Source organism: Azolla caroliniana, unplaced genomic scaffold (genome assembly GCF_043228905.1).
Source record: "Azolla caroliniana isolate FFs.n. ecotype wild unplaced genomic scaffold, voAzoCaro1.0.p SCAF_3, whole genome shotgun sequence".
In the NCBI taxonomy this organism is placed as follows: domain Eukaryota; kingdom Viridiplantae; phylum Streptophyta; class Polypodiopsida; order Salviniales; family Salviniaceae; genus Azolla; species Azolla caroliniana.
In genome coordinates this window covers 891,310-961,125 of record NW_028230438.1, presented here as the reverse complement: position 1 = coordinate 961,125, position 69,816 = coordinate 891,310, and the positions used below count along the sequence as shown (strand labels likewise).

The following is a 69,816-nucleotide window of genomic DNA, read 5'->3' as shown; positions in this document are numbered from 1 at the left end:
CTGGATTGAAGAGGAATACCAGTAATGATTTTGACTAGTATGCAAAGATTGGATGGATAGCCTTAGCTGCATACTCTGGTCAAAGCTGTCTAAATAGCCTATGTTCAAGATTTACTCTTTCCTTCAAGCTCAAATTTCACAATAAAAATTTGTTGGTTGGAAGTTACTATTCACAGGGGGTTTGCAATTAAAGAGGATTTGCTTTGGCATCAGACTTTTGTGACACTGAGAATTACTATGCATTCGTTAAACCATAGAAATTCCCAAATAGCACATATGTTTACGTAAGAGTGAAGGAATTGGCGAGACATAATTTCATGAATCAGAATTCTTCTTCAGAGTAGGGTCGTCTAGGGGCAATAAAGAAATGCATGGGGTTGCTTTCAGGGTTTTATAAAATTAGAGGTTCAATTTTATATAGTTTAGAAGAATTCTCCCCATGCCCATTCATGAAATGTACCCAATATTGGATTCTGACTCACTTTCACCACACTTCTGTGCTTCTTCTTCTTCTTCTTCTTCTTTTGAGATTAGGGTTTCTGCGTCTTCAATGTTAGCATCAAGTTTTTTAGATTATTACTAAGTTGAGAACCCGAGGAACTGAAAATGAAATGGATGAGACCTGAGAACTAATGCTTGAAATTTCTTGAGAAGAAAAGCTTCATTAATTCTCAGATGCTTTGATGCAAACTTTAGAGATTTCTTTCAGGTAATTCATTTCAATGGCTCTAAAGATTAATTATGAGTTCTCTCAGTAATCAAGAACTCTTATCGTGTTCATTTTTTGTGTGCGTTTTATTATCATTATCATCATAGAAAGCTATGGAAACAAGGGCATTTTGACGAGCTTCTTCAAACTATTTATGTAATTGAGAAACAAGGATGTGTCATCTCTCAGCAATATGCTTATTTACTTCTAAAGGTATGCATTAAGAAGAAAGACCTGGCATCTGGAAGAAAGGTTCGGTCGCTTATAGAAAGAAGTGGACTATATTCGGATTCGCTTCTCGGAGATCATCTTATCCGTCTTTTCTCTTCATGTGGAAGCATTATAGATGCAGAAGAAACCTTTTGGAAGGTACCCAATCCGTCAGTATATACATGGAATGCGATCATTTCAGCTCAATCCAGCATCGATGCAAACAAAGCTCTTGGATTGTTTCGCAAAATGTATCAGGTTGGTGTCACCCCAGATGTAGTTACTTTTCTATCTATATTGAAAGCATGTGCTTTGATAGGGGCATTGTTCAAAGGAAGGTTGATACATGATGAGGTTATCCGATGTGGACTAATATGTCGGGCTTTGAGCAATTCTCTTATCGATATGTATGCGAAATGTGGTAGTTTAGAGGATGCATTATCCATTTTTTATGGTCTAACTGATAAGAATGTGGTTTCATGGGGTGCATTGATGGCTGGGTATGCCGATTGTGAAAGTAAATGTAGTCTTGTATTTGAGCTTTTTGAGAAAATGAAAAAAGAGGGCATTGAACCCAATAGACCAGTTTTCTTGTGTGTTTTGAAAGCTTGTTCCTCACTGAGGGATATGAATCGAGGACACCTTGTACATTATGAGTTAATCAAGGTTGAACTTGATAGAGAACCAGCTATTGGAAATACGCTTATTGATATGTACACAAAGCTTGGTTTCTTAGAAGATGCTTGTAGAGTTTTTGAAAAGTTGTCTGATAGAAATGTTGTGTCATGGGATGTAAGGATTTCAGGACTTGTCCAACATGGGCATAACCTCCTTGCTCTAGAGATTTTCAAAAAGATGCAACAAGAGGGGTTGAAACCCAATAAATATACGTTTTCAAATATTTTGAAAGCATTTTCTATGCAAGGTAGTGTGGATGATGTCAAAGCGCTACATGATCAGTTAGTGAAATGCAGCTTTGAATCTTGTATTGTTACCATGAATACACTTATTGATGTCTATGGGAAATCTGGGCACATCTGTGAGGCAAGCAATGTGTTCGAGGCTTTGCAAAATAGAGATATAGTATCATGGGGCACATTAATAGCAAGCTGTGTTCAGCACGGGCTAGATCATACTGGTCTTGCTTATTTTGAAAGGATGCAAGTAGAAGGGTTTTCTCCAAATGAGGCTGTATATGTGTCTGTATTAAAGGCATGCATTATGGTGGGAATGCCTTTGCAAAGCATGATTTTGCATCATCAAATTATAAGAGCTGGGATAAGATTAGATGTGGCAATCGGAACTACCCTCTTAAATATGTATGGAAAATTAGGACATATACGAGAAGCAAGCAAAGTGTTCCATACTATGAAGGATATGAACGAAGTAACTTGGGGATCTATGGTAGCAAGCTATGTGGAAAATGGGTTTTGTCGTGCTGCTCTTAAGACATTCATCAAAATGCAAGACGAAGGTAATAAACCTGAAAAAGCATGTTTCTTGTACATTTTTAAAGCATGTGGCCAATTAGGAGCTCTAGAAAGCAGTCTCATACATGGACAAATCATTGAAATTGGATTGATGATGGATGTGGAAATAGTTAGCGCCCTCATTCATATGTATGTCAAATGTGGAAGCTTGTGTGATGCATATAAAGTTCTCAATAGTATTCCAAATGGGAATATAGTATCGTGGGGTGCAATGATTGCAGGATTTGCTCGCACTGGCCTTTATGAGAAAGCTGGGGAATGTGTGCAGACTATGAACAATCTTGGCTTGAAACCAGACAATGCGATCTTCATCAATCTTCTATGTGCTTGCACCAATGCTGGTTTGCTTGAACAAGGTTGTGAAGTCTTCTCATCCATGAGAGAGAGCTATGGAGTTGAACCCATAATAAACCACTACAATTCCCTAATTGATCTCCTTGGACGAACAGGATTAATGGATGAAGCAGAAGATCTTTTATTATCCATGCCGACCACCTCAGATGTTTATGGGTGGATTTCCTTACTGTCTTGTTGTAAGAAACATTGTAATGTGGATTTAGCAAGCCGATGTTTGGTTCAAGTCATTTATTGAAGCTCTTGTACAGTTAACCCAATCCCTAGATCCAATCAGAACACTTCTGTACATTAATGATTAGTGAAAAGTAAACAGGCTGTGGCCAGCATGTATGTTAATCAACATATGAACTGCAGAAGCCAATTATGAGACTACGATACAAACACATCTGTGTTTAGTATGCAATTATCAAATAGTGATGGAATTCCTTGCCTAGATTCTTTCTCTTCCTAAGAGCCACAATTTCTTCAGATACAAGGATCTCATCGCACCCCTCAATATCTCACTTGTCGATCGTTCATCTATCAATGTTTCCCCATTAATATTATAGCACTTCCAACGAAAAGAATATACTGCTTAGACAAATCTGCACTGAGATTTGGCTAGAAAAAAGAAAGAAATCTTAACATCTTATTGGAGGTCAAGATAGCATATGAGACCAAAAGAGAATTACTATTCAATAGATATTAGGAGTTGCTAAAAATAGGGAATCTTGGTTTCTTTTCACTAAACCAAGAACGTCAAAGAAACCAAGATTCCCAATTTTTCAACCTTATCAATCATAGGATATTCAGAGGAGGACAACAGTGAAAGAAAACTGAAATTCCCCATTCTTCAACCACAATACTTTTCACTAAACATGTAAGTAGAAAATTGTATGGTTCTTGATACTGCAAACACTGTTGCAAAGATACATATGTTTTCTACTCTGTTCATATTCTAGTAAGTAAAGCGCGAAAGTGTTTATTGGTTTATAAGAGGTGTTACTTTGTAGCACTTGGCCACTTTCTTTCAAACTTCTGATGTCTTATTATTTAATTAACTTCTAGTTATATTTTACTTGTTTGAGTTGTAAATCGAATTGTCAAAAAATCCTAGTCACAATCAACCTAATAAGTACTTAGTCGATTATCAAATATACTTTGATTTAGCTCTGATGCAATTTATCTGACTCCATACAGCTGATATGTTTCCCTGATATATCCTCTCAACTTTACTACAAAAATAAATGATTTATCACAACTCAAAAGCGTTGGATCGAATACACTGGTGTTTTTATAGCGGAAATTTACAATGCAAGAAATAGAACGTTTCAATTAGATGAATATCAAACACAGACTATCCAGTTAATTAACAGCCAAGTGAATTAAGCCACATATGCAGCCACAAAGAATGGCTCCAATTATATTCTGTGTACAGTGAAACAGTTTGAACGATATCAATTCAACAATAAATGCTCTGCATCTTCGGGGAAGACATGATTTAAAAATACGGAATAATGGGGGCTCCGATAAAGGACAAACCCTATTCAAAAATAATATAACAAAGCAATTTCCGATTTTATGACTGTTATAAATATCTCTTTTCCACAGCACATTAAAGTAAGACGTTCTATCTTTTCCACTTTCGAATCAATATGCAACATTAAAAAAAAGTTCAATATTAACTCTGCTCACGTTACTACACGTCCATCCATGCCTTAATAATTAAAGAAAGCTACATTTTCATGCTTAAAACAGCCCCATTCCTTAAAGTGGTTAATGATGTCGCTACTCAGAAAGACTTGAATGGATAGAATCCAAAAAATATAATTATTAACACTAAAGATCTGCATTCGTTAAAACTAGAAATTTACAGCTAAATGACAACGTTGTCTGGAAGACAAAAAGGAACAACTGAATTGCATAATATATTCATAATTGAATTGAGTCTGATACAATGAGATACAATAACATAATCCTACGACGAGAAGTGTTACTTCATAAAAATAAAGAGACAGAAATGAATGCGAAGCTTCTGCCCCCACCCCAAATAGGAAAGATGGAAAAAAGAACCTAAACTTGGAGTCCTTGAAAAAGCAAAAGCCTATGACATACGATACATGACTAAAATCAAACAAACTGCATGGCCCAAAATCACATATAATGACCTAAAAATCACATAATGACTAAAATCAGACAGACTGCATGGCCCAAAATCACACATATAATGACCTAAAAATCACATAACGTGCAACCAAAATTCACAGAAAAAAGAGCCTGACAAGAATCACAACCCCAAAAACCAACCCATATATAGATAGAATGACCCACAATCAACCCCATGTAAATAGTAACCCTAATCTTTTTGTTTTTCTTAAAGGAACTCTGCGATAAAATATGGGACTTAGGTTACAGTCCGACTACATGAGAAGGAAATTTAAGAAAGAAAGAAAATTGGACACTACATTCATTACATGGCTTCATTGAAGCTCTGGAATTTCATGGCTTGGGAGGAGGCAAGATCAGGGGAGTCAAGAGCAGAGTTGAATTGGGCGACAACTTCTCCAGGGGAGAGAGGGAAATCACGGTACTTGTAGGAGTTGATCAGAGATGCAGAGGCCTCTCTGGCCAGGGCGGACATGGGGTCTGAGCTTGTGTCCTTGAGAGCTCCATAGACTGTAGGAGCAGGCTTGTGCACGAAGAATTTGAGGAGGCGTGGCCCAAAGATGCGAGCTATGGAGGCCACCAGAGACAGAATCCTCGGCACACCTCCAGGGTTCGCTCCCCAGTACCTGCAGAATCAACAGGAACCATTTAGTAACATATCAACACATGATTTTCAGACCTAATCCTGTAAACCTAATCAATTTATGCTACATCCTGCATGCATGCATACATTCATAACACACTCCATTCTCCTGCAGAATGTATATGGATTCTCTCATACAATGCAGGTGCTTAGACATGCATGGAACCACAGATAGATCTAGCTGAGCAAGCTAGGGTTACAATGTGCATACTCTTAGCTAAGCACAAGGATCAAGCATGTAAACGGGCATGGAGAAATGCAATACAAACAGGCAGACAGAATGCATCAGAGGAGAAGACCATGGAATCACAGATAGATATAGCTGAGCGAGATAGGGTTACAATGTACATACTCTTGAAGTAAGCACAAAGATCAAGCATGTAAACGGCCATGGACAAATGCAATACAAACAAACTGACAGAATACCTTAGAGGAGGATACAGAGAGCAGAAAGATAGTCCATGCTTTACTTACTTGCAGGTTCCATGGCCACTGTGAGACCCATAGCCGCCGAAGCCACCGCCAGTGGTTGGGGTAGAGGTGACAGGAGATGGGGTGGAGGTGATGGGTGGCAGGTTGACAACAGGGGAGGAAGAAGAACCAGAGGATGGAGAAGAAGAAGAAGAACCAGAGGATGGAGATGAAGAAGAAGAACGAGAGGATGGAGAAGAAGAAGAACCAGAAGATGGAGAAGAAGAAGAAGAACCAGAAGATGGAGAAGAAGAAGAAGAACCAGAAGATGGAGAAGAAGATGAGCCAGAGGATGGAGAGCCATAGCTAGGGGTGTTTCTCAATGGAGAAGCAGAAACAGGGGAGCTTCCAGAGGAAGAAGAGCGGGAGCCAGAGCCAGAGCCAGAGCCAGAGCCAGAGCCGGTGTCATAGCCACTAAGCTTCCTGGAAGAAGAAGAGATAGTGTGAGCTGAAACAGAGGAGGCCAGCAGCAGAGCCAGAAGAAGGCAGAGGTGAGAAGAAGATGAAGAAGAAGCCATTGAAGCTGTTGATGAATCAACAGAGAGAACTCAGAAGGAAGGCAAAGGGACTAAACTAACTGATTTTCTTCTTCTTCTTCTTCTTCTTCTTCTTCTGCTTGTAGTAGTGAGCTGAGTTGAGCTAAATATACTGAGCTTTGGAGCTCACCACACACACACACACACTCTCTCTCTCTCTCTCTCTCTCTCTCTCTCTCTCTCTCTCTCTAGAGTTTTGCTTTGGAAGAGAGAGAGTGGATTGGTGGACCCCCAGATTTTTGAACCTCCATGGGCCAGCTGGCCATTTTAATGAATGGGATGGCCTCTCTCTCTCTCTCTCTCTCTCTCTCTCTCTCTCTCTCTCTCAGAGGGAGGCCCTTCAATGTTGCTTCCTCCCCCCTCTCTGTCTCTCTCTCTCTCTCTCTTTCTCTTTCTTTGATTGAGACTGAGAGTAGAGAGTGACTAGTGTGTGTGGGTGTTGTGTGTGTGTGATAGAGAGAGAATGTATGTGTGTGATAAAGAGAAACATAGAGAGAATGTGTGTGTGTGTGTGTGTGTGTGATAGAGAGAGACAGAGAGAGAATGTATGTGTGTGATAGAGAGAGAATGAGAGAGTGAGAGAGAATGTGTGTGTCCGAGGGAGAAAGAGCGAGAATGTGTGCATGTTATGGGAGGAGCGAGAAAGAGAGAGGGAGAGGGAATGTATGTGTATGTGTATGTGTATGTGTATGTTGTATTGGTATGTGTTTGTTGTATTGGTATGTGATGATATATGTGGTATGTGGTATGTGGTATGTGGTATGTGTATGTGTATGTTGTAGTGTTATGGGATATATGTGGTATGTGGTAGTGTATGTTGTAGTCTTATGTGGTATGTGGTAGTGTATGTTGTAGTCTTATGTGTATGTGTATGTGTATGTGTATGTGTACGTTGTAGTGGTATGTGTATAGTATGAATGTATGTGTATTGTTGGTACGTGTGTGTGTATTGCGTCATGTACATATGTGTGTGTGTGTGTGTGTGTGTGTGTGTGTGTGTGTGTGTGTGTGTGTATTGCATCATGTATATGTGTCATGTATGTCAATATGTGTATTTGTTTGGCTTGGCTAGAAGTAATGTGTTAATGGTGCTCTAGGTTGCAATAGATGGGAATCAACTTTCGACCACCAAAATAAGAGACGAAAAAGAAAGAACTTGTCATGTCAATTGACAATAACACCGATCATCATCATCATCAGGAACCCATGTAAGCCAACATCCCCCGTCTTGGTTATCTCTATATACATACGATTGTGCTTGAAAGAGTCTCTAACCCAAACACACTCATGGGCCAATTTTGGTCTTAGAATACGTTAATATATCTTTCTCATGGGCTTTAAGGTTTAGGGTTTTGATGGGCCAATTTTGGCCTTAGAAGACATTAATATTTCTTTCTTTCTTTTCTTCTCTCTCTCTCTCTCTCTCTCATGCTTCCACACAAGTGGATAGGATGTCTCATTGTTTGTCCCAATTTGCCCCTAGGGGCAACAACCCCTGGGGACCAGCCGACTCATCTCCGAGCCGAGAGGATTTGTGTTGTGTCAATGTGTGTTTCTCTTGTGTTGTGTTAATGTGTGTTTGAGAGATCTTTGCAGGTTGGTTTGTTTGATTGCATTTATTGTGCCTCTTCTCTCTCTATCTCTCTCTCTCTCTCTCTCTCTCTCTCCTCATTAGAGCACCTCTTCCCTCTCCTTTTTCTTTTTCCTCTTTTCCTTTTTTCCTTTATTTTTTTTTTCTGTAGCCTTTTTTTTTTTGCTTCTGTTTTTATGGTGCATTTAATGCAAAGCTCTAGTTTCTAGGAACCACACACCAGTCATTAATGCACCCCCCCCCCCCCTTCTTCCAACAACACATTTTTATTCAATTATTTCTCTTCCTTTTGATCAAATTCCATCTTGCTTTCTTTCTTTCTTTCTATCAAAACCAAGATCTCATCAAACTAATGTGTGTTTGTACACACATATAGTATGTATGTATATATATGTACACACTACACTCACACATACTAATATGCCTGCTCATAGACAGCATGATCATTTCCAACTTTTTCAATTTTACTTGGGTTGATGGTTTGTGATCATTTCCAGCCTTTTCCACTTTACTTGGGGGCTAAGGTTGCGCCTCCCGACGTGTGCCACAGGACGACTGTTTTTTAACGACCGCAGTTAAGAAGAGATGTTTGTTGTTGAAGGTGTTTGGTACAAAACTGCTACGTGGATTACTATGAGATTCGTGACTAGTGAGTAGGTCAATATCGAGCAGATGAATTAGAACACTACATATGGAAGGATGGATTAGGGTAAACGGAATGTTTTGCTTGGCATGCTTTTGTAGTAGCATTATGAAAGACAAACTAATGTTTTATTTCTAGCCTCGCTTAGCGATTTGAGGGAATGCAGCATATATTAGACAAACCCGGAAACCAATTGAGAACTTCACTTCTCAATGCTATTGTTCTGCGTGAAACTTGCATATATGCCTCAACATCTTGAGGTTCGTTTTGATACATGCAATTTATACATGAAATTATCATTAAACACCACACATATTTACAATTGTGGTAGAAAACTTTCTTATAACTTGTTGGATTCTGGAATACCTCCAAAACTACTTCCAACAAGCAAGTTCCAAGTAGTGTAGATGCCTTCTTGTCGAGAATACCTCTAAAAAGAGAAACTATTTTTGTCATGTAGAGTGCTTAGAATCAAGAATACTCATTATCAACGTCTTCTCTTCTGTCTCTCGTAAAAAAGAAAATAGCTTTTATATATATTAGTAGATTTAGAAAGAACAAGATCCTGCCAAGTTTGTTCAAATATGAACTCTTGTGAGGTAATAATGTTTTTCATGTTACCTCATTTATCCATTCTTCTGGCATCTTTTCTAGAGGTCCTCTATGGTGTCGGGAGATCTCTTTTAACAATGTCAACCCAAATTTCATTTCATGCATAAAACAACAAGAATAGGTCAGGGATCTAGCAACATTACAAGAATGTAACAAAATATTGTAGGTATCTTGTCTTATTGACAAGTAACGAAATTCATCATGCGATAAGTATTTGAGGACACTTCCCCCATCCTACATTCTATGCAATTTTTCATATCACTCTTGGATTCTAATGAGTGTTATGGATTTTAGAAGTGCATTTTCCAATCAATTGTATCGTTGAGCATCAAACTAAACTTGGAATTTAACGAGCAAGTCCTCTCTAGTTTAACAAGATCTAGTTATTGAATTTTTTTGCAATGCTCACATTCTTTTTACGTCTGTTTTGTTTACTTTCCACCCTCCTCTTCTTCTACAAATGGTTTTTTTTTACTGTTGAGTCTTAGATTCGTTGTTTTTGTCGTTGTGTTATTTATCACATCTTGGAGTTCTTCAATGTTTCCAGTTGTTTTTCTTTCAACTCAAACCATTAGTCGAAGCAAATGTTGTGGTTTTCACAACATCTTTAAGTAATGGTGTACACTTATGGGAGATCAACTTGGTAATCCCTTTGAGTACACTTTGGTTAAATAATCTTTGGTCATGTCACTATACTATGTACCACGTATTGTAACTTGTGACTCCAATCCACATCAGATGATTGTGTCATGGTTAGGTTCTTAAGATGCAATACTCGTGTTTTTTATGGTGTGTGCCTTGGGTCATGTTATTACAAGATTTTAGTTCCCCTCGTCTCTGTATTCGCATGAGGAGGGGAGAGAATATTAGCCATTCCCATCAATTGTGTATTCATTCTCGTGAGTAACGAAGAGAACTAACTCTTCCTTGTGCAAACCGATATACATATGTTCATTGGAAGCACCATCGTGCTTGCTATCAAGCTATCTATTATATTCATAGGATGCAAACAAGTTATGTGTCAAAGGATGCACCAGAGTTAGTATGGGGGGGGGGGGGGGGGTATCTCAAAGATATCTTGAAGTTTGATTAGACCGAAAATGCCAAAATCTTTTCCTAATCCAATACTTGTTCTTTTCTTTAAATTGTTCAATGTAGTGATTCTTTTGCATTCTCTTCCAAAATCTACTCTATTCCTTTCATGATCAACGTACTATGTGCAATTATAAGAACCCACCCCCGTTGAAACATTAGTTTTATTATTATGAAATCACTTATTTCTATCTATTACTTATTACTGCCCTAGAAGCTATGGATTGGAACTTTGTAAGGATTGATGCACGTTCTATTCCATGTAACCCATCATAACTCAAAACTCAACAATGGAAGTAAGATCAATGTAGCATTAAAAATAAGACGAGAAATAATATATAACACGACACACTTCTAGTAATTTTGTTAGTACATCTTCAATAACGAGGGGTTTCATTTTTCTACCTTCTCCATGTGACTTCTTTCATCATTACATATTCAAGACACTTCTAATATCACACGTATGATATTCATGGAATATAAATTCTTTCTTGAGCTCCTTCAATGTTGGTTGCAAATGCAAAATAACAACCCTAGGAAAAGGCACTAAACGGAGTTCATTCTGAAGTTTTGCATGACCAATACAATTTTGCTCAAAATGATGTACAAAAGGGCATATCAAAAACTACTTTTGAGGAGAGTGGGTGTTGATGTTTTCATGGCATGAAAAAATGAATCAAATTGATAGTGAAGAATGTTGAAAGTTTAAACCAAAATTTGGCCTCGCTATGGAAGGAAGTGTTTTCCCAAATGGTTTTCCCACCATTTGGCTTGTTACACAATTCAATATCACGCTCCCTGTCTACCTATCTATCTATATATTATGGATATGCTTAAGAAACTTCATCTAGTTTGACCACATGCTTTGAGTCAACACCTTTTCACGATAGGCTACGATTATTGTCCAAATCACCATTAAAAATCAATCTACTAAAGAATCTAGAAAATCATAACAATAGGTTCTGTGAAGTCGACTCTTGTCAAGCAAAATTTAAAGCACAAGGAATACAAATATTTGATGACCTAGAGCAAGAACGAACATGCTTGGTAAATGTGCAAGGGAATTTTGTTGTGATTATTCCACAACTAATATTTGGTATACACAATGCATAAAAGCATGTTCTATCTTCTTCACCTAAAACACAACCCATGCAATCTCTAAATATGAGAATAGATGATGTAAATTTTGGAAGGACGAATAAATGAAAGCCTTCATGTAGTAAATGTGCTCCACATAAGCACAAGCTCATCCTAAACTGCTTATATTTTCCCTATCATGATGGTTTCTTTGTGGACAAAATGGCGAAGTTCCTCGTTTTGCTTGGACAAAAAAGAGAAAGCAAACAAAATAATATAAATGTAAAGTAACGATCCAGAAAAGTTATGGGCCACTCTACACATGGCCATGTTCCATGGGAAAGAGTAAATGATGGACAATGTTTGTAAGTTGTCGACATTACCTTGACAGGACTATTGTAAGAGTAAATGATTCCATTAAAGCTCAACACAATTGCACTTGACAAAATCAATCTTCCTTATATTTTTATATGTAATAAGCAAAATGATCTAACACCATAATGGTGGAACATCTAAAGTTAGAAGTTTGAATTTTCCATACAAATTACTTCTATATGATTATTTCCATCAAATCCATTTGCAACGAGCTCGCATGATATTTGGCAATTGAGAGTCACATCCTTTCATTAAACAAATGAAGGCATGCTATAAATAAAACGATGCCAATATAAATGAAATGGCATTGCTTACATCTCATTGAGTTAGAAAGAAAATATCGATAAAGGTGGATATTTGCTAGTTGTGCTTTAGTTTTGCTAACAAGATTTCTAACGTAAAAACAAAAATTACAACATATAAATGAAAGTAAATATGCCTAACAATCTAAGGCTTTCAATTTGAACAACGAGAATACTTTACAGAGCCTTAAATTATTTTGCCACAATTGCATGACAAAGAGATGTGTGGTCGTTGATCGACAATTAAACTAAAGGATATATGAGTTGGTTTTGTCTTTTATACTTCAAACCCGCATGTACCCTATACGATCTAAACTCTGTTTTGTTATAGTAATATTAGACACCAACATTTGCTTTCGGTCCATCAGATGGAAGATATTATTTTTCCCATTCTTAAGAAATGATACAATTACGAATTATGCCAGTGACAATGATGACCCTGTGTGCCTTAGTTAGAAGAATTACTTTTTCTTTCTTTTTCTTTTTTCCAAAAAAAAAACTCCTTCCATTAGTTATAAAATTTTACAAATGAGGCGATTATGTACAAATCCCTAAAGGGACGCGATAGTTCCATCTAATGTGGAAGCCCACTGACTCAAGAAAGGGAGAGGACGACCATTGTTGGATGAAGGCTATGCGTTGTCTTTCAACTCCCTCAGAGCCACCTTTAAGGCCATCATATTGGCTTTTCAGAGTGGCTACAATTTCACTCCATATCTCTTGCAGTAACCTTGTTGGATGGGTGGTTTGGTTGGAGAAGACTCGCCTACATCGTTGTTTCCATAGAATCCAAAGGGTTATTGGGCTGACCAATTCCAACACCTCTTGAGATTTGTCATTAAGAGGAAAATAGTGGACATTGTCGCTGGAGGAGAATTACTTATCAACCTTTGTATTGTACTAAACTAATTTAAAAGATAATTATATTCAATCATAACGGCACTTAATCAACATACTTGGTGCAATAAGTAAAATGAAAATACAACAGGAGAATACAATATACTTACTACTTAGTTTGGTTACCCAAAAACCTAGTTAAGGGTGTATCATGACAATTAAAACAAATTTTCTTTTTGACCTAAGGTGGATTGGGAACACAAATTTTCCCACCACAAAAGAGCAAACCGTTAGAAATGTGGAAGGGTGACTTCACGCAACTTCATGAATACAATGAAGATCATCAACAATTGTGTCCTTTAAACTTTTGCGAAAACAAATGGAAAATTCAACATTTTTTATGAGACATGTCCATCTAATTTTACGACTACTATTATCTCATGTTGATTGCAGAATTATTTTAAAGTTTGATGGTTTATGGCAACCACAAATAATGTCTCCAAGTTTCAAGTGCACAAATGACAGCAAAAGGTTAATTTTCTTGAATGTGGACATTGAGTAGATTTATGTTTCTCGCTCTAAAAAGCAATAATGCGTTTTCCTTCTTGGTTTAATGTCATTTTCAATCTCGAAACATATCCAAGGGTTGTGCAAGGTAAGTGTAGAAGTAATGTCACATGTTACCTAAGAATGGTAAAGCATTCTTCTAAGTGGCAATTTTGATTACGCTTTTGAAGTTTTAATTTTTTTGTAAAATGACGTAGTGAAGGGCATGCTTTTATGAAGAGATGTTTATAGAAAACTGGCAAAAACCAAGGAATAAATGAAGTTCTCAAGCATTACAAGGAATAGGCCCATGTTTTATTTTCTGTATTTGAGAATACCCTAGTCTTGTTATTAAACGTCTTAAGTAGGCAAATTATCTTCTGAAAAAGTCACATTTTGACATTTTGGGATAAGAATGTTTGTCTCAGCATGTTTAGTGGACAAAACAAACATAAGTGTAATGTTCATCTAAAGTTTTGCTATACATGAGAATATTATTCAAGAACACAACAAAAAATGACCAAGTTAATCTTGAAAACCATCATTAATTTCTTGTTGAAAAGTGATAAGGATACTAGCCAACCCAAACGACATTACTAAAAATTCATAATGGATATAACATGTACGAAATTCGGTTTTAGGAATGTCCTCTTCAAATATTATTTGATGGTAGCCAATTTGTAGATAGAGTTTTGTAAAAAGTTGAGCATAACATATCATCAACATGTGGCAATGGATACAAAATTTGGATAGATGACAATAATCAATTCATATTCACATGTTCCTTTTTCTTGACTTAAGACAAAATGGCTAGCCCCAGGGAGATATATTATGATGAATGTAACCCATCCTTAAGTTGCGATGAAAACACATTCCCTTCAAATTGACTAACTTGATAAGGTAGAATATTCATAAGAGCAGCTCCTTTTATGAGATGTATAATGTGTTCAAAATTGCACATTGATGGTAATTCTTAAAAAAAAAAAAAAGGGGAGCTCAAATGATGATTGCATTGAGCTTGAGGAAGTGCCTAGTTGGAGTTTTCTAACAATTATTTGGGTGATGCATGACAAGTGCCATACATTGGTTATAATACATGTGCATTTTTTTGAGTTGTGAGCATTCATGATTGGTATGCTAGCCTCTGTATCTGAGACAACAAAGATTTGTATGTACCACATACTAAAGTGTGCTCCAAGCACGACTAGTTAGATAGTGGGAGTGTGGAGTTTGGGACAAGTTATTCCCATGCACATAGCCTCGTCAAAACTTATGAAAGATCTACATTTTGTTGTGACTAGGAATTTGCATAATGTCTAGTTGTACAACTCCCGTATGAACCTATTTATCGAGATTAGGTCTCACATAATTTTGGCCGTGCTTGTCCAAATGATGTAATTACTCATTGGTTCTTGTCTTACAAAGAAAAGGTGATCAACAAGGTTACATTTGGCCCCATTATCGCGCAATTCATTTGGGCAAGTCCTTTACTAAAGCAAAATCATTATGAACTTCTTAAAGAAGGGCATGGAACCAATCCCCAACTTGTTCATTAAGGGTCAACCCAAAAATTGATGCTTTGGTTACATTAGAGATTAATTCATAAGCTCAATAGACCCTTCCTCAAGATATCTAGGAACTATCTTGCTTGTGTGAGTCAATTTTCCTTAGTCATTAGAAATCATTGTTTTAGTGGTGCATTTTGATGCTGATCTGGGGCCATCATAGTTTCTAATGAATCATAGCTTATCATAATGTTGTTATGCCTAGGCTTGCAGGTTATGGTCCTCATGTCCTATGCATGAATAGTTGTGTTTGAGTAGTACCTTGTGGTAAAAAATCATATACATGGTTGGAGGTCTCTTTTCGAGATGGTCAAGATGTTTCTCTTCTAGGGTTTACTCTCACCTTTAAATGATGTCATTATATGGGAGTTGTCTAGAATTGAGTGTTGGTTGTCTATCATCTTTAAGTGACACTCCCTTTCTGTGTTTTTTCGTCAACCTTAGTTGGACAATTGAGCCACCTCAAATGAGAACTTTCCTTCAGGTAGCTTGTCCATCCCCCTCACTAATTCCCCAACATTAGTTTGATGAAGATATCCTCTCGTTGCATGTCTATGTGTCAGATCTCTTTTAACTTAAATCTACTTGGACTATGACGAAGCCACATTTTCAATCATGCCGCTTTTACACTACATTAACCTTCTTCAAGTTGTGGTTTGGTTTAGGGTTTTTTCATCAACCTTAGTTGGACAATTGAGCCACCTCAAATGAGAACTTTCCTTCAGGTAGCTTGTCCATCCCCCTCACTAATTCCCCAACATTAGTTTGATGAAGATATCCTCTCGTTGCATGTCTATGTGTCAGATCTCTTTTAACTTAAATCTACTTGGACTATGACGAAGCCACATTTTCAATCATGCCGCTTTTACACTACATTAACCTTCTTCAAGTTGTGGTTTGGTTTAGGGTTTTTTCATCAACCTTAGTTGGACAATTGAGCCACCTCAAATGAGAACTTTCCTTCAGGTAGCTTGTCCATCCAACAATAGTTTGATGAAGATATCCTCTTGTTGCATGTCTATGTGTCAGATCTCTTTTAACTTAAATCTACTTGGACTATGAGGAAGCCACATTTTCAATCATGCCGCTTTTACACTACATTAACCTTCTTCAAGTTGTGGTTTGGTTTAGGGTTTTTTCATCAACCTTAGTTGGACAATTGAGCCACCTCAAATGAGAACTTTCCTTCAGGTAGCTTGTCCATCCCCCTCACTAATTCCCCAACAATAGTTTGATGAAGATATCCTCTCGTTGCATGTCTATGTGTCAGATCTCTTTTAACTTAAATCTACTTGGACTATGAGGAAGCCACATTTTCAATCATGCCGCTTTTACACTACATTAACCTTCTTCAAGTTGCGGTTTGGTTTAGGGTTTAGGAAAATGCTTCACTGACTCATTGCTATGGACCTCAAGTTGACAAAGTACACCATATTGTTGACAAACCACTCTAAAGCAAGCAATAGAGCAAATTAACTATTGTTCTTAACCTCACTTTAACAAACAATCAAATACACACTTACGAAAGAGGCTTAATCTATGCTACCACAATTATTTAATCACTTATGTAAATATAAAGCAATACAAGTAATTATGAATCACAACGCATTTGAGAGACCAATTGTACACATGTACAAGAAGGGCTCAAACACTTAACATAAAACTTCCGTATTTGAGCTAAAGGCTTAATGTATGGATGAAGGTTTTGAGAAAGAGAGTGAAAAACAAACATAACTGTTTTTGAAGTCATGATGAGATGAAAAGACTAAGAGATGTATTGACTACAAGAAGTTCGTGCTTTTAAGAGTGGGGCGAGTAGAGTCTTTACTCTTATAAAACTATGTGCTATAGATTTATGCGTGAACATCCTCGTAACAAAACACTCAAAGTCTGAATTGGGCAGTTAACATGAAGCAGAAATGCAATTGATGATGATAAAATGAAGATGTAATCTCCTATGGAAGAAACAAAGGTTGTAATTTAGGTCTGTATTGAAGCATAGATTTACAATTGAAATGCAATCTCATTTTGCTCTTACATGAGTGAATATTCGTACAATACAATGGTTTGTATACTAAGGAGATAACATTAATACACAATCCTCCATAACCTACTCTATATCGGACCACCGATAATTCCCCCCTTCAAGAGATTTATCCACGATACCTAACCTCATGTCTCATCTTTTGATTCCAAGAACCCACAATATTCAATGACTGAATTCCTACCTAGGTGCTTTAAGTAGCTTCCTAGTTCCAGTTAGGGTATGGGCCCTTCTTCACATGAAGATTCACTAAAATTGTTCCATGATGGAGGAAGAATACAACTTCACTTTCTCGTATGAAAAGCTCTTTCTGCTGTGAATTGATACTACTTGGTCTGCTCATGGAACAATGCAATGACATGGAAACTTAAGATATTCATTAGCAACATTCTCAACCACAGGACTTGTGTTTTGCTTCCTCGGAGTAAAAGGAGACAGTTTACTACTTCTTGGTGGTTGGGATAATATCCTGAACTCTAGAGAAAACAATATTAGGAGTCAACAGAATCATTAACACGTCATTCTACAAAGAGTTGGCAAAATGTATTCAAGTGTCTAATGCTCACCTAAGAGGCTTATGGATACCCATCGATTTCTAAACTATTACTACTTGGTGCTGACTTTATGGATTGAACTTATTCTACGGAGGCGCGTTTGTCCTCAGACAATCAACGTGTTTCAATTGCATGCCACAATGGTAATTCAATTGTACATCCAAGTGTTGTATTTCTCATTTTGCAAACCATTTTTTGATCAGTCACACCACTAAATGCCATAAACATAACTGCCAACTGTCCATGTTTATGTAGGGCATGTGACTTTCTGCTGTCGCAAGTCTCAGTCTTTAATATATCTGTAGACTTCTCCAAGAGGTTTGACGAATAGGAAGCTGTGAATTTGTTAGCACATGTGTAAATAATGACATTGTAATTATGATGGCTTCTGATAAGGACTTACATTACCGTGAATTACATGTGATAATGAAATTTCAAGAGTCAAGTTATACCCAAGCCTGATCAGATCTCTCTCAAACATAGACAATGTACTTGTAGAGAAATTACATGCTAAAGAAACATATAGAGAAAGCTACAAGATTTATTGAAGACAAAAATACAAATTTTATACATGAAAGATGACTTACAAGATACAGAACAAATTCTCTATCTCAAGCCAAAAGTATCTTAAACTCTACCTTCCCATAAACATGCTGGAGCTCCACTAAGTCGTTCTAGTATTTCTCTGACTTGGATTGGAGGATGTATGCCCATTTTATGGGCTCTTTCCCACCTTTGTATCCTACTCATCCCAATGCAAGGACCATATCGCATATCCATATCAAATTGACGCAGTGTTTCTTCAAGGTCGTCATGTTCATCTGCAAAATGTATGTTTGAATCAGAGACCTTACTAAGAAACCATAACAGAAATAATCAAGAAATCAATGAAAAACTTAAAAAATCAAAGAATATTCATGCAATTTCACATGGTGGTGATCCATAAAACTTCATAAGGAGTATCCTTACCCTGCGACTCCGACCATATGAAGAAAGGTTTTAAGAAGAATACCTATCCCTTTACATAAACATGACAACCTATAAGTGTTTGTCAAACCATACATATCCACACCAATGTTTGGGGGGAAAATTGCCCTCATTCTCAAACAGTCAAAATATTTATAGAAAGCATTGATACTACATAGAAAGATATAAATTTCAGCCAAATTCCTATAAATTTGTGTCATTTTCTGATGAAATGAAACCGCAGATGATTGGTTAACCACATAGACAGAATGTGTTTAACCACACAGACATGTCACTGTCCACAAACTGAACTCATAGGTCAATCTGCTGTCCAAAGTTTACGATTGTATTCAAAACAGTATGGCAGCATATAACCATTGATGCAAACAAAAAAAATTACAAATCCATGGCAATGTTGAAATTACAGGGAAACCCTAATCCCTCGTTCTGATATTAACTCCATGCTGTCATTAGAACTCTCGAGAAAACATTGTCCAAAGACATCTGTTATATCACCACTAGTTAGGGTTTTCAGCATAGGTCGACCTGGTTTCCTAAGCCTATGTATGTGTACACTCAAAACAGTGTAGCACCATATCCTCATTGATGAAAATGAAAAACAATACAAATCCGTGCCAATGTTCGAAAAGACAGAAAATTCCTAATCCTTTGCCATCATCAGTACTTTAAAGAAAACATTACCACGATGCCTTCTATTATATCACCTATTATATTACCACTAGTTAGGGTGTTGCAGAGAAAAAATGATATCAATACCTGGTTTTTTCTTTCTGTTAAAAGTTATCATTATAAGTTATAAGTTATAACCATGCTGCTCATCAGGAATGAAACCATGTAAACAGATGGCATGATGGGACACCATATAATTATTCAACAGATGTTAGGGCTTCATAAAGAAAAAGAGTAAAGAACCCCTAATTTTTTACTTGTTTTGTCCAGACAAGCACCATCTAGTACAATAAATCAAAGCTTGTAAACAGATGGTTTGAAGAGATGGCAGTAAGTCATTTCTATGTATGTTAGCCACAAGTTAGAATTTCCAACCGCCGACTACCAAACAGTAAACATTTGTTCTTTATCTTAAACATAAAACTAGGAGGCTAGATTGGAGGATTGTGATAGATGAAACGAAGAAAGATCTAAAAGGCCATTTATTTGTATTGTCGGATTGAAGAACAACATAGGAACCAGAAACAACTGAAGGATCAAAACCATACGAAGCATGCTCATGAATTATGGTTTCAGACGACTAAAACACAGTAAAAAGGTTCATTTTTGGAAAATATTTCCAGATTTGCAGAAGCACGATTTTGGACATCATTTGATTTCTTTTTATCTTCTTCAGAGATCAGATTTCAAAGGAACACTAACCGTGCAGATCGAATCCAGAGGCAGAGACGAGGGCAGGAGGCTGAGATACGGAGGATCCTAGCGATGCAGATGAAACAGAAGAACTAAAAACAGCGCTGGCAGAGTGCGATGCGTCAGAGTTCTTCGTCTTCTTCTTCTCCTTGTTTTCTGTGAGAGAGGGGTAAGGTCTTTTGGAATGGCTGATGCCACCGACTTTAGAGACGACCTTATGATCTGTCCGCTTCTTCTTCTGAGGGAAAAGCTTGGAGAGGCTCGAACTTCCATCGTGAGAATCCATGGCGATTGATTTAACATTCTCGATCTTGCATCCATCTATTATATGGAAAGGAAAAATGTTACTTTATAACAGCGTGCCTCTGGAATAAACCGCTGCTGGATACACATTCTACCGGCACTCCATCATTCACACACCAGAAGCCAGGGCTCACAAGAAGCCATGGCGATTCCCAACCATTCACACATCCACGTTCTTGCACTCTTCCATGAATCATGTGTGTGATAAACTCTGTAGTAAGTCTGTATTTGTTGTGCCAATCACATGTCATCACTCCATTGGAGAGCCAGATGCAACTAGATTTCAGAGAATTGTATGAAACTAGATTTCTGATATCGTTAGATGAATGGCATGTGGTGTATTCATGTCACTCAATCGCAGGGTTATATGCATTGATTTGACCTGATTTCCGATGATCGATGAATAGAACATTTTATAAATGGGTGAATGATATGTGCCATGCATCTTTAAAGCTACTCTAATAAGCTATTCAAATTTCAGACTCGCATTTCCCATGTCGAATTTTGGATTTTACAGATAACTCCAAATAATCGTGTTAAAACTCTAGTTTTCCAAAAAATTATGTTTGTCTTTATACATATTGCAAGAGAATTTGATTTAATTGAGCTATAACTGAATTTAATCAAAGGAATAATTCATCAAACCCTCCATTTTAACCCAGCATCACTATATACATAGGATAAAATACTTGCTTTTTGACCTCAAATTCTGACAATTGGAACTCAAGTCTTCAAACAAATTTAGCTAAGAATTAATCACTACAAGTTTGGCCATCAAATGATCCACTTAGATTAAGGTGTCATTAGCAAAACCTCCATTTTGACCCATAGTCAATATATGGATAGGACCCAGTTCCTGCTTCTTGACCATTGGAACTTAAGTCTTCGAACAACTTTAGCTAGGAAAAATAAGCAATATAAGTTTGACCATCAAATGGTTCAGTTAGATTAAGGGCTGATTGGCATATCATAAGGGTTGATTAGGATGAAGGTGGTGGTCACAATAGGGTCCAGTTACTTGTAAGATAGAAAGCCATCAATTTTGGTATGGGAACCATGTTCAATGGGCCTCATCACACTCTTTCAAAAGAATAGTCATATATGAATGTCGAACTTACATGAATATATCATTTTATGAGTTATTTCCACACTCAAGGTTCATGCTACAGATGTTACTCATGTAGATGTATGCTGTAGCATTTCCTTCATCCAATTGTATTGCATGCTCAAATGCCACTTTTCCCAATTCCAAGTTTCCCCATTTTTGACAAGAACCCAACAATGATGCCCATAGCGGAAGGTAATCCAAGTTAGGCAACTTTGTAATCACCCCTGCAGCCTCTTGAAAACGTCCAGCTCTGCCAAAAAGATCAACTATGCAAGTGTGGTGCTCTAAACTTGGTATAACACCATATCTCATACTCATGATCTCAAAATACATTTGACCCTTCTCCAGTAAACCTTGATGACTACATGCATTAAGTATAACATTAAATGTGACCACATTTGGCTCTATACCTTCTGATACCATTCTGTTAAATAAGTCGTTAACGATTTCGTCCTCTCCCATTTGAGCATATCCAGTCATAAGTGTCGTCCACGAGACTACATCATGAGCCCATCCAAGCTCATTGAATACTTCTTGCGCTTTTGCAAGGATACCACATTTTGCATACATATCCACTAATGCATTGCCAACTGAAATGTCTTCATCTAGAAGACCCTTCTTGATTATTAGAAAATGTATTTCTTTACCCTTTTCGATGGCTCCTATGATACCACATGCTTCCAAGATGGATCGAAATGTAAATGCATCCGGGAAGAGACAATCATATCCATGTTTGAAATAGCATAATGCTTTCTCCTCATATCCATGTTCAACATAGCCAGCAATAAGGACACCCCAAGATCCTACATTTCTGTCTTGAATCTTATTGAAAACCGATTCTGCTTCAAAAAGGGCACCACATTTTGCATACATGTCAATCAATGCGTTTCCGACCAAATAATCCTTCTCGAATGACCCTTCTTTAATTAGTTTGGTGTGTATAGCTTTGCCATTTTGAATCACCCCTATGTTTACACATGATTTTAATACAGAGACAAAGGTAAATGCATCTGGAGAAACACCCTCGTTTTGCATTTTTTTGAAATTGAACAATGCTTCTTCATCATACCCATGATGAACATATCCAGTTATTCATACTGTCCATGAGACAAGGTTCTTGGAGTGGATTGAATTAAACACTTCTTGTGCTTTTACAAGCAACCCACAATTGGCATACATTTCAACTAGGCCACTGCTAAGCATAACATTGCTTTCCAACAAGTTTTCTCTTATCATCTTGGTATGCATTTCTTCACCTTTGTTTATGGCTCCAATGCTACCACATGCTTTTAAGATGCAAAACAATGTGACTACAGTTGGGATGATACCCTTCTTTTGCATATGTTCAAAGCAATTCAAAGCTGCCCAACCTAATCCGTTTTGGGCATATCCTGAAATTAATGCAGTCCAAGAAACTGCATCATGGACTTGTATCATATCGAATACCTTCCTTGCTTCCATAAGAGATCCACATTTTGCATAAGCATCTACTAACACACTGGCAACCAGATCATCACTTTCCAATAACGAACCATCCCCACCAATTCTTGCATGAATTTCTTTGCTTTTCTCAACTAACCCTATGCTCCCACAAGTTTTCAACAAACACACAAACGTGAATGAATTTGGACAAATTCCTTCACAATGCATCCGATCAAGCCCAAGAATTGCTCTCAAACAATCTTCATGTTGGGTGTGTCCAGACATCAAAGTTGTTCAGGAAATCACATCTCGGGTTAGGATCTCATCAAACACTTCTTGTGCTTTTGCAATTTCACCACATTTCGCATACATATCAACTAATGAGTTCTTAGTAGAAACGTGTTGATCAACCAGTCCTCTAGCAATGTGAGAATGTATCTCTTGGCCTTTATCAATGGCACCGATGTTACTACATGCTTTCAGAGTGCAAACAAAAGTGACTACATTTGGATGGATTCCTTCTAGACCCATCTTTTCAAAACAATGAATGGCCTCCATACTGTGCCCATAGTTTGCGTAACCCATGATAAGGGTACTCCAAGTGACAACATTTCGGATTGGAAGTTGCTCGAATACTTCTTGTGCTCTTGTGAGTGAGCCACATTTGGCATATAAACCGACCAAAGCACTACCTATATATATGTCTTTCTGAAGAAAACATTTCTTAAGAATGCGATCATGTATTTGGATACCTTTGCATAGATCCTTCCACTTAGAGCAAGCATTAAGCGATGCTACAATAGACTTAGGAGTGAGCATTACCTGCCTAATCCTATTTTTTGTTATTCATCTGCCCGCCCTAATCTTTGTTAAGCAGGAAAAATTACAGATTAGGGTTCTGGTTTCCTGATTCCATGCGAGAGGATCCTTGAAATGCTCTGCCCAGAGAAATCCCATGGATCCTCTGACGTGTTTAACCATTATAAGAAAAGCAATACACGTATTCCTGGCCGTTTCATTGATGGGCAATAATATGCTTTCCATGGCTCAAACAGTTGAAGACTTTGGAGGATGGTCTAGAAGATGGAAATCTAAGAGAGAGAGAGAGAGATTAAACAGATTAAACAGTATATAAGAATACGAGCCATCAATATACTACATAAATAGGAATCCCTCAATGCTCTCCTAGAGTCCTATTTTTGTTTTCCTATATTTCCCCCGAATGCCCCTAAAGTTCTTCATAATCCTGCATATTACCCCCAGATGGATAGTAAACATGGAAGAGTAGAGTTTTGACCAATAGTTGCTCAAACAGCCCACATAATCTAGCAAAAAAAAGGGATGTCTTAAAACCATATGATTGCTCAAATTGGACATTTTAGAGAGGTGATCCACCACAAGCTTTTGGGCAAATAATAAAATATTTAGGGCATTATTATGGATCAAACTAATGATGCACAAAAGAGAAAGAGATTAAGGAGAAGAATGGATTGAGGGTGCTTAACCACCCCTATAGCAAAGGGCATGACCATTGGTGTCCCATGCCACTTAATATTACCTCATGTTATACCTTGGTAGTTGAATAAAATATCTGTAGAAGAGAGCGCAGACTATCACCAAAGTTTTAACAATGACTCAAAATGTTCTAATGACAGGGATAGCACGTGTAATTAAACCTTATGGGTTTGTTTGAGTTTCTAAGATAATCAATTTTCTACCTATCCTACCCTTAACCCATTAAAATTAGTTAATCGGTCATGTCTATAACATACACTTGGGGACATAATAAAGAACGAAAGGGTAGATCAAAATGTTTCTCTTTATATAGCCCAACATCGAAGATTCCTAGACCACCACATGTCATTAAACCTTGTGGGTTTGTTCGAGTTCTTACGGTAATCGGTTTTCTACCTATCCTACCCTTAACCCATTAAAATTAGTTAATGAATTGGTCATGTCTATAACATATACTTGGGGACATAATGAAGAACTAAAGGGTATATCAAAGTGTTCACTGTTTCCCTTAAAATTTTAGATGGGGACAAGAAGATGATGTACACACAAAGAGGTGAACAATGAGACCATGGTAGATTCAAAAAGAGAAGATTTGTCCCCTTACACAAAATACTCTCAAGTCTCTACTCTCTGCTTTGAGTTTTTTTCCCATCATAACACTAGGAAATTTTTAAAAAACATGTCCATAAAATGAATTTAGCAAGCATTTACTGATTTCCATCAGCTTCTTGTTCTCTCAATCAGCGAGCTCAAAAAAATAAACCGGCATTTCAGAGTCAGTGGACCATGGTATCCAAACATCATTGAAGAACAATATAGATGAACTATATTTTGACCCAAGACAATCTATCGATATGTTTATTTCAAGTCCATCTTGAAGCAAGGCTGTACATCACTTGTCTTCCCTTTTAATATTCTAATTAGGTTGTGTTACACCCTTCTTATGCACAAACTGTAAATAGATAAATTTGTGGAAAGGAAAAGTGCTAATAGCATAAGATTGTTTTGAAACGTTAAGTTAAGAAATTCATAAACCCATCATTTTGGATAAAAATTGATAAATCAATGCTTTTGGCAGAGCCTCAAGAAAACTTATGAAAGAAATAGATATAATCATTTCGACTTTGTATGCCACTTATATTTAAATGAAAGTGAAACCTCAAAATCTGGAAAATAAACATCAGGTAGAAGTGTTTTCTTAAGAATGCGACCATTTGTTAGCCCTCACCTCACTCGTACAGATCAATGACAATTCAAAGCTGCATGCTGCTAAAGACCCACTAAATGTTGTCCAAGTGCCAATAAAATGGATGTTGAAAAACCCTATTAATGATATATATAAATGAATGTAAAAAAATGTTTACAAAAATGTACCTTTCTTGTTTTTCTCAATCATTTCCCAATGAATCATGTATACTGTAATATGTACAGTCCAAACCAGAAATAAGACCAAAGACCAATTTACTTGACATCAATACCGTCTATTTCCCCAAACCACCATGTACAAAAATGAACATTATTGCCCATTATACAGGTATTATATTATACCTTGGAAGACCCTGCACCCAAGAAAACTCAAAAGTCGAACATTACCAATGACCATAAAACTGGGACAAGGCTTTCTTGCTTTTTTGCTTTCTGTGAGAAGATTGTCCATGCTAATCACTGAAGCAGAAATCAGATTGCAGTTGGTCTATACATTCAATACGATTGTAAGAATGATTTTTCTTGCTTTCCAAGGAATTTCATCAGGAGATCATTTTCTCTATTCAACCATCAGTATCACAGTAAGTTATCGTTTCTTTACGTATGTGTCGGGAAGTAGTTGTCAAGGTTTAGAGCTTCTAAAATCTTCAGAACATTTGACATATAGGATGAGTGGCCACTAATTGTGTCAGTTACATCAACCTATTATCAAACCACCGTATCCAAGCATTAACATGTCAGCAAACATGCTTGGACTACAAAATGCAGTAGGACTTATACAGACTTACATTTTCAATACCGGGAACATTCACAGACTGTATTCCAGCCAATCCTTGAGAAAGTAAGCTTTGAGTAAAAAAGATAAATAAATAAAAATGTTAAAATCTATTAAGAGGTCAAATCTTTCCTATCAATTCTTGCAAATACCTTGCTCTGTACACAATTGCTAGTAACCAATCATTTGTTGAATAAACATTGATAAATCTCCCTGCTACAACCTGTTGGCAAAAGCTTCAATCATACCATTAGAAACATTTAACTAGCACCTCATACTGCTCCTAAAAGCTAATCCAATTCACTTTTCCATGAACTCTAAGCATATTGATAATGCAAAGAAAACATGGCAGTGTTTACAGAGACCCTGGTTAGGAAATCCTGAATCCCACAAACGATGCTCTATAGATAAGACTTCTTGTCTGTTCTAGTGACACTAATAGCAGTGACACTTAAAATGAAAATTTTGTTTTAAACAGTCGAACAATCTGTAGAGTACACATATTACACCAGACTTTTTGGTATTTTTGTAAATTTGAAAACCCGACTCTGGATATAAAAATATAAGTTCTCACCTTACGAGCAGCTTTCCATCTGCTGGTGTCTATTGAAATTGGAGCACCAAGAAGCACGACACGTTCTACAATGCTGGCTAGAAAACGAAAAGCATAGTTCAAAGAACATAAATGTCACTAAAAGATATGTGTGTGTCTGTTTGTTTGCTCACATACATAAATATAAATGCCTATTATGTTCACCTATTATATAACATTTTAGATATCCTGAAAAAACATCTCTAAAATACACCAGCTTCTATTTTTTAATGGCCTTCCTAAGTGATCTTTCAAAAACCGCATTTGTTTAATATAATATATACAGATACCATCCTGAGAGAAATTCTTGTACACAGTGGCATACCATTTCACAATACCATGAAATAGGGATTCACTGAATTGTGTTCTTATTAAAAAATCACACAATATGGATAAACATAACATATTTCATTTCCGGCTGATTCCCTGTACACTGCACCCACCATGCTACTTGTTCGAAGGGTCAAGCCTCCGCTGTTAATAACTTCATACTATTTGATTGATGTCATATACTGTATCTTGAGATACGTACTGGCCACTGATCACTCAAATATTTAGGTTGTAAATTTTCCATACCATTCTTTCAAAACATTCAATGAAACACATTACTGTAAGATGTTGCAAAAAGGGCAGAATTTATTACCATTTTCTCCTCTTTTGGCTAGCTTCTCTAGACATTTAAATATAACTCGGGCTCCCAACGAAAATCCAATCAATGTGACTGGTCTGTCATAAGCATACATTAAATGGCAATGACATCAAAACAATGATATCCATCTAGCAAAAATTATATATTACCGATTGCCTTGCAGCCCACTTTTAAGCACATCAGCAAGAAGTTTACCAGCCTTTCTTGACCTATAATATTTAAATAATCTCAAAAAATGTCATGTCATGCTAGTTTTCTTTTTCTTTTTTCTCACTTCTTTCTTTTCATGTTATCAATCATACCTCAGTAACAATGTCATAGGTCTCAATGTTTTACAATATCCCTTTTTATTTCATGCCTCAATACACGTTAAAATTATATAACTTATGTGTAGGAAGAAGCCAACCTACCCATATATGCTTCACATCATAATATGAACCATACATACCATACGTGCATTCACATTCGAAAATGTTTCAATCATTTGAGTATGGTAAACACCCTCGAAGTATGGTAAATACCATAATTTTGTATTCATTATTTATTATAAGGTAATTTTTTCTTAAGGTAAGAAAGTTAAGGTAAAAAGTGTAAAAAAAAACATAAGAATGTTTTGATAACATACGCATTCGTTTGCATTCGTATGGAAAATAATGTTTGCCAATGCATTCAAGTATATTACGTACTATGCTTCACATAGAAAGAAAAAGTAGAGGAATATCAATGCCTTAGCGAGGCCAAGATGTAAACTGTGACATTTGATTTAGTTGCAGCATCAATGAGAACAAAGTAAAATCATATGAAAAACTCAACCTATAGTCTGTAAACAAAGTAAATGTGGCCTAAATCTCTTAATAGAGAAAGATCTCATCAATGAAATGGTGTTCTCTTCTGAAGATATTCCACATAGGATGACCCCCAATGGAGGATCCATTTCACCAAAAGAAACATAGTCTCATGCCGGTTCACAAATGAGACAATTTAGCAAGGAATAAGACATACGATGGGTTAGAGAAATTTGGCTATTAATTTTGGTTATTTAGGTGATATGCACAGCATAGACCAGCTTATTAATCTCAAGACAAACATTATAATCTGTTTGCTGATGTTCAAGAACCTATTCCAGCTTCATGCATGGGTGGAATTTAAAAGTGAGACAGATACTCAAAAGTAACAGTCGGCAACGGTTCCAAACCAAACTGCGAAACCGCAGCTTAATGGTTTAAACAGTTCGGTTCGGTTTCAACAGTTAGAAACCGCGGTTTAAACGCTTTAACGGTTTATTTATTTATTTTTAAATTTTGAAAAAAATATTTTATTTTATTTTATTTTTAAACAATCTTTTCATTTTCAAGCCTTATTCTCACATTTTAGGAAAATATTTAAATTTTAAAATAATGAATTATTTTAAAATTTTAAATTTTAATTTTGACCTAACCATGAAACTGTGGTTTTAACGGTTTGGTTTTGACACTCTCAAACCGAACCGAACCGTTGCCGATTGTTACTCAAGAGATACATTTATCCTACATTAATCCAACTTTCTCCAGAGATTCCCATAACCAGTTTTGCAAATGTATAATTTCAAAATGCAGACAACAAACCAAACTTTTTATAGATATTAAACATTTAAAAAGTAGTTACGCATCTTGTTGAACATGTAGTTGAGGCACACACCTATCAACTGCAACTGCCCACTTGCTATCTATTAGATTTGTCAAAGATAACAGGGTAGATGGCCATGCCAAAGCACTAAGAAGTGTGCTAAGAACGGTCAGCATAGCTCCTTGCTTCATCAATTCATTTGATATACCTGGGGATAAGTGACAAATTAAGATAGGAAATAGATTTTAAAAGGAGTGGGAAAATGATCTCACCAGCTATTATGGATTATATATATATATCAATAAGCATATGTCTATGAATCTGGATCTTTATACCAGTCGGGTAAGGCTGCCATAAATGCTTGAATGGGGTTAAACACATGAAGGACAGTACAAGATGAGCCTCTAGAATACTAAAAGTTGCATATGGCAGGTGTTGTATTTATATATAAAGACTAGAGAAAAACCATCTCTATTTAAGCTTTGTATAGCTCTACTAGATTATGTAATTCATTCAGTCTCCTGCCTCTTGCTCATTTCACAGACCCACTTACTTGAAGTAAGCCAATCTTGTATAGCGGTGCTGAGAGCCATAAGGTTTTTTGTTTCCCATCTAACAGCATACCTGGTAACAGAATAGCAAATTCAAAAACATACCACTAAATATATGTCTTTAATCTGATTGTCAACTTCAAATATTAAGCAAAATGGTATCCTAAACCAATGTAATAATGAATTTTCATCCTTGGCTTACAATGTTACACTAGTAAACAATTGAAGTTTATCAGATGAGCATTTTATAGGTCTTTTAATGTTGTAAAGAAAGCTGCATAGATATTTTCATTATTATCAAGGCATTAGAATATCCAGATTCCAAATGCCTTAAGATAACTGCCTAATGAAAGTAGCTTTGAATAAGGGATGCAGAAAATTGTTAATAGGCCCACCATCCTGCATTTTTCTTTACAGTCAGTCAAGAGAGCTAAGGAAAGAGTTATATGATCAATATGTTGAGGATCGATCAAATAAGTATTTCATGCCCACTTTTACTAGAACAAGTATGAAATCAAATAATAAATGCATGTCTGATTGAAGGACACTGAGATAGCCAATTTAAGTAGATATAGATCGACAGATGGAAGACAGTGATATAACAATGCCTCATATTACAATATCTACCAGAATAATTCTAGAAGCTCACATCTCCAAGTCGTTGCCATAACCTTGCCAAGGTTTGGTAAAATCATCAGGATTGTTTAAAAAGCCCGAAATAACAATACCGACTGCCAAGCGCTGCAATAAGACATGTCACAAATAACTGCCCCAGGAAAGCACAAGTAAAACGAAATTCAATAATCATAGGCATACCCCTCGCTGATGATTATCTCCAAGACCTTCAAAACCAAATTCTTCGATGCCACCTGTCCTTCTGGCCATTCTAAAACCTGTAAGACCAGCGCCAGCAGCTGCAAAAGCACAGGTTCCATCAGAATGATTTAAGCACACAAAGAAACCTAATGCGAAGTTGTGTAACCAATGTGAACATCTTACTTTTTGGGAAGATATAGATATCTCACTTTAGCCTCGTGTAAGAATAGGAGATCATTGATGTATAGAATTACACACCAAATTGGAATTTAAGTCTAACATCTCTTACTAGGAAAATGGCTCACCAAAAGGTGCATTTTTTACACACAATTGAGGATGGATTCATCATCAGGACCTCTTATATGCATATATATATATATATATATATATATGACATGTACTGCACAGTGTGATATGGCAACAATAGACATCTTTACATCAGTTAGACATTGACGCAGGCAGCTGTGCACGCACACCGCAAGAAGAAAGAATCTGCCAACTGTGTCATCAGGGAGTGGATCTGAAAAACCCTATATTTGCCACTGCTTTGTTTTTTATGACATGAGAGGGAGATACTATCGCCTCTAATCAAAACTTTGGCTCACTATGCAAGGTAATGGAATATGATGGGATCAATGGAGCTTGCGACTGTACTAGCTAGAACTCAAGAGACAAATAGAGAAGTTGAAGGACAACAATACAACCACATAGGTCATCAACAAAGAACAATCAAAACTGTTTATAGCCCTATCACTTCTCCTCATGCTACAAGTTTATCAAGGGCACAGGTGGGCTCTCAGCCAGGACATTGGAAAGGGGTTACAATAGATCACGCAATAGCAATTTGTCATGAAAATAGGCCCTGTCCTTCTGGGCTACAACCTCCCCACCCTTGTCGTTGACAGATAAAGGACATTATCTCCCACCGTCACAGGTGCTTCCCGCTCTTCAGAGATATTTCCATTCTGGATTGACCTATGATAGAGATCTTTTTAAGACAAACTATCTAACTTGAGAATCTTACATGTAAGTATAACAGGATGCTTTAATCACTTTCATTTTTATGTAACTTTTTTACTTGGTTATATTTATTTTTGTTTCCTGTTTTCAAAGATGAGAGAACATATTAAGATGCAATCTCTTGTTTGGTCTTATAGGCCATTTTGGCCTCTTAATAGACATTTCTATATAATTCTTTCCATCTAAGTGCAGATTATGTCCTAATTTCTTCTTCACTTCTCTCTTTCTTTTTCTTTCTTTTCAAAGTAATAATCTTTGTCTTCGTTTAAGGATATAATGGAGCAAAATTCCCCAGGCAATTCCACCAAGGTGGACATTGATTGAAGAAACCCCCATTTTAATATTGTTCATGGGTTCAAGGGCTAATTCACAAAAGGCTACCCCTATCCTATTTAGATATTTTGTATAATCTATCCTCGATATTACTTGTACTCATGGTCCCTATATCATTGTACTTTGTCACAACCTAGTTATAGGCACCTAGTTGTTTACATGCAATTTTTTTCTTTGTTTTACCTGGCATTCTATAACATTCACATGGATGTAATAACTTTTGATCCCACTGGTTACTGTAGTCTTTACAAGACATTAATATAGCAAATCATTTCCCTGAATTTCTCATTGCACACTCCTTCCAACATCACATTACTGGTTTTATTCAACATAACAAGAAACCATTGAGACCCAGGGTGTCCAAGGAACATCATTAACATATGGCTTTCATGAACAAGAATGTGCGGGCCCACATTAAGATCATTCAAAAACACAATGCACCTCCAAAGGAAGCGGCAACGGCAATAGAACCTACAACAGAACCAGCTGCTGTGGCAGCTGCAGCAAAGCCGGTTGACCCAATCACTGGTATAATTGTTCCAAGTGTTGGTGCTAATGCAGATAAACCAGCAGCAATAGCTGGTGCAGCAAGTCCTGAAAATAAATAAATATGATACCATTTTGAATTACAGTGGACATTCCAGCAAGGATATATAGCATATTCGAAAAGTTGCTTAACCTCCAGTAAATGCCAACAGTGCACCCCCAGTCACTGCAGCGGCACCTATAAGTCCACTTCGCTTCCATTTAGCCCAGTTGTTTGTTTCATTTTCTTTTTCCTTGTTTTCTTCTTTATCTTCTTGAGCTGCTATGGTAGCATATGCCACTAGAATCTCCATTGCAGCCTGCACATATTCTTAGATGTTTGATTATGACATATTATATATCGCAATCAACAAATAGTACATATATGTGGTATAGATACTAACCATTTTATTCCACTTTACATTGAGCCAGGTTGCTAAGAGCCTAAGAGCTACCCGTTGCCGGGCATCATAACCCCGCCTTGACCTTGACACATCATCACCTTCTTCGGGAATATCGGCAACTGCTGCAGCGAGCAGCTCATATAATACTGCTACTTTCCTCTTTTGTGTCAATGATCCCAGATCTGCTGCTAGATTAACATCATTATCTTCATGTGTAAACATTTGCACCTCTCTTAATCTCTTCATATCATCATTTTCTTCTTGATTCCAGTCTGTATCAGGGACTGTTTCATTATGTTTCATTGGAGGAAAAGCAAAATAATCCTCTTTGAGCAATGGTACCATATTTTCAAGAGTTGCACTGCCATTACATCCATGATAATCTTGATTGGAGCCACCTATAGATGAAGCAGAAGCCACATCCAAACTTTCTAAGCGCTTGGATTCACCCAAGGTATCTGAAGATTTGGATGTTTGTGCTTCATCATCCGAGGCAGAGAAAGAGTTGTCAAAATTAAGTGTGATAGATTCTATAGTTCCAGCCAAATTTACCTCTGCATTGTCGCAGGCAGTATTATTATCTTCGTCATCTGAGAGTATTCTCAAAAACTGCAGAGAAATCAGAATCCCCAAGAATCATTTATATTTGATGAAACCCAAGTTTGGATGTTGTTTAATAAGAGGTTCTAAGAAGGCACATACAGCTTCAATATGTGATTTTGCATCCATGGATAATGCTGTTTGTTCTAATCCAACCCATGCTTTGATTTCTATTTTAAGATACCTGTCATATGGTGTCATATGGGAGCTATCGACAATGAATTCAACAATATTTTAATAAATATTTAAGAAAACATTGTATAGTTCTATTATTATTTGCAATTACAAGGAACATCAAGACTAAATGTGGATGAGTGTCCACTGTAAAGTAAAAAAATTATTAAAATGATGAAACTGTTAGGGAAACAAACAGAGTGCTGTGAGTTAGAAGTTGATGTGCAACCATATGCTATCCAAAACACAAACACACAATGAGAAAATCGACCTCTAACCAAAGTCTATAGTGGGATTGAGGTCATGTACAAGAAAATGAGCATGGACCTGCTCAATTTCTGCTATTTGGTCTCCATGTAAATTTCTCAACAGCCTCTAAGAAGTTATTCATATCTCCTGCATATAAAAAATTTCAAGATGTAGCCTGTCTCTCAAAAGGGATCCCTCTATGTATAAACCATTCTAACTGAAAAGAGGGGTATTCTTTATATACCTATGATGAATTATAGGTGTTGTGAGTGTGACGTGGTAATAGTAGAGAATGTAAGGCTTAGGAACCTCATGCCTCTGGCTTAGAGACAGCATGTCATCTCCAAACAGATCTTGAATAATCTTGCTAGAGATACAATCCACCTTACATCTTTATATGTGTTATGCATGAAATCTACACATCAAAACTGTACCTGGCTGCATATGTATATGGTCCTTTGTAAAGTAGATACTCTCAATCTGAACTTTATGTTGGCAAACTTAATTGCTCACTCTGGCATATATCAATATGTCTTAAAAGAATAAATAAATGATTGTGTTAAGTATCTGTGGGACATCTCACCTCTGATGCTATGGTCTGGGTATACAATCTAGACTCCTCATAAATGTAGGGCAATAGAGAGAGAGAGAGAACCTAACATTGTAATGGGATCTAAAGGTCGTATTTTAAATATTTATACCCTCCCAAGTATGATAGGGACATAGAAGTAATCTGGTTAAATAAGGGGGAAGTATAAAGGTTAATTTTTAAACCTTTTGCAAAGGTTCTTCCTCATTTGAACATACTCCCTAGTGCTAAAGCTGAAGCCTCTCTCTCACCTTAATTATTTTCCTAATTATAAGTTACGAGCTTAAACATTGTATCTTTATAACTTGTAATTATCTAAGTGGACTAATGGATGCTAAACCAAGTTTATGACTTCTTGTCTCTTCATTCTTCTACCGGGTGCATGGAAACAAGGTAAAAGGTCTTGTTTTGTGTATTTGATTGAGTTGTCGATTGCATTTAGCATATGTTTTCATAGTTCGTTTACACGTAAGTAGCTCGAGGGGGATTGACATTAGCTCTCACCCATCTCACCAACAAAAGGGTAAACGGTAGTATGTCCTTGCACACAACCTTAGGCGATTCTCAAGAACACCACCTGAGTAAGAAGAAACTTCTGGTAAGGACCCCAAGAGACGTTACAGAATGATGTCAGATTTTGTGTCCACCCAGTAAAACTCCATCACAAAGGCAACGAAATAATTATGGCAAGTCCCCATTCTTATGGAATCCGGACACTCTCAATATACAGGTATACTAGTTGCTATCTTGTAATCCTATTCCTCTAGGCAAATGTGGTAAAAAGAAAGTTGTTCATTGTACTGAAAGCCCAATCAATACTTTCTAATTGCTGTTATAAATTTTAAACATTCAATTATCCTCAACATCAATATAGGGAGACATACCTGAATATTGGGCGAAGCAAACCAGATTGGGGGCTCGTCCATAATATATCATTTTCTTCATCAATTCCTGTATTTATTGAAGAGTATTCTTCATTTTCTATACAACCATTTAGATGATCGTGTAGGGATAACTGGTTAATATGAGCTTGCTGAAGAGCTAAAGATATCAATGCACCAGCTGCATAGCGATGCACTGGTTGTAAATCCACCATTGCTAGTAGAAACCTGTACAATCACCAATATTAGTCTGGTGCCGAATATTAAGTGTAAAGACTTGAGTCTGGGAAAGAGCACAGAGAACCAAACCGTACCTATTATGCCAAAATCTTAGAACATTTCAGCATCAATAAGTTTGACAAAATGAACTGAAACAGCTGTTCTGAACAAAGTGGATCGTTTCTTCAAATACTAGAAATGCAAAAACAAAATGTATAATAAGGAAATTGACTGTTATAGAATCCCAGGTAGAAATGCAATGCAAGTGTTACCTAAATGAAGAAGGTAGGCTGCACAAGAGCATTGAGGGATGATAGAATTTTTATGACCACAGTAGCTTGCATTCACTACTAAGATAAAATTGAGGAAAGAATCTCCACAAAGATATTCGAATTTTGATTGTATGACCTACAAAACCCAATTTTCGTTTGATTAGTCTATAAGCAATTCAAACCTCAGTACATGGTTGTAAACTCATACGATAGCAGGTTGTAAGAACTGAAGTTAACTGATTATTTAATTATAGAATTACAGGGGCTACTTTTAGTAGTACACGTGAGTGCACAGCTGTCAGATGCACACATGCATTCGTGTTAATGTATTAGATATTTATTGCGAAAGGAAGAGAAATGTAGCAGTTGATTAATCAAGTTGTGTTTTCACATATGTATAAATAGCTATACGTAAATACACATACATACATACACATACCCAAGCATGCATATATGCATAAATATAAACATATTTGTATTCATGCATATGAATATGTACATGAATCTAGATGTTCCTATAATAGATCATTTCACAGTGGCTGGCCTAAGAGGATTCAAAATCTCAACAATATGAAGTTTCTTCTCAAGTAATCATTTGAGAAGACATGCAGAAGTAAACTGCTCCACTCACTCTCTACAGACTATTTACAGTGTATAAATGTATAAGACAAAAAAGTGTGTACAAGAGTTGGTTCCTAGATCAATATATTTTCAAAATATTATTACAAAAATTTTAATCGTTTCTTTCTTCTAGTCAGTAGTGCAATGCTCCCAGATCAGATATTTCTCTAAACATTATTAGAAATATTTTAATCCCTTTCTTTCTTCCAGTCGGTAAGTCCAACTACAGACCTTGGCAATCCATTCTACTTAAATTATCTAGGACGTGCATAAATGATCTTGGATGTTCCACCTAGTCTAGGTTCAATTAAATATTTCTGCACTTTAGCTTGACATTTTCATCTTGCTTGATCACTTCATCAATTTTGTTCCGCTTACTTATATGGTCTGAATAGGTTTTACATGTGCTAGTTAAGTTTTGGCCATATGTATAGAAATTACTATCTTATGGAAACATAAAAATCCTATACATGGATGAAAATCATCTCTCATATAGATATACAAATACCATTGCAGAAATCCATATCTCGTTTATGTCAAAATGATGAAATAAAAATATTCAGCACATTCAAAATCATTACAAATATTGTTCAACATGATTAACCATATCATGATGACCAATCAAAAGCTTTCATCCCATTCTTAACCACTCGTGAATATTATTGGATGTGATTAGGCATGTTTTAACCATAAATCAAAATTTCCATTTGAAAACAATTACTCGTGTTGTAATGATCGATCAAACCAGTTCATACCATTACAAATAACTCGTGAAGAAATTTCCTGGGATCGTTAATCACTTTTAACTATGTTCATGCATCAGTCTAATCTCTAAATTTGGCTTGTTGATTCCAAAAGGTTCTCTTATTCTCTACAATGTCAATTGAATTCAGAACTTTCTGGCTGGGAACAAACTCTGATATGAATATATAAAGTTTTTCCTATGAGTTCATCACAGGTTAGAGATTTTTAAGAATGGAAGTAAATCACAGATGAATACATATGTTTTCCACCAAATTCTGCTAAGTTTATTTCCAGTTGGGGACTAAATCTGACATTGCGATCAGATTTCCTACCATACATCCGAAATTCTTGGGGTAATTTAAATTATTTCCACTAATTTATGCAAACCCGCCTAGCATGGAAAGAAACGTTATAAATACTGTGTTTCTTGGTCCAATTTCCGGAACTTCTCTAACTCAAAAATATTTTGTGAAGGAACCAAAATACAACAAATATATAAGTTTCCTATCGGATTCCTATAGCTTTTCAGTATTCTCTCATCATTTCCTATCATTTGATCCACCCAATTCATAAAGAAAAAATCTGCCAGCCTGATTCCACAACTCAAACGTATGTGATATACCAAAATTCCTGTAAATTTTGTCGCATTTTCTTCTCAAATTCCCCATTATTTTATAAGTAGGAAAAAACAAATTAAAAATCTACTTGCTGAAAAAAGAAAACAAAGACTCTAAGTAATAAAACAAATAAATGAACTTTGTTTGAGAACAAAAAAGAATCAAAATCTTACGACGATAATTAATGAAAATAGAAAAAAAAAACATACCTTTGAAAGGAGGATGGGGCGGGGGGGGAGAAGAAGGCGGACAAGAAGAGAAATGATGTGATCTGATCAGGAACAGAGCAGAGACGGAGACGGAGACGGAGGAGATGATGATCTCATGGAAGAAGGCGATGTCCGTCTGTGCTGCTTCAAATCGCCCACTACAATAATTCAAACACCACACACACACACACACACATATACACTCTGTTTTAACGCAACTATCATTGATTGTATGTTATTCTGTTTTAACACTTACTTATACAAAATAAACACTTTCCTCATGATTTTCGTGTTTGTTTTGACCCCTCCAATCAATCCACCCTCCCCACTCATCAAAATCAAGAGTCATCACGAGCTCAAGAGCCCAAGAGGTCCCAGGCCATCTCTCGTGCATATATATGTTCGTGGGCAATCCGAGTCACCCATCTCCTCTAGGCTCCTCCCAGTGTCCATCCTTCTCAGTTCGCTCTTTCTACCCATTTTGGGTAAGCAGCTTCTACCCGAATATGGCCCGTTGTCCATTTGTAGTCCCTACAAATTGATCCCTCGCTCTTCGTTTCCAATCTCTTTAGTGCCTGATAGTCTTTGCACTTAATCTCGTGACAGTTTCATACTTGATCTCGTGACTGTTCTCCCAATGATTTGTCATTTGCAAATGTGATTGTTCCATAGAATACATCTCCTAGTCGATCGATCCACTAGAGATACTTCCCGTTGGATCTCTCAACCTGTCGCCTCTCTGAACCTTGCTCTCTTCTAGTTCTATCTCCCATCTCCGCTCTTCCTAACTTCTCCTTGACTTCATTTCACCTTTCCATGTCAGAGTTTGTCAAGCTCTTAATACCCCCCTCGACTATCTCTATAGAACAAATGACACAACCACCCACACACAACATGATCTACTCACCTTCTCATTATCAAGTCTATAGTCATGGTTCCCCACATACCCTAGGTTTCATATATAGGAGCTATGTATCGACCCCCAAGTTTCGTACAACATACAAACATCAATCGGGGACTACCGCCCCTAAGAGATATTGGCAACATGTTTCATTGAGAAGGGAGATAGCTTATTTAGTAGTGAATTCAATGGGTGATACAAGTCAAAGGTGCGCAAACACTTTGCATTTACAATAGAAAACATTGGCCTTAAGTTGCAAAAGATCATATGCCATGAGATTGGTACAACACGTTGTGCCGAAGTTGCCGATGCTCGTTGTCTCCCCTTCATCCTCCGTTTGTCCCGCTATGTCAACTTTGTCTCTCCATTTTGAGTAGACCCATTCTTTCCACCCGAACCATTGTCGCCATCCGATCCACCATATTCTTTGTTCTCTCTCGTCATATTCTTGGCCCTTGTCATTCGTGGTAGTGTCTTTTACTGGCCTCTTTCTTGTCTTCATCAACCTTGACTTTTTTCCGGATTGCTCTCGTCCGATCGACTTTCGGTTTGATCGGCTTCCGATCGGATTCGTATTCGGCCAAATCGGAATCGGTTGTTCGGTTTCGATTGAGTCGGTCTCCTTCCGGCCCGGTTTCGATCTATCGGTTTCGGTTTCAGTTGGCTTTCTTTTCCTCGTTTTCACCAGCCTTGACCGGTCCAACCTCCGGTTGAGTCGGATTAGCTTCTTTCCGGATCGATCTCGTCCGATCGGCTTTCGGCTAGGTCGGCTTCCATCCATATTCGCGTTCGGCCAAGTCAGACTCGGTCGATCGGTTTTGACCGAGTCGACCCCTTTTCGGGTCGGCTTTCTTTCGGGTCGTCTTTCGGCCGAATCCTCATTCGCCCGGTTCGGCTTTCGTTTGTGTCGTCTTTTGGCCGAATTCTTTTCCTTTCGGTTCGGCTTTCTTTCGGGTCGACTTTTGGTCGAATCCTCTTTTACCCGGTTCGGCTTTCTTTCGGATCGGAATCCCGTCCGGATCACCTTCCATCCAAACCGGCTTCCGACTTTACCTTTCTTGCTGCCACCTCCCGTCTCTCCGGTCTCACGTTGGTTCTCGGACACAACTGCCGAAGTCTCTAGAATTAGTGGGTAGGAATCCTCGGTATTATCATCCTCCATTGTTTCACCCATAGCCATATTCTCGGCTATCTCTCCGTCGTATGCATCGACTTCGACCTTTGTTTTCTCTCCGCCACCTTCCGTCTCTTCGGTCTCACGTTGCCTTTCGAACGCAACCGCCGGAGTCTCTAGAATCAGTGGTGGAGAAATCTCGATATGGCCATCCGCCATTGATTCGTCCATAGCCACCTTCGATTCGATGTCATCTTTTGTGGTGACCTCCTCAATCAAGTCCTCCTTGCTCTCTTTCACTGCATCAATTATGGAAACATCAATTATGCTTACCCCTTTTTCACCTGATGTTTCGGACACTTGTATTCCGAAATCTTCTTCTACACTTGGGTTATCGGCCTTATCCTTCGCCGTCGTTCTTTCGCAAGACAAGAGGGTAGCTTGTTTTACACCCTCTTCCGTCGCACCATCATGTTGTATTTCGGCCTTCATATCGGCTCCATCGTTTGTCTTCAATCGACCATCCTTCATCGGCCATGTTGTTGACAAGATTCTCATCTTCCTCTCATCATGTCTCCGGCATACCCTTTGGACTTCGGCCCAATTTTCGGTAAGACCATTCGTACCGTCATCGTCTTCGAGTTCGATCCCGATGTCCATCCTTTCTTTTCGATCGATCGATTTTACGAACATTAGGACTTTATCCTCCCCCACCAACCGTTGTTCCCGCTCCGAGAGTTGAGCAAGACGATGCTCGAACTCTAGGAATGCTTGTGTTGCACTTCGGTGGGTCTTCTCCGATGCCACCCATTCGTCGAATTCTCGCCGATCTTTTCCCTTCGATCTCTTGTAATCATATGCCTCTCGTAAAGCTTCTTCGAATGACCCCCATGTCGAATTTTGTTGCCGTATCTTGTAGATTCTTTCTTGTAACTCATCCGTGGCTACCCGATTGAAGGATGTCACTTGCAATCCTTCCGGTATCCCACATCGTATCATCTCCGCCTTGTAGTCACGTAGATAGCGTGACACATCGTTTCCGTTGAATTGTCCGTTTCGTTGTACGAGCCGCTTTACTACTATCGTGATCTCCGACATCTCGCGTTGTTCTTGTAGCATTCTCTCGAACATCATCATCATCATGTTCATCGCCTCTTGTTGATTCTCCATCTCCTTGCCACCCACCTTCACGTCGGGTTCACCAACTGTGTCGTGCCTTTCGGCTCCGGATCGTTTGCGTGAGTCGGGTGGGAACCACCGGGGTTTTGGACTAGGAGAAAGAAGAATATGAGATGAGGCTAGTAATGAATAGATTATTAGAAAGAGAGATAGAAATTTCGTGAATCCCACGAGTGTATTGTATTCTATTAATCAATATTTAGATAAGAATATGTATTTAGATTGAAAGAAAGATATAAGAAACTTGTGAATCCCACAAGTATAGATTATATTATTTTCGTGAATCCCACGATTATATTAATCGGTTGGTGTTTTCGGAAATATATCCAATTTCCAAATATTTCACACACTATTACATTGTGCTCCCCATCCTTATGTAGTGATGGGAGAGACTAAGCATAGCTACATGCTTTTTTTTTTAATATGTTCATGCACACTAAATATGCATGTGATGCTTTTCTAATCCTTGCTTTTATTTGCTAAATATAGTGCTCATGCACGCTAGATGTGCACGAGTCACTTTTTAGTTGCTTGCGTTTTTTTCTATAAAATATTCACACACTCTAAAAATGCACGATTTACCTTTTAATAAAGGTAGGCGCAAATAAAGCACTTATAGTTATTAAATCTATTTATAAAACACTAAAGATAAGGTAGCATAATGGTAAAGTTGAGGTTTGGCTACGTGGAGGTACAAGGTTTGAATCTTGCCCTATGCACGTGATAAATATCTTGATATATTATTTTATTTATTTATATGTAATTAAATCGGTTATATTATTTTTACTTTTTCACGTAGTGTACGAAATACACTACGACAACGTGGAAAATCTAGGTGACCTAGAAAATCAAAGTTCGCTAGCAATTTGGCATCGGTAATATCAACAAAACTCAACATTAATTAATAATGGTACATTTTTAACCAACGAAAAACTGTGTTGTGCACCTAGGTTATTGTCATTGGTCACATTGATGAAAAAACATGGATAGCAAGGCAAAATAGAGCATCATGTATTGCAATACTTGACAAGGAAAACTTTCACGAGCAATTCACCATATATAGAATCAATGAGATCCTAAACAATTAACGAAGCGTCACTCGATGACCTTGACTTCAGGACAATTTCTTAATACTAATACACATAATAAATGATTGAGGAACCCAAACAAGAAAGCCTCAAGTTTATTTTAGGCACATATCATGCACATTGAAGAAATTCAAACTAGTATTGTGTATCTAACATGAGGTTGCATTCATGCAAGCAACAACACATAATAAAAAATGTGTCTACCCAAACAAATGGTTCACATTTCCAAAGATTTACTCAAAAATCCAAACAACAATTGTGTACCTAACATGAGGTTAGGTTCACACAAGAAACAACACCACATTACAAAAAGTGTCTACACCACATTACAAAAAGTGTCTAACGATCAAATGGTTCACATTTCCAAAGATTTAGTCACATAAGTATCTATTGTATTGACAACCCCCTACCACTTCTGAGAAGCATTTCAATTTCGTAAGGTATGAGGAAAAACATATAGACAACGTATTTTACTTCCAATAGAGCTACTTCTCAATATTTGACGAAAAGGTGCCCTCATTCACTAAAGTGCAACTCCATTTATAAACGAAAAAAAATAAACATTGTCGACAATGATGATGATGACGATTTAGCATCATCAGGTGGAGGATGGCACCGGGGGGGGGGGGGAGCATATGACCCATGGAATAAACAAATGAAATCCAAAATATTTTGCCCAATTTCACTGTTTTGATATTCCTTGAGTTTGGTTCTATGGTCAAGTAGTCGAGCAAATAGCACAGGTTGTGTCTCAGAGATGTTGCCATCCTTGTAGTTGTTAGACCTGAAAATTCCTAGGCCAATCTATTAGGAATTCCTGAAAATTCATGCCAAATTCACATAGATTTGTCGTATCTTCTCATCATTTCTGACATACTGTTGTGTTACCCCATAAAAACTCTCTTAATTTCAAGGTCAAAATTTCAATACATCTTGCACAATGCAAGCAGTTCCGGTATTATAATAAATTTGGAAACCAGGCAAAAGAAATAACAGTTTAATTCTATGCTTTCCATACTCATATGAGTCATATACAAGGATTTTCACTTAGGAACAAACTTCTGACAGTTGTATATGAACCCATTTCACACTTTGATATGTGTGCGCTTTCATATCACACAACTTCGGGTTCAATTGGAGGTGGTCTGGTCGAGGGGGCAAAGTTGGGATCCTGGTACGGTGGCAAATCATTTCCAGCAAATTCTTCAGGGCCGCTATATTGACCTTGCCCCACATTGTATTGACCTTGATCCGGACTCACATTGTATTGACCTCCATTGTATCCTTGATTTGCATCATATTGACCAGCACTATATGCTTGACTTGGATCATATTGACCCTCAGTGTATGCTTGATTCACACCATATTGATTGCTTTGGCTCCCATCATATCCTTGATTGTATTGACCCTCTGAGTATCCTGGATTCCCAGGGTATTGATTGTATTGACCTTCAGGGTATCCTTGACTTGCAGCATCGTATCCTTGACTAGAAGTGTTGTATTGACCCTCATTGTATACTTGACCAGCAGCATTGTAAGGACCTTCATTGTATCCTGGACTAGGAGTATTGTATTGACCCTCATTGTATCCTTGACTAGCAGCATTATATTGAGTCTCACTATATACTTGGTTCACGTTGTTGCCTCCACTTACATTGGCTTCTATCAACTGATAGATTCTGGAACCGAGACCTGCTGGATCTTCAGGCTGCAGCAAGGAAACCAATCATAAGAAAAATCCAACAAACGAACGTAAAATAGTGGTTTTTTCCATAAGTTTGCTGCTGCTCCAAAAAATTTGTTTCTTTTCTCAAATTTACTAATATTTCATGGATGAAACAGAAATTCAGACATAAAGAAAAAATCCTAAACACAAAACTGAAAGAAAATTTGGCAAATAAGTACTCACAACAAAACCACTTGACATAAGAGCAGTTTCATAAAGAAGCTCAACAGTGTCCATAGTGTCATCTTTTCCAGCAAGCCGAGCATCCTAGCAAAAGTGATCTCTATCTAGGTCAAGCAATATTATTTTTAAAATGCCATAATACGGATGAAAAATAACTATAATTCTACTCACATCCAGGTACTGAATTATGCGATGATTCGGATTGATTTCAAGAATTCTAGTTGATGCCATGTACTCTCTGAGCCCAGGGGTATCACCTAGATTCTGGGCTCTCATCATCCTGCAAACAAAAGACATGAGTGTTAACAAATCTTCTCAAGCCTCATTCCGCATTAAATCTAGGCTTTAAAGTACACGCGCTATACCTTTCCATGTTGGCAGACCATCCATATTTACCCGAAATCAGTGCGCATGGTGAAGTGCTCAGTCTTTTCGATACTTCAACCTTAGAAATTTTCTCGCCCAGCATATCCTTCATCCAATCACACAAAGGTGCATATTCATTCACTAGTTGTTTCTGCTCTTCATCATCACCTGCGTAAAAAGAAAAGTTGATATAGCACAGTTCTTGGATCTAGAAATAACAAGTGCTTATTCATCACAGAAAGATAGAAGAAAAAACTTGTGTATGAGAAAGTCTTATATGCCTATTCCACAGAAAAAGAAGAATGTCAAATTTTATTTCCACTGAATGGGCATATAAGAGATTTAAAATTGATATATAGCAAATCAATACAATCTACTACCCCACAGACAGACTGCAATATCAACAAAAAACTGAGGTTTTAAATATCTATACTCAAAACTAGGCAAATCCGAGTATTAATTTAAAACTATCAATAACCATACGTTCGTAAAACAACTTAAGTTTCAAATAGCTTTACTTAATAATTTAGATGCAAATATTAATGATGTTTAAGATTTCGGATGCATCTAGCATTTGACTACTGTGTAATGCAGAAATACATGGGGTATGATTACACATAAATACTGAGCATTTTCTTAAGATGTGCAACGAAAATGCATACCTATATCAAAGTCTTCCTTGCTCACATCAATAAAATCTTTCCCCTTAAAAGATTTGAGAGCATTGATTGAAACCTCATCCAAAGGTTCCGTGAGAAACAGAACCTACAAGTCAGATCAATTTTTTCAGTGTTAAGAATATTGAGAGCTGCAATCATATAGTAATAACAGAATAAAATAGCAGCCAAGATATGTGATACCTCGTATCCTCTCTCAACAAGTTTCTCCATGAAGGGAGCATTCCTAGCACTTTTAACAGATTCTGATGAGAAGTAGTAAATAGCCTGCTGGTCCTCTTTCATGTTCTCCACATAATCTTTCAGGCTAGTCATTTCTTCCTGATGCTTTGATGAATAATATCTCAGGAAGGATGACAGTCTTTTTTGGTTATCTTTGTCTTCACTTATACCCAGTTTTATGTACTTCCCATAGTTCCTCCAGAACTTCTTGTACTCCTATGAAGCAAATGAGTATACAAACGTGCATTAGATTAATCAAAGACATGGATACCTGAGAGAAACCATCAGTAGAGTTTATATGTCTAACATCTAGATTCTACATAGATTATGTTACCTCTGGATCCTTCCTCTTCATAATCGAATCAAACAAATCAAATGATTTCTTTGTCAACCTTTTCTTCATGAGATTCATCTGTAAGACAACAGTGTCAGGTATGTCCCAAACATATCTCATATGCAGCTGCTAAAAAGACACTTACAATTCTACTCTCTTGCAGAAGTTCACGAGATACATTTAGAGGTAGATCATTAGAATCAACAACGCCCTTCATGAAGGATAGGTAACTAGGAAACTGTAGCATAAAGCCAGAACAAAGTTGATATGAGAACAGCATGGTCACTATATTATTTTGAATAAAATATTATTTGAAGAAGATTTCAAGTGCCTCACCAATGCTCCATGAAAATCATCAGAAATGAACACCCGTCTAACATAAAGCTTTATGTTCTTGAGTTCTGAAGAAGCTTTATCTGACGAAAAAGGAGCCATTCCAGGAATGTACAAGAGACTTTTAAACTCCACTTCACCCTGTGAGAAGAAACTTATGAGAAGTTCAGATACTGCCATAACAAGATAAAACAAAAAAAAACAAGCAATGTTTATTATTTGACGCAAATTGAACGATTTCAGCTCTCTCCATTTGAGAAAAACATACCTCAGTATTAAAATGTGAGTAAGCCATTGGGTCAAGACGTTCATCATATGTCTTCTTATAGAATGCATGGTACTCCTCCTTTGTAACTTCTTTTGGGCTTCGCATCTGCACACATCGTAGAGAGATTATATTTCTTGTTACAAGTCCGTATGACATAAAATATGACCTTTACATGAAAAAACATATACAAAGAATAAAACAAGACATGAAGATAAGTTTACTAACCCAGATTGGCTTTGTTTCATTCACAAGTTCATAGCTGTAAGTTTTCTTTTCCTGCATAAAACCAGAAACCAACCACCAATTAGTTACTAGTCTCTTTAAATTTAAACGGTTCAATAATACTTTGGTATTAGCAGAACAACTCACCTTCTCAGGTTCAGTACCATCCTCTGTTGCCTGTACAAAAATCATCATTTCAATAATGTAACAACAGTATACATATCTCATACTGTGAGACGGAGCAAAACAAGCACAGATACCATAGTGGTTAAGAGAAACCAACCTTAGCTACTGCAGGTTTCTCCCGTCCAACATAAATAGGAAAAGAGATAAATTGTGAATAATTCTTCACAAGCTCCTGAACTTTTTCAGTATCAAGATAGTCCAATGCATCCTCCTGAAATAAATTTGAAATTATTTTCAGAAATAAGACCACACTTCCCCTCAACCTCCACCCACAAAGCAGAAATCACGTTGTCAAAAATCATAACCAACCTTTAGATGCAAGATTACAGCAGTACCCCTCTCAAGAATGAAGTCAGGGTCAGTCTCCTCTCGGATGATAAATGCACTACTGTTGGCCTCTGCTTCCCATACATACTGCTTATCAGTGTTGGGAGGCCTCGTCGTTACAACAACCTGTGCAACAGTCATATTAGAAGGTTATAGAATTAATGTACATATCCAAAGTATTTCCAACCAATGAGCCCTTATGGAAAATTTCGAAATCAGAAAGATTGCAAATCAAAGGAATTCACAAGAACAACATATCCTTAAAAGTATGAATTGGGGATTGAATTCCGCCTCTTAACTATAGGAACTAGTTTTTCACATCGATTAAAGCAATGTTAGTTTACTACGGCTATTAATCTTCTCTATTTTCGAGAAACAACTAACAAATGAATCAACATGAGAATGGGATGAGCTAAAACACACATTAATACAAGGTTCGTTAACCCCACTAAATTAATCTTGCTGACTTTTCCATTGTAACTCACAAATGCGTCAACATAAGATATCAAATGAGCATCAACACAAGATATGAGATGAGAAAATACATGAAAGGTTAGAAGTAAGAATCAAGTACCTTATCAGCAACAAGGAATGCTGAATAGAACCCCACACCAAATTTGCCAATCAGACCATTATCACCCCCAAGAGTTTCCTTATTTTCCTGTGCAATTTAATCACGACAAAAATTAGGTTTCCAGCATGAGAGATGGATACATAAACCCATGTAGACCAAAGCACATACTTTGAGAGCTTTTAAGAAATTAGCAGTGCCACTTTGAGCAATAGTGCCAAGACTGTGAATAAGATCATCCTTGGTCATACCTATGCCTGAGTCCCTTGAGAACAGTACATGCAAAAATTTGCCAGAGTTAGATGAAAAAAATGCAACTGTCAAAATTTTGTCAGCCCATTACTGGAAAGAGAAATGATTAAAATAATGATAAAACAGGGTTTAAAGTACAAGCAATTGCCCCAAATTAGAACAGAAGCATAAGAATTCATAAGCTTTACAAGCTAACCTTTGGTAAGAGAAATGATCCAAACTAAAGAAATAATCATACAACTTACTGAATCACAAGGATCCTTGCATCTTTATCACTTCGAATCTTAATGGCCAATTCCGGATCACTGCCCAAAAGGCTTGGGTCAGTGACACTCAAGAACCTCAACTTATCAAGTGCATCACTTGCATTGCTGACAGACACAATAAGAAGCAGTTATAAGCAATCTGAATATTTCAATAACCAAAAAACATCAACATTTCACACAAGAAATCATAGCAAATCAATCAATATCAGCTCCAACATCCTACCTGACCAGCTCTCTCAGAAAGACTTCAGTATGACTGTAGAGACTGTGCACAATAATATCGAGAAGCCTGCTAACCTGAAACAAGCCCCCCCTAAATTGTGAGGAATAGCTATACAAGTGGAACGTGCTCATATCTTGTTCTTTTCTGAAAACTACACAGCAACTGTGATGATTATATGTAAATACGATATAAAGTCATGTTTCTATATAATGGATTACATCTTACCTCACTAAGCATAAATGCTTTTCGGCAAGATAATATATCTTTTAATGTATAGAAACATCAGTTTAACTTTTCGACTTTTCAGAATATTTTTGTATATATTGGTAAACCCTTCATAACTAATAATAAGAAGCCCAACCTCCAAATGGTATCTATTAATCCACAACACTTTTGTGAATTTCAATAGATCCTTCGTCAAATAATAATAATAATAATAACATTAACCCCCACCTCTGCCTGGTATTCATGCTTCTCGACAGTCACTGGGTCCTCTCCTCCTTTGAGATTGGTTTCAGTCTCGCTAACTGCTGATTCGGTTGCAACCGAATTTAATCTTAATCTCCGAGAATAGATGGGCAACCTTCCATTGACAGGAGGCTTGCCAATTTTGAGAGGGCTGAGTTCATTCCGCACAACCTGAAAAACACAAGATTAACCTTTAGCATACATAGAAGTTAATGACTTCTCAGATTATCCCATAGTCAGATAGTCGTCATACTACACATATATCAGGTCACAGATGCATAGAATATTTTTTCTGGATAAAAAAAATGAAAACGACACATTTCGAAGTATTTTCCCTCATCTAAACAGGTAAAGCTTATATGTTTCTCATTGATGTTAAGTGCAAATTCAGACATTTAATATCAAAACAGGCAAAAAAAATAGTATAGTTCTCCCTGATCTGAGTGATGAACGTCTGCATAACTTTCAAATATCAATACATTTCTATGCATGGAAAATTATATTTTCGTGATATCTATATACATTAAAACCTCGATTAGCAGGTATTCGAGAAATTCACATATATAAACAAGCTCATATTCAAAACTGGCTCATATTCGTGAAAGTCTTCAACTAGCAAGGTATTTTGTTTCTTTCAAAGAGGGAAAAGGTTTTTCTGGAAGGTGCCATGATTTTTAGCAACAATCAGATATCAGGTTATTCTATAAAAACAGAGATCTTTCTAGAGTTTTCAGAAACCTTTCTAGCAAGTTTTTATATCATGCCATGCTTTTACTATTTCCAAATTTTAAAACAAACTGCAAAGCAGAAAGGATTCTCAGAAACATCAACTCCACACCAATTTGTCGTCATAACCTTCTAATACTTTTCAAAAACCTAAATATTTTTTAAGTTAATATAAATTATTTAATATTAACATAAAGCAGTTGTAGTTACAAAACGGTTCTGACAATGAAGCAACACAACTACACAAAGTTTAATTCTCTGTTCTAATAAGAACCCATTATAATAGCAATAACTCTCTCTTCTAAGACAATCTATGGATCCCATATTATTCGAAAACTGGTGCAGAAACATGCAAAACTAAACATAAATTATTTGCGAAATGTTTAGAAGTAATATTAAAACGAAAGTTTTTAGAACATACCTTCAGAGACCTTGCAGAGAGAAATGGCAGAGAAGCACCAGAGAGTCCAAGAGGAGCACCAGTGTGAACGGGAGCAGAAGCCGAAGCAAGGTAGCGAGAAGCCATGGATTAAAAGCAAACCCAAGCCCAAGCCAAAGCGCAGGGAGAGGAATCCGGAACCCTAATCCCGATACAAAAGAAGGAACAGAAGCTTGGAAACACCAATTTCGACACAAAGACCAAAAATCAGAAATCAACAGGACTTCTCTCTATATATGTACATACATACACACACACACACACCACACAGGAACAGAGAGGTAAAACCCTTCATAAAACTTACTTCAGATATTTTTATGTAGTTTTTCCCATCTCTGTTTTTCTTCAATGGTTTTAAAAACCTTATCCATTGAATATATATACATATACATATTATTTTGTGGCCATCAATTCTTCTCCCCTATGAAGGGTGCTTTCACACACACACACACACGCATCTGCTCCATGGAAGAACACTCCTCTTGAATCTCTCGTGAGTGATCTGTCTACCATGGAACCATGGGTCAAGCAATCCCGTGTTTCGATCCTTCATTCGAGTGACGCAATATGTGTATGGTTGAGCTCGTGTTATTCCACTCGCACACATCTGCTCCGGGGAAGAACACTCCTCCTGAGCCTTTTCAGAACCTGTTTGTTGCATCCTTCGCGGGAACCAGAAGGTTTCAATCCTTCATTTAAGTCACACGACATGTGTATGGTTGAGCTCGTGTTATTCCAATCCCATGCATTTTCTCCTGGGAAGAACACTCCTCTTGAGTCTTTTCTTAACTTGTTTGTTGCATCCCTCGTGGGAACCAGAGGGTGAGGCAATCTCGTGTTTCGATCCCTGAATCATTCAATTAACACAATATGTGTATGGTTGAGCTCATGTTATTCCACTTGCATACATCTACTCCGGGAAAGAACGCTCCTCGTAAGTCTTTTTGTAACTTATTTGTTGCATCACTTGTAGGAGCCAAAGATTCAAGGAAAATCCCGTGTTTCAATCCTTCATTCAACGAGCATGATTTGTATGTGTTTGCTCATGCTATTCCACTTACACACGTCTATTCCTATCAAGAATACTCCTCTTTAGTCTCTTGTGATCCGTTGTGCCACTCATGGAACCACGTGTCAAGCAACGTCGTGTTTCGGTCCTTCATTCAACTAGCACAATATGTATGGTTGAGCTCATGTTATTCCACTCACAAACATTTGCTCCAAGGAACAACACTCCTCTCAAGTCTCTCGTGATCTGTTGTTACGTTGCTCGTGGAACCAAGAGATGAGCAATGACATGTTTCAATCCCTCATTCATTTGTTTTGATATGTATGACTGAGGTCATGCTACGTATGGTTGATCTCGCACATCCTTATGGAATTGCTTGAATTCTATGTTACTTCTCTTTGTAGAACGACTCCAGAATTTTCTTTTCACCTCTTTTCAAGCATTTGTGTTGTCAATGTAGCTTTTTAATTTTATGAGATCGTAATAGATGATAAATGTTTTATAATCCGCCGTGACATCTTTTATCATAGAGAATGCAATCCTCGTATAGGACGGTCCTTTTGGTAAAACACCCATTTTTCAACCTTGTAAACATGGCCTCTCATCAAGAGGTGAATATGTACTTTGAAATAGTTGTCAATCTAGAGATTCATGCAAATAGCTTTCATAAGACATCCACACACCATTTTGAGACTAGGGAAGATGGGATTTTGCCTAATTGCCTTCAACATGTACAATATCTTGATGCTTTTGCCTTGAATTGCATGTGTGTGAAGGTGTAATGTGATCTCATTTTTGTGTATATGATGAGTGGTTGTACACGTAGACTATTTCTGTATTTTATACATTTTATATGTGTGCCTTACGTAAAGAGACGTATGCCCCATGTTTTGTAGTAGTGTTTGTGCATGCACATAGATGGGGGAATGTTGTTCATGTTTGTGTTCTTTTGCTCACATAATAGTGTAAAAACCTCCCTTTCTCACACTTCTATCCCCCACACACACATCACATCACAACAATGGATACCCTCCTCCTTAACTTTAGTAGAGATATTCAAGACCACCAGCTTCTGAGGAATCCTAACCAATTATGCCGCAATTGAACGTTTTTATCCAATCACTATTATGTATAGGGCAGACAAAGTTTGACTATCGAAGGTACCCCATGCGTTGATTGGTTTCTCGTTTGGAATGGTGGCAATTGATGAGTGAGCAACAATTCATGTTATGCCCTTTCGTTAACATGGAATATATTAAATAACCTCTATGTCAATGTGGTACGGGTTTACCACGTCTATTTCCATATTGTGTAGTTCATTGCTTCTATATTGTGCAATCATATTGATGGAACATCTATACGAATTAAAACCTATATTACCAATAAATTATACATGTCAACAAGGCAAGTATAAATAATTTATGTGCATGGTTGAATTTTATCCAAAATTTCATATTTCGCCTAGAGTAGTTTGAGCTATGAGCATCTATCTCGATGATTGGATTTGGAAATAATGCTCATTTGGAATTAGGTTTGATTTTTTGTTAGTTAATTATCTTCTATGAAAATAGTTGCTTCTATGGTTTGTGGATCATTAATGACGAATATCAACAATGACTTATTTGTAGTATCAAGTTCTGCGACTTTTATGTGTGTATGCACTTTTATGCTCATGCATGTGATTCTATCTCTTGCACATAGATGTGTATGTGGGTGTTTTCTACATTATCTCCTTCTTGCGTAAAGGGAATGATACCATCAATAGTGAATTGAATAAGAAGCCATATTATAGTCATGTATTAGAACATGTGAAAATGTATGAACATTACAAATACCTCAACACAAAATGTGTGAGGGACATGCTCTTTAAATGATGATGCTTGGGTTACTTTGAGATGATCTCTAATAAGCAAATGCTCATTAACTTTTGTGATAACCATCCTTTGGTCAACTTGAAACAAAAAATCATCACAATTTTGTACATAACAAACTTGGCGCAATACATAAGCATGTCATGCAATGTGAAGAAGCTTCACCAACGTGTCCAAATAAATGTAAGTGGAACACAACTCTATGTATTCAAAGTAGTTATTCTCATGTACGTTGTCTTTAACGATAACTACACACGGGATGGATCATCTTCTTGTCCTAATTAAATACATTTGAGAGTTAACGCTCAAGTTTCGTTCCCCTTCTTCTATGTGCTTATGCATCTACGATAAACCAAAGAGAGTTGTTGATAACATGTTTGTTGCACGACTCCCACGGCCACCACAAAATATATACGAACAATGAGAGCATAATATTAGACAAACCTAAAAGGGGTATGAATGATCATCTCGAGACAACTCAAACACAAAAATGGCAATAGCCGTATCAAGGCAAATTATGAATGGTCACTTTACTTATATACTTTAGAACTCCAATTATTTCTTATAGTCGAAGCTTATACGTCGATACCTATCAATAGTCATTGGTAAACTGTATGGTTAGGGGAAGTTATACTATTGTTGCACATCTATCAAGACCTAAGTGGGTCGAAGTTAACACTTTTAAATTGTTTGTCCCATTATTGCATGTCTTTAATCAAATGTGCATAGTCTTTCACCTTACAATGCGAATCGATCAATTCTTTTGTATGCTTCCATTATTATGTTGGGCCCTCTATATATTTTAAAAGGTCACATTTTTAGTATTTATAGCACGTCAAAAGCAAGCACATATAGACAACCTCCAAAAATGAAAACCCCATAAAAACGGACGAGAAAAGTTATTTATGTGCGACCATGGAAACATTATTTCTACTCGTTACTTGAGACAAATAAAAATGACCGCGGTGATTTAAAACTCAATTGTGTTTTTTATCAAAGTATCAACAACCCTTTTGTAAATCTAAACATCAATAAGGTTAATGTATGATAAAGGACATTTCAAACGTTAATGGGTTTTTGTCGTTTGGGTCTAAACTCTTGCATGTGCAAGGCCACATGAATGGGTCAATTGTGCGATGATAAACGTGAAAAACAAAATATAATGAGAACATGCCTCCACGCAAAATTGAAGATCGTAGATATTGGAGTGTATTCAGATGGCTCGAAACTATGCGTTGAAAAAGTAGGAAGCCAATGCCATAACCAATAATCAATTCTTTAAAGGAAAGGCCAAAAATATAAACAATAAAGCATTTCGTGCAATACGGTGCAGGCTATGAGATAAGGACCTTCCTTTATTCTCTAATTTTCTTGTTCATTTTAAATAGAAGTGTCATCGATAGCGTGCACATTCAACTTTTATGACAAACTTAGAGGTCAGAAATATTCATTCTCTCATACTTAAGAGAGTCATTACCATTAGCAATATAAAAAGTGACACGACATTAAGGTTTGTGATGGGCATGCTAAAATCACGTATGTGATTTACTGAGCTTGTCTCTCTTTTCAATGATGCTTCAAGGGACATACACTTCTTATAAGAGTTAAAGACTGGTTTTACTCCATGATTGTTGCGTTCCACCTTAACTTCGAGACAAATTTTTGTATGGGCTGCTTTAGAAGAGCTATTTCACCTGAAACCTCCAATGCTTACAACATTTTACAAGGCAGAAAAAGTAAAACTTTTGGTTAAAGGTGTCAATATTCTTATGGAATAAAATCCGAGTTTTCTCTAAACAAAATGGATGAATAAAGTAAGTTAATCTTCAATAAGTAAAGATGGCTTTAATATATTGGTCGACATCGTCCATTCTCTAGAGATTATATAAATGATTTGTAATATAAAACCTTGCATTTGTCAACACTCTTGACAGTTGAACTCGACAAACACCATCCTCATACTAATGCTAGTTCTTATTTTCTTTCATTGCACCGAAGTTCACCATACCCTTGGAAGTTGGGATTATTGGTAGGAGAAATGACAAAAATTAGGGAGATAAGAGAACCCACCGCGTGAATGTTACTTGATCCCTGTGGGACACAATGAAAGGAAAGCAATTAATCAGAAATCATTATGTAGTAGAGGTGAAAAGCATAAATGTACAACTCATTAAATGAGTGAAATCATTACATGGATATTCAAACATGAAGAAAGAAATCACTAGTAACTACCATTTGGCTTAATTCTAGAAGATATGGTGTAGCCATAATTCGACATAACTCATTTTTACGAAGAAAAAATAGCACGACCATATAATGTCGCTACCATTTGGCTAGCTTCCACAATATATTGTGTAGTCATGAACGACATAAATCTAGACATGTTTTTAGGTCTCCTCGTGAGCTATGAGCCCCCTTCATAGGGCCTTACATTCCCATAGAAATATAAGGAGCATATTAAAAGATGACTTAACATGTCGGTCAAGTGAACAATTATTGGAGAGAAATTAGTCATAATCAACATAATGAAAGCATACCCTTGTAAACAATGTAATAACCAATACTTTAGGGTCTCCAAAGCCTTAGATGACGAATTTTCCTTTTTGCTATTAGGGGGAATAACACACTTTCAATTACGCTTTTTGACCGAGGCTATACCCTAATATCATTGATATTACCCTATGCATAATGGTTACTTTTGACAAGTACCCTTAGTTATTCCTTGGAAATTCCTCAACGCAACCAAATAAACATCATGGCCTTTTACGATTTGGCATGATAAATCCAATCTAGTTCATAGTTCTTCATCATACAAAATGTTCAATTGCATATGTGAATATATTTGTGATCGATGGAACCTTGCGTAAGGCGTGCATTAACTTCGACAAAACGCATCATTTCCATTTTGCACCAAGAATTGTTTTATAGTTCATGTTGCTAAAAATTGGTCTCCCACTTATTGTCCACCATATCATATAGTTTATTTTGTGGAGCGTTGAGGATGTAGATTGCCACTTTGTGATGAGCATGAGCACATCAAGAATCTATTTTTCAGAAAGAATGATGAGAATGGTAACCATGCGACTACCAATATGTCAATGACATGGTTGTGTGATGGGCCTTGGGTTCTTGTTTGAAATAGTAAATCTAGTTCTGGTTTTAAGCTTAAATGTCGCTCAAGTAATCTTTGTGTGATGGAAATATTAGAGTATACAATCAAGAAAGACATGTCGGACAAGGTAAATACAAGTACCAATAAATGAATATGAAAGATGATATAATGCCATGTCACATTTTTCAAGAAGTATTTATTAGAGTGATGAACAATGTTCTCTTTAGAGCTTACTTTACTAAAAGAGACAAAGATGAACGATAATCTTCAAAACAATTACACAAATTTAGATTATTGACACAACATTTCCAACCGATTGTCAAGAGCATGAGTTTGCATGCACATGTTCCTCATCAAGGCACCATGGTATACACAAAAACAGAGGGAATAGAATATATCTACCCAAATTCTATTCCAAATAATAAAATCACTAGGAGATCTATGATATGAAAAGTACACATCTTCCATTATATAACCATGTATGATGCGAGCAAATTACTCCCATGATAAATTGATATGTGAAGTTTGTAGAAATTGATGACACTCAATGGCTTAAACTAGTCTCGAGCTTGACCAATCACTACAATTTGATGATTGTAATTTGTGGTGATACCCCTACACCAAAACAACACACAACCTAATGTATTATAATAAAGGGAAAAGCACCAAGATACCCCTGGAAGTTCGTTGATTTATCAGAATGCCCCTGGAAGTTCCAAATTTATCAAACTACCCCTATGTCCAAAAAAATACACTTTATAAAGTAAGTACAAAGGACCCAAAGAATCTCTTAAGAAAAGAAATGCGTGTTTTAAGGGTATTCTGGTAAATAGGGCTTGTAGATTTGCGTGTATAATTACTTTATAAAGTGTAAATTTTTTGACATAGGGGTAGTTTGGTAAATTTGGAACTTCCAGGGGCATTCTGGTAAATAGATGAACTTCCAGGGGTATCCTGGTACTTTTCCCTATAATAAACCACATCAGAAACTATGCACAGGTTGATGTGCCTACATTTTTGCACAAAGACTTTATTCCAAACGACAATGTCATGTGTATGTGCATGGGTGAATGGAACTACTATGATTTTGGATTAGGAGATAGATGAGATCGACTAAATTTTGAGGAGAAAAACTTGGTTAAAGAAAATAGATATTGAAGGTTAAGCAAGGTAAAAGTGCATAGGCTATAGGTATGTATAAACCCAATACCTCAAACATAGAGAAAATATATTTAAAATTAAACCCTCTTATAGGTTTAGCCTTTAATAGAATAAAGTTGTATTGCCTCTTGTTCTTTAAACCCATCTCACAACGAGGTTCCCTATATGTTTCTTGTGCAATCAAAGATAAATGTGTTGGTGCACCCACTTTAATGTTCCCGTGGGTTAAGGTTAAGTATATGTTGCCACTTAACACGTAGTTTCTACTCTAAAGATATTTACATTGCTTTATACTTTTGACATACAAGGTTTGAATCACGTACTCCAATAATTACATTTGCATGTACAAAGTTGATTAGTTTTGAATAATATGCTTTTTGTACACTTGTTTGCTACCCATAACCTATTATTGGTTTAGAGGTGGTTTACACCATTTGCCAAAGCCAACTTGACAAAGTACACTTAATTCTCATGGCTTACACAAATACACATTTGAGATTTATGTTTGATCACTGACCCAACCAAATTATATTGTGAAACCCAACACACATGGGCATCCACCCCACAGCAAGATGTGCAAACTATACTTGGTTTCCTCTCCTGTATCATGTTGCACATGACACTAGTCTCACACTTATAATCGAGATAGTTGTTTTGCTTTGAAATTAGGGTGAACACAAGAACTCAATCTTGAAAATCTTGAAAATCAATCCACTATATGTAGTTAAAATGTATGTTGTCTTTGTTGGATTCTAGGGCCGGGTTAATCATGCTCATTGCTTCCATGATTCCATAATAGTTTAGATATATTATTCACAAATAAGGGGAATCTATTATCCTGATGGCCTTTCCTCAAAGTTGGCATGATAACACTGACCAACTTGTGTGGTGGAGCTCAACTACAACAAGTGGAATCCTCATTATTGAAATACTATGAGGCCTTGATTCTTGACCGACATCACAAACCCCATGTTGTTTGAATGTTATTTCCAAGCATCCAAACTTGAACAATATCAAGGAATATCTTAAGTCGAAAACATGTTGCTATATCTTAAATCCATGTGAGAAAGATTCAAATTACATGTATTTGTGGACCAAATTAGGGTTTCAAATAAGGGTTATCCAAATTAAAACGTCCAAAGCAATGTATATATCAAGATCTTGTATTTCCAAATATCATAAGATCCAAGGTTTCAAAAAATATACGTCTCCTGGAAAAAAATAAAAATGTGCAAAAAACTTCATGTTGAAAATGTGGCCATGTTACCAATTGACAAAATAACATCATCGGTCGTGTAAATGTGGGAGTTTTCAAATGATCCATTTCATTGAAAGAAAGACCGCAAAACATGACACTCTCTAAATGTGCTTGCCACATGGACTCTAAAAGCATTCATGTTGTAAAGTAAAAGTAAGGGTTATTTTAACTTGGATTCTAAATCATTATTTTGTAAAGTAAAAGTAAGGCATATTTTAACTCTAGTCTTTATCCTTGGATGCGATTTTTGAGATTAGTAAATATACAATAGCCCCTAATTAGAGTCATTTTTTGTCTAGTCTTTGTTTAGGAACAATGGAACTTTTAGGCATGATCAATACACGTATGATTCTTTGAGCGACAAGGTCAATGTTTTGCTTAACACATGGACAATAATTCCATGTGAATGTTGAAGTCTACTCTTATGGAAGAACTCTTGCCACTAGTGTCCATTGCTTGATAAATCTCATCTAATGGTGTGAACAACTTTTGCATTGTCCTCTAACTACATGGTAAATAACGTTGTCTAACATTATGTTTTTTTGCAAATCCTTTACTTATTTGTTATATGAAATCCATTGTCATGTCTAGATCTTAAATTTCATCACTGCTATACGAAGAGACGAGTATATGCTAATAGTTGACCTGGGTATAGATGATATCTCTTAACCGGTTCACTTGATGCCTCTATGCATAATGCGCATTAAATTCAACTCATGGACGTTGATTTTTTATCAAATTGCCTCACTGGATTCTTCATTCATTCACATGTATGACGTGGTTGATGTTCATTTCCCTCTTTCTCCCTCGATGATTTTACTTTTTATCATCTGTGATGTTCAAAACCTCATCTCCCCAACCAAATCTAATAGATAGTAACCCCATTACTAGCATGATGTAAAGATCTCCCCTTACATTGATATTCTAACACAACATTAAGTATCTTATATACATTGCAATGAGATTGTAGCATCACTAACGCAAGCCATCTAGACTAACATTCAATTGATGTTATTCAACATCAATTATCACACGAGGTAATTGATTCTTTATACACATATCCCTCTCATTTCGTGTCTACCCATGTGTACACTAAATTTATTTGGTTTGTCTCAGACATGATGTAAGACTAAATAACTAAATGTTAGGAAACACAAAGATTTAGTTTGCAAAAGTTGTATACATTTACATTTTTTAATTGTATTATATGTTTGGAGGTCATGTCATAGAGTAATACACACTCACACATATACCAATGAAAGCTAATGAATAGTTGGCTTGATAAAATTTCAGCCATGCCAAACCATAATGATGAACCTATGTTGCTAGTCGGATGACTAATAAAACACGGGAAAGATGAAGAAGGTACGCATAGGTGGATTAACAGATATATATGATTTTGTAGGCGTTTCACCCGTATCATAAGGTAACATTTTCTCCAACAATATATCGATGAATATGCATGTGTTTATTATTTTATTCGATCTTGTTTACTAGTTTTTGTGCAATTTTAATATCCTACGTGATAAAGTGTGAAATGTGTCCACCGGAAGTAGTTTGCACAATGCAATCTCACCTTTTTCTTCTTTTGATTTCTTCCAAAACACCTAGTATGAAACGTTGGGCAATAAAAGGTGGTTGTCATCCAAGAAGCGCACAAGAAACGATGCATTTCTCCCTTAGTAGTGTTGGAACAACCTTGTAAAGGATAAAAAATTAAATTGTGGTTGTTGATAATTGGTAATAAAACCCCAAACCGTATCTACAATGTTAGGAAATTTATAAACCTAACGACTGTCCTTAGCTAAACATCCAGAAGAATGTGATTATTTTTCATTTCTAGCAATGAGTTATCCCACTAAAAGAGTAGAAACGAATGATGTCAAATGTTTACCATGGTTAAATTTCTAGGGTCAATCGGGAAAGATATCGCCATTTTTGTACCATATATGGACAACCTTTAACATGACAAATGTTCGTATGAGCTATTGAGACTTCACGGGCGACATGGAAAAAGGACTATATTTTGTATAGCATTTTATGAGAAAAAAACGAACAATCACTTGTGGCATTTGTAGAGGACGATCTTTGGTCAAAATAATACATTATCCCAACACATATAATCACAACTATACTCTCATGTACCCAAATTTACGAGAGTGAGGCATGCTTGAAATCACTTTTTTCACATAAGTCTATCCTGACTTCTTTTGAAACCCTTGGAGACCTAGCTTCACGGCTACAGTGGGGCACGCTCAACATGTTTTTTCGTAAATAGAAAGAAACCGCATACAAACCATTACAATATGTCCAAAACACTTGCATGTCCAATCTTCTTGTACTGAGGTGTGATACAAAATATTTATTTAATAATTGAAAAAAATAACAATATCACTTGTGAACCATTACCAAATACCACAACCTCAATACATATTCAAACTATTCATTTGATGGTAAGAAATAAAAGAAATGGATGCCATGTTTACTGGCCTATTATCAAAATAATGACTTTGGGTCTTACATATACCATTAACTGAGGTTAAGTTTGAGTTATAACAAAAGATTTATAGATTGTGAAGGATAACAATTGAATTAACGTGATCACCATAAAAGTGGTTTACTTTATGTTTTTGGACATCTTGTCAAACATGCCAACCACACACTCAATGTATTATTATGGGCCCTCATATTTTTAGTTGTGACACATATATTCGTCAACATCCTTTATGCTCAACGAAGAGACAATCCATGTTGCAATGTAAAGAACGAGATATCATATGAAACCCGATCCATCATCGGAGCCAATGTATAATAAGGACATGGATATTGCCGTTATTATGAGTGTGAAAGCATCAATACAATACAACAGTTAGGATGCCTATATTTGCTTACATGATCATATTAGTCAACAAGATGATGAATATAGCAATAGCAACCGAACAAGGTGCAATGAACATCTTGTTGAGATTCACATTCATCATGACATTTGTGAGGATATACAATGTTAACAGACACGTTAATGAGAGATCGACTTCTTGTTGTTTATATATGTCAAAGACGATATCTAGGGCAAAACTTTCATAGTTCCTCCTATTCTTAACTTGATATATTAATAGGGATGAATGTAAAAGGCTATGTCCACATCACATTAACAATTCTGTAATTAACCCCTTCAATACATTAATATAATAACAAAGGAGATTAAACCACTCGCAAAAGTTGTCTTTTGAACTATCTCTTGTATATCAATTATCATGCAATCCTCTCTCTCAAAGTCAAATAATTAATGGTAATAAACAAGGGTGAAAAATGAATTCCCTCAGAGAATATGAAAGCTAAATGCAAAGCCAACGTTCCATTAAGTGGATAAATAGTCACATGCCAATATGGCATAAAAAAGAATATGCGTGGCCGACGAGCGTAGAAACCAATCGATTTTGCATCAATGAAGTGCCTTCGTAGCAAATGTCGATGATTTGGACATGTTTTCGCAGGTAAAAACCTCGAATGTTATGATCAACATCTAAACTTGTAAGCTCCTTGTTCGTGTCCCTTCCCATATGCACAAACATGAAACCTTTGTATACTCGTTGTCTCTTCGTATGTTTATTGTTTTAAGATTGGTGCATCTTAGTTTTGGCTCCTTCAGGTTTAGACTTTACAATAAAGTTCCTAAAGCTCTCGAAATTGCATGTGTTTCTCAATATCAACAATGAAGTATGATCACCACGTAGTTGAACGATGTCAAGCCACATGTAACGAATTTATCTTTTCGGCCTTGTGATCCAATGTTCATATTATGTTATGCATCTATTGTAAGAAAATAACAAAACAAATAGACATTCCTATATATATAGTGAATGCTTATTTGGTAAAGAAGGTGGAGGCAACTTTCAAACCAATTTGGAACAAGGTATTGGGCATGGTCACAACTTTTCAAGTAATTTGGAACTAGAAAGAGAAAGTAGAACTCTTGACAACTTTATAACCATAATTCAGGGCTGGCCATAACTACACGAGTCTCCTCATTGTCTTGCATCCATGGTTAGAAGCTCACTTCGTCTTCTTTGTTTGTTGGCTCTACAAACAAATAAACCATCATAGCCCTCTTCGGCTTTGGTTGGGGAACCTTTCCTTGTAAGGCGTGTTCTCAACGGGCTTGTCAAATCTTCATGCGTAACAAATAGGCAAGATGCAGATTTTGTTGCTTTGGCCTTTAGTGTCAACTCAAACAGAAGAGGCCCACATATTCATTGTGATCTCCATTCTCTTCTGTTGTCACCGTCGAATATGGGACACTCAAATAGTGTAACCCAATGATCAAAGAGAATGGCCCTTTTCTTCTTTGCCATCCAATATTGATGTCTCTAATATGCCACATGAGGAGGACTCCACGGTCTTAAAAATCTGCATAAATACATATATATATATATATACACACATGTACATACATATGTACATATATCTATATATATATTGTATACACATACACACACACATATAAATGCCTTATACATACATACATACATACATATACAGTATATATACGGTACATACATATATACACATTATACATACATACATACATCTATGTACATATAATATCTATATAGTACATATTTTTCTACTATTTCTTTTTAACTCCATTGGTTCTTGTCCGGACATTAGAGACTCCAAAGTGTGAAACGTTGCATGCAAGTTACAAAACTTTTGACAACATATATTTATTACTAAATAGCCCCCCTCCCCCCCCAAAAAAAATAAAAACAAAATACAGGAAATTCCATATTTATTTAACAAAATCACCATTTATTTATTTGTTTTATTTTGGGGGTCTAAAAAAAGGGGTCCGTAAAAAAGAAGAGGTAAAAAAAAACCGCATGTTTGTTTATGTATAACTACATTAATTTCTTTTTTAATTTTAATGTTTTAATAATTAATTATTATTTTTTTCGAAATTAAATTTTCCAAATTTATTTGTGCGTGTACTTCTTCCTCGATTTCTGCATTTCTTTTCATTTCTTCTTCTTCTTCTTCTTCCGTTTTTTCTATTTTCGTTCTTTTAAAAAAGTAAATAAATTTTGGTTTTTTGGATTTCGGGAAAAAAATAGAAAGGCTACTTTTCTTTTTTAAAAACTATATTTTGTTTTTTCGCTTTTTAAAAAAAATTCTTATTTATTTATTTACTCTATTTAAAAAACAAATACACACCCTCCTTTTAATTTAATGATTCTCTCTTTCTCTCTCCTTTTCATTTCTTTCTTTCTTTCTTTCCTTCTTTCTCCTTCATCTTCCCCTCCTCCTTCTGATTTCTCTGCAGACTCTCATTCCTCTTAATCCATCGCCATCGCCATAGCCATAACCTTCGCCTTCGCCATCTCTTTTCCGCCAGTTCTCTGAAAAATTCTTCGCTTCCTCCCTTCCTTTTCTGTACTCCTGTTCCCTTGTTTATCTCCATTCCTGTCTCTCTCCCTCCTGAGTAACATTCAATATATTGCACCGATTCCTAGCCAAGCATCCATTAAACCTGCATCATCTGCTTCTCCCTGGAAGGCAATAGAGTGTTAATCCCGACTTTGGCGACCTTCTTCCTCATCTTGTTTTCGTGTATTCCATTTTTGTATGGCCTCAACATGATTCATACTGCAACCTTGCATCAGTGGCCTCTGAAACTGGCCTCTCTGGCGTTTATGCAGACTTAAAAAACTGTTTTGGAACGTCTTCCTGCCACAAGTAGCCCCTATTCTCCCAGGATTGCATTCTTCTCAGATATCTACGCTGCAACGCCACGCATCAAGGTCTCCATATAATCCGCCACAGTAGCTGCTCCACAGTCGCGAATGCGGAAGTTCTATCTAGATTGCGAACTTATATTTCTTCTCTGCGTATGTTCTATCTCCTCTTAATTTTTCAGTTTGTGCTTCGAGGCTTATGCTGAAACTCATAAAAGTCACCATTGAAGCTGTAACTAATACTTCTTCAAGGCAGGAGAACATACACAGAGAGTTAATAATTATAGTTATCAATATGACGTCTTCTTCGCGGATTTCCTTTAGATCTCGATTCTTCCCTGTCTTATAATAATCATAGTCATCAACATGTCGTCTTCTTCCCGGATTTCTCCTTCTGCCAAGCGTCATTATATCATGGACGACCATTCGTTCAAGAAACGTCGTCGCCTCCGCCAAAATATCAAGTTATCTTCTTCTTCGTCCTCTTCCTGTCTCTCTTCTTCCAATTCCTCATCACCATCACTATCTTCATCATCATCTTCTTGCTGTGTCTCTGAGAATCATATTCGTTCATTGAATCCTGCACAGCTATGCCAAAACAAATATGCAACACGCGCTTCAGAACCTGCATCGTCAGTAAATTCTTTCCACCTTCATAAGGAAGAGTCCGTAAAATCTAGAGTCAGATTACAAAGTTGTAGCAGCGAAGCGGAGTCTAGCATTGGGAGCAGTACTGGCTCCTTCTCTGTTCTTCACAATTATCACAGCAAAAATAACCATAATGACGTTGAAGTCCAGAGCCATTTTCGTGGCGTTTCTATACCTTCTGGAGCAAGGGACTATAGTCACACATTTTCTCATGGAGACCATATCTGCAGCGCTAGCAGTGATACAGTTTCCATGAGAGCTGGCCAAGATATCAAGAACGGCCGTTGCTATCCTCCACATGAAGAAGAAGAAAGAAAGAAAGACGATTGTAATCTAGACCTGAATAGCGGAGGTCTGGGGTTTGATCCAAACACTGTGTTTCGTACAGATTTCTTTTCCAACTCTGGAAATGATTTGTTTACCTGCGCTTCTCCTGACAATACTAGCTGGTTCTTGAATGAGCTCGACAGTGAGGGGAATGCGTTTCTTGACGAGGTTCTAGACCAAGAATGGATGGCTTCAGCGATCGCCAACCTCGACAAGTTGAATGATACCGTGGATTCTTGTGATTCGTGCGTGCTTCATCTGCTCCACGAACCGTGGAGGCATGCTTAAAAAACGCACTTTCCTATTTCTTACCCAGAAATCTATTCGATCTTCCATCATTCCTCCTCATATAAAATTACACAGTAATCCATTCTTCCTTCTTTCTTACGACATGCTCTTAAATTATCCCCGCCTTCCATTCATTCATGTTCAGGATACACTCTTGTCTAATCCCTCTCAGACTACACTGAACCCATCCTTGTCTTATTTAGACTTCATCCGTTCCTTTTCTTTGCTTTCTGAGTTTTCTTCTTCGTCGTCTATCTCTCGTCTTCTCAAGGTTTTGCTTGTTTCTCTGCCCCATGAAACGGAGGCATTTTTGTAATAGGCATTGAATCCGTTCCCTTTCCTCTCCCACTTGTTATCAGCCCCGAGAAAGCATGAACTGATTGCTTATACTCCTTTCAGTGCTGATTACCATCGGTATTCCCTGGTATAATCGGTTCCATTTCCTCATTTCTGATCTTTCTTTTGTACTTCCATGTCTGCTGCGCTAAATTAAGTGTAAATGTTTCTCGTTTTTTAGCTTATAATGTTTTATTTTCTTGATCAGTGATGTCTTTGCTATACACTATTACTCTCTTGTATCTTCTCCTGCCTCCCATGTCGGAATGATGATGTATATTTGTTGATTTGAAGACCTCTTTTTTTGGGTGGAGGGGATGGGAGCGATTCTCTCTGGTAATAGTTGTGCGTGGTTATTGTTTCTCTCTAGTTTCTGGACTAGTTATTGTTTAGATTGTGTGTTCATTAGGCTAGGATGGTGATGAACAGGCTGTGGATTGATTGGGTGTTAGAACCGTTATGAGGTCGATGCATATGTGACAATTCTCAAGGCTTGTTTGGCGTTCTGAACTGGACCAAGACAAGTCTTAAATGTTTTAATTTGTGAGAGAGAGTGTGGTCATTTTGGAAGGATTTACTGATCAAAGTCCGGATTGTTGGATCTGTCTGCTAAAAAAAAAGGGGAAAGGGGTGAACTGATGTCGATGCAGAGAACTGCCGGCAGATACATGTGTGTACATCTTGATGGTGCGTGTCGTGAGTACAATCTGTTGTGATCGGAAGAACAGACATAGCGTGATCTCTGGTGAAGGAATGAAAGAATGGAGGAATGTGGTGATGTTTGTGGACACATATTATTAGATTGACAGACAGGTAAGAGTCAATCCGCGGATGCGATAGGCAGACGGAGAGACAGATGATTTGAATGGAATAGCGTAGGTATGCATTCAATTCAATCGAAGTCGATGGTTTCGGGGACAAATGATTATATATATATACATTTTTGTGAGAAGATTGTTCCTGCAGTGAAACGGTAAGTCGTAGAATGAATGAAGAAAATAAATAAATAAATAAATATAAAGAAATACGGGGAAAAATAAGAAAAAGAGTAACAATTGGGAAAAAACAAAAAAGCACAGAATAAAATGGAAATACAATGTGCTCGCTGATTTATTTATTTATCGTTTAAGTAAGAAAAATGAGAAGTAAATTTAATTTGCTCTCTGCAAATAAATAATCAAGCGATTAAAACGAAGTGATTATTTCTCGTAATTTAGTCTACGTGGTGCTTGGGGTTGAGACGATTACGTGGCGAGTGCTGATTGGTCGTCATGACACATGGCACTGTCTCATTGGCCGGTTGAATACGTCCTCCTGTTTTTGTTTTTTGCGCCATTTATTATTTTTTTGGTGTGTTTCTGTGGGAAAAATAGAAAGCAATTCCCTGAAATGAAATGAATGAATTGAATTGAACGAAGAAGAAGAAAAGAGCCTTTTCTTTTTTGTTTCTGTCTTTGTTTTTTTTTGTTTTGTTGCTTCCTGCTGTTTTTGGGTTGTACGGGAGAAGTGAGGGTGTACGGACACAGACACCCTGCACTTCGCATTGGAAGTGGATGAATCATGAGACATACATGCATGCATGCATGCGTATATACATACATACGAACACACACACACGCACGCATACATACATACATACATACATACATTTCATTCATTCAATTGTACATACATACATACATACATACATACATACATACATACATACATACATTCATTCATTCAATTGTACATACGTAATTGCATATGCATGCATATACACAAAAATAATACACAGGCGACACATACACCAACACTCATTCTAGGTTCTTACATGAATTACGAGAAAGCATGCTCTAAGAAACATGGCTTGATGTAACTCATGCCCTTGTTGGCCAACATAGAGAATGATGCTCTTTTGTTGTCTGACGAGCATAAGAAATATATATAACATTTCGGCCATCTCCGCCCTTATCGTTTCCGGCCCATGTCCATTGTTAGATCGATTAAAGTAGCATATGATCAAGTCATGTTCAAGAAGTAGCCGACGTCACTGCTAAAGTTTTCATTAATATTGCAAACCCATTTTCTAGGTAGGATCAACATAGCTAATGAACCTCTTGACTCTTTGGATCCGTAATAAAAATGAGCTAGATTGTTGGGGCCACAAACTTCCGACAAATTCATTCATCCTAGTAGCTAATGTGAATTCATGCACTCAATGGATAAACTCCATCGAATTGGTCTTTTCACCACCTAGACCCCAAAATTATAAGGTGGTAAGGACATTCGATTAGGTTAGCTTGACACAACCTCACAACTAGTCATTGTCGCCATACATGATTAATAACATCTACATCATATACACTCTACTTTATAATACGCATATGAGATAGTGCAAACTAATAACTAAATTGTTCTTTTTAACATCAAACAACCTTTCCCAAATGTTTCAGAGGTACAAGAATGTGTTTGTTTGGAAAAGTTTCTTATTCTTTCATCGGTTAAGTAGCCTCTAACTTTGAGGAAGTGTTACTTTTGGATAGTTTTTGGAAATATGTAAGGTTCCTCTCTCCAATTTCCCCAGTGAATTTATTTTCATCGATAGGTTCATGTGTGTGCATCATGTCGGCGTGCTTGGATCATGTGGTATGCATGGAGCCACTATTTAGTTGAATAATGAGAAGTGAGGGATTATGACATGAATGAAATATAAAGAAAAATTGGGAAGCTCATCCGTACTAATATGTGGCATATGTATAAGCTTTATATATATATATATAGATATATGTTATGCATAGCATAATTTGTTGTGTGATACATATTACATAATGTGCATTGTTGTAACGATATATCTCTACTTTTGAGACACCGTTCCAAACTTCCTTATTTACTATTCGGCTGAGTTTCATTTTCACGCATGAAATAATGGCAAATCATGATATACTAGCACAAAATTCGAAGGACTTTGAAAGAAAATTGATATCCTTTAGTTGTATTCTATTCCCTTTTTGAATGTTCCACCCCAACAAGTCTGAAAACTTGATCAACATCTCAATAATGCAGACGTGGCTTCAAAAGTTGAAGTAAAGCCAAAGTTTTCAGACGGAAATTTAATGAGTAATGAGTGTTTTCACACAAAGCTTTAGACTCAGGTTGTATTTGCATTTCATCAAAGGTGGTCTTGGTAGTACTTGCATCAAAGGTGGTGTCCTACATCAACAACAGGCCCACATGGCCTAAATCTTGGTTGGTGGCTTGTGCAATCAAAATGGCCCATGTTTGTTTTGCATATTTGTTATCTGGATTGATTTTGCCAACCAACAAGAGAAGCCAATGTTTTTCATGTCGTATCCCTATGTGACCTTAGAAACTATGTAATTTTGTTATCCAATAGAAATAATATATGGCATTTTCGTTTCCTTTGTAACCCATTGTTACTTTGGATAATTAACTACTTATATATCCATTCTGTGACCTTCGGTATATTGTAATTTGTCGTTCTATAATATATTAAAATGTTTCTTGAACAAAGAATGGGATTCAAATGTGAGCACCCACAAAGATACGTTTGATCTACAAGTTTTGCGTGGTAACTATCGCATGTGTCGATATCCATTATGTGCATACATATATATTCCTCCCCATGGGATTTAGGACAATATATAAAAGTGAGTGCATTAGAGGTCCTAGGAAATGCTCCGCTTTAATGGATAGAGGAAATAAAAGCTTTCTTTTGATTTGATCTAGTCCTCATGGAGCGATTAATTTTTGAGGCAAAATATCACAAACATCCTTCCCTTGTACATGGGATGATTTAATAATACCAAAGTTATACTCGTTCAAATGGTAGGAACACCAAATGGCAAACTCAACT

General features: G+C 36.7%; 8 protein-coding genes across 16 annotated transcripts; 2 read left to right on the top strand and 6 right to left on the bottom strand.

Annotated features, from left to right (window-relative positions):
- The first annotated feature begins 313 nt into the window (after window positions 1–313).
- Window positions 314–3,260, top strand: LOC147865747 (pentatricopeptide repeat-containing protein At2g33680-like). Of its 2 annotated transcripts, none has more exons than XM_087316100.1 (2): window positions 314–709; window positions 817–3,260. In XM_087316100.1, exons 1-2 carry the CDS (start codon window positions 684–686, stop codon window positions 2,999–3,001), a joined length of 2,211 nt encoding a protein of 736 aa, XP_087172226.1. In that variant the 5' UTR covers window positions 314–683; the 3' UTR covers window positions 3,002–3,260. The 2 variants fall into 2 exon arrangements, with proteins under 2 accessions (XP_087172226.1, XP_087172227.1); XM_087316101.1 differs by having other exon boundaries at window positions 315–922; window positions 1,048–3,260.
- Window positions 3,261–4,652: 1,392 nt separating this feature from the next.
- LOC147865746 (uncharacterized) lies at window positions 4,653–6,613 on the bottom strand. Its single transcript, XM_087316099.1, has 2 exons — window positions 6,029–6,613; window positions 4,653–5,537 (listed from the first exon to the last, which is right to left on the bottom strand). Exons 1-2 carry the CDS (start codon window positions 6,541–6,543, stop codon window positions 5,216–5,218), a joined length of 837 nt encoding a protein of 278 aa, XP_087172225.1. The 5' UTR covers window positions 6,544–6,613; the 3' UTR covers window positions 4,653–5,215.
- Window positions 6,614–18,322: 11,709 nt separating this feature from the next.
- LOC147865745 (uncharacterized) lies at window positions 18,323–20,510 on the bottom strand. Its single transcript, XM_087316098.1, has 2 exons — window positions 20,158–20,510; window positions 18,323–18,620 (listed from the first exon to the last, which is right to left on the bottom strand). Exons 1-2 carry the CDS (start codon window positions 20,432–20,434, stop codon window positions 18,427–18,429), a joined length of 471 nt encoding a protein of 156 aa, XP_087172224.1. The 5' UTR covers window positions 20,435–20,510; the 3' UTR covers window positions 18,323–18,426.
- A 1,073-nt stretch (window positions 20,511–21,583) lies between these two features.
- Window positions 21,584–22,594, bottom strand: LOC147865744 (putative pentatricopeptide repeat-containing protein At1g68930). The gene has a single exon (XM_087317533.1). It carries the CDS (start codon window positions 22,592–22,594, stop codon window positions 21,584–21,586), a length of 1,011 nt encoding a protein of 336 aa, XP_087173659.1.
- Window positions 22,595–22,651: 57 nt separating this feature from the next.
- On the bottom strand, window positions 22,652–23,266 carry LOC147865743 (pentatricopeptide repeat-containing protein At2g13600-like). The gene has a single exon (XM_087317531.1). It carries the CDS (start codon window positions 23,264–23,266, stop codon window positions 22,652–22,654), a length of 615 nt encoding a protein of 204 aa, XP_087173657.1.
- Window positions 23,267–25,809: 2,543 nt separating this feature from the next.
- Window positions 25,810–38,366, bottom strand: LOC147865742 (transmembrane and coiled-coil domain-containing protein STS1-like). 8 transcript variants are annotated; one of them, XM_087316093.1, is made up of 18 exons: window positions 38,148–38,366; window positions 35,957–36,092; window positions 35,780–35,876; window positions 35,469–35,693; window positions 33,675–33,756; window positions 32,973–33,581; window positions 32,723–32,888; window positions 32,485–32,637; window positions 30,691–30,788; window positions 30,524–30,615; window positions 29,877–29,947; window positions 29,396–29,531; window positions 27,868–27,927; window positions 27,713–27,795; window positions 27,052–27,128; window positions 26,630–26,700; window positions 26,491–26,548; window positions 25,810–26,404 (listed from the first exon to the last, which is right to left on the bottom strand). In XM_087316093.1, exons 4-18 carry the CDS (start codon window positions 35,678–35,680, stop codon window positions 26,300–26,302), a joined length of 2,073 nt encoding a protein of 690 aa, XP_087172219.1. In that variant the 5' UTR covers window positions 35,681–35,693; window positions 35,780–35,876; window positions 35,957–36,092; window positions 38,148–38,366; the 3' UTR covers window positions 25,810–26,299. The 8 variants fall into 8 exon arrangements, 5 of the variants coding, with proteins under 5 accessions (XP_087172219.1, XP_087172221.1, XP_087172220.1 ...); XM_087316095.1 differs by having other exon boundaries at window positions 26,491–26,534; XM_087316094.1 differs by having other exon boundaries at window positions 35,780–35,842.
- Window positions 38,367–43,308: 4,942 nt separating this feature from the next.
- On the bottom strand, window positions 43,309–50,352 carry LOC147865741 (heat shock protein 90-5, chloroplastic-like). The gene is made up of 20 exons (XM_087316092.1): window positions 50,201–50,352; window positions 49,039–49,224; window positions 48,586–48,659; window positions 48,342–48,467; window positions 48,016–48,109; window positions 47,848–47,934; window positions 47,256–47,399; window positions 47,044–47,157; window positions 46,908–46,937; window positions 46,764–46,814; window positions 46,539–46,643; window positions 46,274–46,411; window positions 46,083–46,175; window positions 45,938–46,015; window positions 45,565–45,819; window positions 45,367–45,469; window positions 44,704–44,872; window positions 44,510–44,618; window positions 44,339–44,422; window positions 43,309–44,137 (listed from the first exon to the last, which is right to left on the bottom strand). The coding sequence occupies exons 1-20, from the start codon at window positions 50,303–50,305 to the stop codon at window positions 43,544–43,546; spliced, it is 2,739 nt and encodes a 912-aa protein (XP_087172218.1). The 5' UTR covers window positions 50,306–50,352; the 3' UTR covers window positions 43,309–43,543.
- Window positions 50,353–63,908: 13,556 nt separating this feature from the next.
- Window positions 63,909–66,148, top strand: LOC147865740 (uncharacterized). The gene has a single exon (XM_087316091.1). It carries the CDS (start codon window positions 64,728–64,730, stop codon window positions 65,622–65,624), a length of 897 nt encoding a protein of 298 aa, XP_087172217.1. The 5' UTR covers window positions 63,909–64,727; the 3' UTR covers window positions 65,625–66,148.
- The last annotated feature ends 3,668 nt before the right edge of the window (window positions 66,149–69,816 follow it).

Excerpts from the sequence above, each read along its gene's own strand:
- LOC147865746 (XM_087316099.1), bottom strand. The coding sequence starts at position 6,543 with ATGGCTTCTTCTTCATCTTCTTCTCACCTCTGCCTTCTTCTGGCTCTG. Across the intron at positions 5,538-6,028 it reads AGTGGCCATGGAACCTGCAA|GTACTGGGGAGCGAACCCTG; the intron begins GTAAGTAAAGCA and ends TTGATTCTGCAG.
- LOC147865740 (XM_087316091.1), top strand. The coding sequence starts at position 64,728 with ATGTCGTCTTCTTCCCGGATTTCTCCTTCTGCCAAGCGTCATTATATC.
- LOC147865744 (XM_087317533.1), bottom strand. The coding sequence starts at position 22,594 with ATGCAAAACGAGGGTGTTTCTCCAGATGCATTTACCTTTGTCTCTGTA.
- LOC147865741 (XM_087316092.1), bottom strand. The coding sequence starts at position 50,305 with ATGGCTTCTCGCTACCTTGCTTCGGCTTCTGCTCCCGTTCACACTGGT. Across the intron at positions 47,935-48,015 it reads ATTTCTTAAAAGCTCTCAAA|GAAAATAAGGAAACTCTTGG; the intron begins GTATGTGCTTTG and ends TAAATTGCACAG. Across the intron at positions 45,470-45,564 it reads TTGTTGAGAGAGGATACGAG|GTTCTGTTTCTCACGGAACC; the intron begins GTATCACATATC and ends TCTGACTTGTAG.
- LOC147865745 (XM_087316098.1), bottom strand. The coding sequence starts at position 20,434 with ATGGATTCTCACGATGGAAGTTCGAGCCTCTCCAAGCTTTTCCCTCAG. Across the intron at positions 18,621-20,157 it reads CTCTGGATTCGATCTGCACG|ATGAACATGACGACCTTGAA; the intron begins GTTAGTGTTCCT and ends TACATTTTGCAG.
- LOC147865743 (XM_087317531.1), bottom strand. The coding sequence starts at position 23,266 with ATGTCTGGACACACCCAACATGAAGATTGTTTGAGAGCAATTCTTGGG.
- LOC147865747 (XM_087316100.1), top strand. The coding sequence starts at position 684 with ATGCAAACTTTAGAGATTTCTTTCAG. Across the intron at positions 710-816 it reads ACTTTAGAGATTTCTTTCAG|AAAGCTATGGAAACAAGGGC; the intron begins GTAATTCATTTC and ends TTATCATCATAG.
- LOC147865742 (XM_087316093.1), bottom strand. The coding sequence starts at position 35,680 with ATGGTGGATTTACAACCAGTGCATCGCTATGCAGCTGGTGCATTGATA. Across the intron at positions 33,757-35,468 it reads TTGCTTCGCCCAATATTCAG|GTATCTTAAAATAGAAATCA; the intron begins GTATGTCTCCCT and ends ACCATATGACAG. Across the intron at positions 32,638-32,722 it reads ACTGTTGGCATTTACTGGAG|GACTTGCTGCACCAGCTATT; the intron begins GTTAAGCAACTT and ends ATTTATTTTCAG.